At 41.9% G+C, this 72,089-nt stretch overlaps 7 protein-coding genes across 7 annotated transcripts; all 7 read left to right on the forward strand.

Annotated features, from left to right (window-relative positions):
- The first annotated feature begins 4,736 nt into the window (after positions 1-4,736).
- Positions 4,737-5,597, forward strand: LOC137305015 (cephalotocin receptor 2-like). The gene has a single exon (XM_067973784.1). It carries the CDS (start codon positions 4,767-4,769, stop codon positions 5,595-5,597), a length of 831 nt encoding a protein of 276 aa, XP_067829885.1. The 5' UTR covers positions 4,737-4,766.
- An 8,720-nt stretch (positions 5,598-14,317) lies between these two features.
- On the forward strand, positions 14,318-16,045 carry LOC137305274 (C5a anaphylatoxin chemotactic receptor 1-like). Its single transcript, XM_067974128.1, has 2 exons — positions 14,318-14,463; positions 15,286-16,045. Exons 1-2 carry the CDS (start codon positions 14,318-14,320, stop codon positions 16,043-16,045), a joined length of 906 nt encoding a protein of 301 aa, XP_067830229.1.
- A 9,602-nt stretch (positions 16,046-25,647) lies between these two features.
- On the forward strand, positions 25,648-26,505 carry LOC137305275 (C5a anaphylatoxin chemotactic receptor 1-like). Its single transcript, XM_067974129.1, has one exon. It carries the CDS (start codon positions 25,678-25,680, stop codon positions 26,503-26,505), a length of 828 nt encoding a protein of 275 aa, XP_067830230.1. The 5' UTR covers positions 25,648-25,677.
- An 11,512-nt stretch (positions 26,506-38,017) lies between these two features.
- On the forward strand, positions 38,018-38,878 carry LOC137305021 (cephalotocin receptor 2-like). Its single transcript, XM_067973789.1, has one exon. The coding sequence runs from the start codon at positions 38,048-38,050 to the stop codon at positions 38,876-38,878; it is 831 nt and encodes a 276-aa protein (XP_067829890.1). The 5' UTR covers positions 38,018-38,047.
- An 8,856-nt stretch (positions 38,879-47,734) lies between these two features.
- LOC137305012 (cephalotocin receptor 2-like) lies at positions 47,735-48,592 on the forward strand. Its single transcript, XM_067973781.1, has one exon. The coding sequence runs from the start codon at positions 47,765-47,767 to the stop codon at positions 48,590-48,592; it is 828 nt and encodes a 275-aa protein (XP_067829882.1). The 5' UTR covers positions 47,735-47,764.
- Positions 48,593-58,199: 9,607 nt separating this feature from the next.
- LOC137305276 (cephalotocin receptor 2-like) lies at positions 58,200-59,057 on the forward strand. The gene has a single exon (XM_067974130.1). The coding sequence runs from the start codon at positions 58,230-58,232 to the stop codon at positions 59,055-59,057; it is 828 nt and encodes a 275-aa protein (XP_067830231.1). The 5' UTR covers positions 58,200-58,229.
- Positions 59,058-70,414: 11,357 nt separating this feature from the next.
- On the forward strand, positions 70,415-71,275 carry LOC137305018 (melatonin receptor type 1B-like). Its single transcript, XM_067973786.1, has one exon. The coding sequence runs from the start codon at positions 70,445-70,447 to the stop codon at positions 71,273-71,275; it is 831 nt and encodes a 276-aa protein (XP_067829887.1). The 5' UTR covers positions 70,415-70,444.
- The last annotated feature ends 814 nt before the right edge of the window (positions 71,276-72,089 follow it).

Raw genomic sequence — 72,089 nt, forward strand, 5'->3', positions numbered from 1 at the left:
ACTCACGGTGTAAGTACATGTACAGGAGCTGACATTGAGACACACATGTGGCATTAAAGTATCAGACGGGACTGAATCATTCCCTTAAACCCACTGTGTACTGTACATGTATAGGAGCTGAAACTGAGACACACATGGACCATACAGTACCAGACGAGAGTGAATCGTTCCCTTGTACCCGCTGTGTGCTGTACACGTAGAGGAGCTGACATTGAAACACACAGTGGCCGTACAGTACCAGACGGGTGTGAATTATTCCCTTTCACCCGCTGTGTGCTGTACAATTCCAAAGCTGAAACTGAGACACACACGAGCCATACAGTCCCAGGCGGGAGCGAATCATTACCATTTACTGTGTATGGTATTACATAGATTTACAAAGAATTTACAGCACAGCAACAGGCCATTCGGCCCAACTGGTCTGTGCTCGTTTTTATACTCCGCACAAGCGTCGTTCCACTTTATTTTATCTAAAGCTATCTGCATGTCCTCGATCACTTTCTCCGACATGTACTTATCATGCTTCCCCTTAACTACATTTCTACTATTCGTCTGAACTGCTCCATGTGGTAGCAAGTTGCACATTCGAACAACTTTGTGGGTTTCTCCTGAATTCTTTATTGGATTTATTGGGAAATATCTTATTTTTATGGCCCCTCGTTTTAGATTCCTCCATTATTGGTAACATCTCTACATTTCTCCTCTCAAACACCTTCATAATTTTGAAGATCTCGATTAGGTCACCGCTCAGCCTTCTGTTTTCTGGAGAAAAGATCTCCAGCCTGTTTGGTTTTTCCAGATATTTGTACCCTCTCAATTTTGATATCATCCTTGTAAACCTTTTTTGAACCTTTTCCAGTGCCTCTATACTCTTTTGCAACATGGAGACTGGAGCTGTAGGCAGTGCTCCAAGTGTGGTCCAACCAACATTCCATACATGTTTAACATAACTTCTCTGCTTTTCAATTCTATTCATTTAGAAATGAACCCCTGTGCTTTGTTTGCATCTTTAGGGCCTTGTCTGGAGGAGGATGGTGTTCTCAACCGTGTCGAAGTCTGAGGTGAGGTCGAGCAGGATGAGGAGGGATATTTCACCACGGTCACAGTCACATAAGATGTCATTTGTGACTTTGATAAGGGCCGTTTCAGTGCTGTGGCAGAGGCAGAAACCTGATTGGAAGGATTCAAACATGGAGTTGCGGGAAAGATGCGCACATATTTGGGAGACGTTAACAACTTCAAGGACCTTGGAGTGGAATTGCAGCTTGGTGATAGTTGTTTGCGATGACAGGTGGGCCAAGGTTGTTTGCTTGATCAGGGGTGTGAGGACGGCAGATTTAAAGGAGAGAAAATCAGTAAAATAGCCATTGATTTGCTTCAAATTCTGACATAAAGCAAACAGAGTTCACAGCGTGAGAGAAGTTCAGAAATACACGTGAGTCAGAAATACAAAATCTTGGACATGTGCAACAGGCTTGTTAACATCTGGAAGAAAAACTCAGGTTAAAACGCCGCATGAGGGGCCTCACATTAGACCTGGTGGCCACAGTTATTCCAGGAAATGGGACAGGGAAACCTCAACAATATCAGCAAACATGGGGGCTCGAAAGAGAAGTTGGGTGGTCAGCAGTTTGGTGAGAATAGGGTTGACGCAGCAGGAAGTGGGTTTCATGGTCAAGATAAGCTTGGAGAGGGCATGAGGGGAGTTAGGAGAGAAACTAGAGAAAGATGGATGTTCAAGGCTAAGGCAGGGAGGAATGTTGGGGCAAGTTTGGCTCGGTGGGCTCAGGGAAGTGAGGGAAGTGGCAGAAGCAGCTGAACTGATGGCCTCAATCTTAGAAAGAGAGTACTGTTGTTGGAGGCGAGATTAGTGGGGGCAGGACAAAGAGTTTAAAAGACGGTTTGTAGTGGAGAAGAGACGCCGGGGTTATGTTTGCATTCCAGAATGATCCTGGAATAGTGAGCAATTTTGGCAGAGGAGACCATGACCCGATAAAGCTTTATGTGCTCCAACCAGATCTGGCAATGAATTGCTAAACCAGTTGTCTCCATAAATGTTCAAATCTGGGTCCGTTCGACTTAAGGGAGTGAAGATGGAGGCTGTACCAGGGCAAGGACCAGGGTGAGAGAGAGTAATGGTTTTAATGGAGGCAAGGGCATCAAAGTTGGAGGTGCGTTTGTGATTGAGCAGATCGGTAGCCATGAGGTACATTGCAGATATGTTATATTGATCAAAATAACCATTCAGGGTATAACATTGGTGACAATGGTCACTCAATCGCCGACCATGTTATGCTGGTGAAATTGTGTTACTTGCACTGACACCTAATTGAACAGTGCTGCCGGGTGATGACCCATTTTATATTCCACTCCCAGCTTCGATACTGTATGTCATCAAGTCAATACGATTTACTCTATCACTCTATCACTCTCACAGCTTTTTGATATTATTTACACTTTGACTCTCATGTGCTAACGGACGGGTTCACATTTTATTCCCCTTCTTCTCCATTTAACTTTCAGTTTTTATGACTGAAGAAACGAAGCCATCGCAGAATGAATTAAAGCATCGTGTTCCCAAGAGCAGAATAACGCAATCAAGATGATGTAATGAGGTAATAGGTTCAGAGCGGGGTATTCATAAGCCTGAGAATGCCCATTGGAGCCTCGAATTACTCACTGCCTCATTAAGTGATCGTTTGGAAAATAAATATGTTCCAATGTGTTTGTTCCAGCGCGCGTGGCTGATACCGGGTTTAATGTAAAACCACTGTCTCCCTGTGGGACTGACTGGTGTATAAAACACCTCCTGTTTCAATGCATTGTCTTTGTGTCCAAACCAGAGCCTTGCATCCACGATTGTCTCGCTTAGGCAGGAAATGGGAGGATCAGCAATTTTCTACGAATCAGTCATTTGCTATCCAATTCTTGCAATTATTGGTCTTCCCAGTAAGTAATAAGTTAATGACGAAAGGTCATCGACCTGAACCGTTAACTCTGCTTCTTTACCACAGATGCTGGCTCACTGAGTATTTTCGGCATTTTCTGATATTTTTCAGATTTCTAGGATCCGCAATATTTTGCTTTTGAAGTAATAACAAGCATTTATTTTTTGAACCATTGTTTAATTACATTGTTGCTTTTAATACATGCTGTTTGCCTCTATATCTTTGTTCCTTGGTTGCCCATTTTTAAAAATTCGTTAGTGGGATGTGGGCGTCGCTGGCGATGCCAGCATTTATTGCCCATCCCTAATTGCGCTCGAGAAGGTGGTGGTGAGAAGGTGGTGGTGAGCCGCCTTCTTGAACCGCTGCAGTCCGTGTGGTGAAGGTTCTCCCACAGTGCTGTTAGGAAGGGAGTTCCAGGATTTTGACCCAGCGACGATGAAGGAACGGCGATATATTTCCAAGTCGGGATGGTGTGTGACTTGGAGGGGAACGTGCAGGTGGTGTTGTTCCCATGTGCCTGCTGCTCTTGTCCATCTAGGTGATAGAGGTCGCGGGTTTGGGAGGTGCTTTTGAAGAAGCCTTGGCGAGTTGATGCAGTGCATCCTGTGGATGGTACACACTGCAGCCACAGTGCGCCGGTGGTGATGGGAGTGAATGTTTAGGGTGGTGGATGGGGTGTCAATCAAGTGGGCTGCTTTATCTTGGATGGTGTCGAGCTTTTTGAGTGTTGTTGGAGCTGCACTCATCCAATCAAGTGGAGAGTATTCCATCACACTCCTGACATGTGTCTTGTAGATGGTGGAAAGGCTTTGGGGAGTCAGGAGGTGAGTCACTCGCCGCAGAATACCCAGCCTCTGACCTGCTCTCGTAGCCACAGTATTTGTATGGCTGATAGGTGGTAGGTGGTAATCAGCAGGAGGTTTCAGCAGCAGCAGGTGGTTAGATTATTGATTCGAAATCTCTCACTTCTTATTTACTTCAAAATGACAACTTTTGTGATATTATATCAGGCTCTCTGAATGTCTGCATCAAATGCAAGTTCTTCCCTTTGTTAAACGACGCGCAATCAGCCACCTGGAATAACTGTGGCCATCAGGTCGAACGCGAGGATCCTTATGCGGAGTTTTAAATTGAATTTCTCTTCCAGATGTTAACAGGCCTGGTGTGCATCTCCAAGATGCTGTATTTCCGACTCCTGAATTTTGTCACGCTGTGACTTGACTTTGGAGGCAAAATTAATCCAACCCGACAGTCGGGAAACTGACGGGGTCGAGTGTTACGCTGGTTTTATACCCCACCAGATTTCACCCTCCATTGAAGTTAATGGGGTGTAAAACCGGCGTTTCACCCGATCCGTGGGTTAAAATTACCCCTTTTCTGTCAGAATTTGAAGCAAATCAATGGCTATTTTACTGAACTCTGTTCATTACCCTCACACGAGGACGCGGCTTCTCATCAGTAATGTGAAACTGTCACATTAAATCACGTGTGACAAAGGAAGAGGCAATTTCGTTATTGGCACATACTTTATTCTCGAATGAGGTCAATTAAATCAGCACAGTAGTGAGTGAACTTGGTACCACCCTGTTCTGGTTGTCTCAGCAACCCACCCAGTGAGACTCGGAGGAATCTGTTTCAGTAACAAGCCTCCTGTCTCACAGCGACGAAACATTCAATTCCAAGGGAGTGTGATTTTATATCGCTAATCTATTTCTTCGTTAATTCTCCTGGTTTTTCCAATTTCTTACAGCGAACCTGATGTCAGTTGTGATCCTGTCACGGGGAAAGTGCGGTCTCTCCAAAGGAATCACTCGTTACATGGCGGCAATGGCATTGGCAGATCTAATGGTTTGCATGTTTAATGTAATTTTGCAAAACATCTTTCGGTATCATATTCTAAATTCATGGTTGAGCTACACTTACGTGTGCCGTTTTACTGCTTTTATACAAGTATTTAGTAGCCAACTCTCTGTCTGGTTCACAGTATCATTCACCTTTGACCGCTTCATATCGATTTGTTGTCAGAAACTAAAATTAAAATATTGCACCGAAAGAACTGCCTCTGTAGTTTTAACGATCGTGTGTTTGCTCAGCTTTTTGATGAATATTCCTGTTTATTTCCGTTACGAGCCCTACTCTATTATTGACGATATACCGTGGGGCTGCCGTACAGTATCAGGACATTTTTATTCACCGGCATGGGTAGCTTACAAATGGATCAACACTCTCTCATCCCCAATTCTCCCATTCCCTTTGTTATTGCTGTTAAATTCTCTCACTGCCAGGCACATCTTAGTGGCCAGTAGATCTCGCAGAGCCCTGAAGAGCCGAAACAATGGGGAGAACAGCAGTGATCCCGAGATGAAGATGCGAAGAACAGGCATCATTCTGCTCTTCGCTATCTCGGGGAGTTTTATTGTGTTGTGGACGCCGATTACTGTAATAAACATCTGTGTCGGTGTGACGGAGACACCTACTTTCAAAGGTTCAAACTCACTTTATTTGGCAATTAGAATCGCACTTCTGCTGATGTATTTGAGCTCCTGCACGAACACGTGCATTTATGTACTGACCCAGAGGAGATTCCGAGAGGAGATGAAGAATATGGTGAAATATCCGGTTACTGTCATTACTAAATTATTTAAATAATTACATTTTAATTCCTCGTATTTTCCTGGTATCCAGGTTCGTTGTTGCTACTTGAAGTGTTCGGCTGAGGCCAAATATTGCACCCATTGGTTCTCAACCTTCCACAACACCAGTTGGCCATTTTCCTACCTCACAAGGTGATGGTAGTTACGCTGCTGTTCTAAAACTCGCAATACCGATATCAGAAAACAAACCACACCGAATTTTCCAAACATATTGCTGAAATAATGTTTTAACATAAACTTCACAACGTTTCACAATTGTTCATTTTTTGAGGTGAAAGCACAGCGAGCAATGGTGCCCACCGGTTCTCAATGATTTGCAGAAGATTCCCTTTGGCTGCTACTATGAAGATATCAGATACACAACGTGAAGATTCCATCTGGTCTGTACGTGTGTGGGCATCAGAAACTCATCGGGAATGCTTCTTTTGTATCCAGTCTTAAAGGATGTCAGTTTGGTTCCTGTGTGTAAGGGGTTGGAAGTTATGCTACAGCTATAGAAAGCCCTGGTTCGACCTCACCTGATATACTGTGTACAGCTCTGAGCACCGCACCTTAGGAAGGTTATATTGATCTTGGAGTGGGTGCAGCATAGGTTTGCTAGAATGATAACTGGAATCCAAGGGTTAAATTAGGTGAGATTACACAAACTATGGTTGTATTCCCTAGATTTTAGAAGATTAAGGTGCGAGTTGATCAAAGTTTTCAAGATATTAAGGGGAACTGAAAGGGTAAATATAGAGAAACAATTTCCGCTGGTCGGGGAGTCTAGGACCAGTGGGATACCGCCTAAAAATCGAGCCAGAACCTTCAGGAGTGAAGTCAGGAAACACTTCAACTGGGGTGGTAGAAGTTTGGAACTCTGTTCGGCAATCGGCGGTTGATGCCAGCTCGATTGTTAATTTGAAATCAGAGATTGATCTATTTTTGTTATTCATAGGTATTAAAGGATTTGGGGCAAAGCCGGGTATATGAAGTTAATTCACAGATCAGCCATGAACTCATTGAACGGCAGAACCGCCTCCAGTGGCTAAATGGCCTACTCCTGTTCCTATGATGTCATGTTCCTATGATATCAGAGACACAACAATATATGTATTTCTGCAAAAAGGGACAGAAATTTTGTTTCTTTGTGATAAGCTCCACAACTGTCTCCTGACTGGAGATTAATAGACACGGGAAGTCACATCACTGGGTGTGCGAGATTATATAACAATTGGACCATATTGTAAAATAACGGGACTTATTTATTTAATTTATTCTTTGAATGTGGGCATCCCTGGATAGGCCGGACTTTATTGTCCATCGCTAATTGTCCTGTGAACCTTTTGTTTTATTCGTTCATGGGTTGTGAGCGTCGCTAGCAAGGCCAGCATTCATTGCCCATCTCGAATTGCCCTTGAGAAGGTGGTGGTGAGCCGCCTTCTTGAACCGCCGCAGTCCGTGTCGTGAAGGTTCTCCCACAGTGCTGGTGATGGCAGGCCTTCTGCCTTGAATCACTGTCAGTTGTTTGAAACAAATGTGTGGATTGTGTGGCCACTTTACAGCGTAGCGAACCATTATACTACCGTAGCCATGACTTCATTATAACGCAGTGTCCAGCTGGCCCAATCCGTGAATCTGAGCCTTGCTTGTAAATGATCCGTTCCAATTAGACGATCATGATTTGATTTTTGGCGTTAGGAGCTCAACAATTCGCTTCAATGCTCAAGGACTGGGGATGTGTAAAAGTTGGGCGTGGTCCGCTCTCCTGGTCAAATTTAAATGACCCCTCTGCGAAAGTGTGCCTGTCTGGATTCCAGGAAGAGCTCAGCTTGAATTAACCCAAGGTTATATCTCATGTCGAGAATCACAGTGCATCCTCACAGGCAATGGATGATCATACCCTCAGGACCATGTGTCAGAATTAGCGGAAAACTTCCGTCGATGTTTACCTGCGAAATCCCTTACATTTTGCAGAAATACATATCATATTGTATTGCAGATGATATCCGTGCACACGGAGACCAAGGTATTCCAGATCAGTTCTTGATGTCCTCAGACGCACAGTTCAGTTGCAATTTCAGTGTTCTGTCGCTGATATTTTTACTCATATGGACCAAATGCAATCTTTCTGTTCTGCAGATGATATGGTCAATCAGAGGGAGCAAATGAATCTTCCAGTTTTGTTTCAGATATCTTCACTATTGGGAACAAAGTTCATTTTCCCATTGTGTAGATGATACATTTACTCAAAGCGATGAAAGGGAATCTTCCCATTGTGTATCTGACATCTTGACTGGTAGGGAAAAAAGGAATCTTCTATCCTTTGTCAAGCACTGATGGGAATCTTTCCCAACTGCGTTTTCATCTAAAAAATGAACAATTGTGAAAAATATTAAGGATTAAGTTACGCATGTGATCATCTAACGTTCACCAGATTGAAACATCTGGATGAAAGTGTCCAATATGTCACTTGTACGTCAATGTTTTCTCCCAGTCTACATATATTGTAAATCTATCTTCAGAATTGATCGCAAGTGGGGCAATTCAAAAATCGAATTAATTGTCCGCATGCCTGATTGATTACTTTTTCTGTGCAGATCTGAATCAAATTGAAATGAATTTGTGATTTTAAAATATTTTAGAAAGCCAAATCTACAGAAATACTTTTCCATGCAATTTGATTTGATATAACTGTCCTGCTTAACGAGTCGGAGGCCATTTTATCAGGGCATGAGTAATCTTCGAAGGGGCTGATGTGCAAATGACATCATTCATGGTTCCATGATTGGACGGTAATAAATTTCGGCAAGAAACATTGGCGGATTAAAAGAGGAAAGTTGATTATATCGGCCTGCTATCAACAAAATGGTGGATATAATTGCATGATGAATGATAAAAGTAATTATTTTGGGAAAGGAACGGAATGATGCAGCAAACAGACTGTGGGGAGGTCCTCAATTGAAAATAAAAGACTCAGGCGAAGGGCCATGAGCAACCGCGCAAATGGAGGGACATACGGGAAGTTTGACAGCAATAAGCCAATCGTTCATTCAAAATCTTAGTATATTATCTTGTTTAGTTGTTCAAATGTTAAACCCTGTCAATGGCTTTGAATATCAGGAAAGTAAATTCCCAAATACTCACCAGTAGGAATATGATGGTTTATGAAGGGGCTAAAAAGGGCATCAGTAGAACTGCCTCACCGAACTCCATACTGGTGATCAGAGATTAGAAGAGAACTTTCAGGTCGATGGATTAATTAAGTTTTAAAATTTGCCACCTAAATTTTGGAAAACACAGGGTTAAGTGCAATCGGCCCTTAGTTAGAAAGTCAGAGCAATCGACGTTCTTTGGGATAGAACTTTGACAAACAGCACTATAAGTAAAAAGGATATGAGGAATGAATGCAACCGACAGTGTGTAAACAGAACAACGCGTGCCTGAGATCAGACACATGCATCTCGAGAACCATAGGAAGAATTCTACCAGAGTTAGAGGTTTTTGGAGTCAATGAAAGGCATAATCCAACATACAGTTTATTATAATGTTGAAACATTACATAAAGTGACCGTGAGAATGCCTTGAAGACATTTTAGTGAAGTCTCACTATATGATTGGTATATTAATATATTCCAATTTGGCTTTCGCAATATTAACCCACATTCAAACATGTGTATGGGGTAGGAAATCAACATAGGAACAAGAATAAACAATTCAGTCCCTCGACCCTTTCCGCTGTTCAATGAGATCATGGCTGATCTGTATCCTAACTCCATCCACCCGCCTTGGTTCCTGATCCTTTAATAACCTTGGCTAGCAAAACTGTTATCGATCTCAGATTTAAAGTTATGAATTGAAGTAGCATCTGTTGCTTTTAGTGGGAGAGAGTTCCACATTGCTACCACTCTATGTGTGAAGAAATGTTTCCTAATTTCTCTCCTGAATGGCCTGGTTATGATTTTAAGGTTATGTCCCCTTGTCCAAGACTCCCCAACCAGCGGAATTTTGTTCCCTCCATCAACCCTAGCAAATCCTTTCAAAATCCTAAAAACGTCAATTAAATCACCCCTTAACCTTCTATATTCGAGGGGCTACAAACCTGGTTTGTGTATTCTCACCATATAATCTCACCCTTGGAGCCCTGGTAACATTTCTTCACTCAACGGGGTGGTGAACCTATGGAATTCTCTACCACAGAATGCTATGGAGGCCAAGTCACTGAATATATTTAAGAAGGAGCTAGATAGATTTCCAGACACAAAAGGCATCATGGGGTATGGGAAGAGAGCGGGAATATGGTATTGAGATAGAGGATCAGCCATAATCATATTGAATGACGCAGCAGGCTCGAAGGGCCGAATGGCATAATCCTGCTCCTATTTTCTATGTTTCTATGTTACATTCTGGTGAATTTGCGCTGCACTCCTTCCAAGGCCAATATATCCTTTCTGAGGCGCAATGCCCAGAACTGTACACAGTACTCCAGATGTAGTTTAACCAGGGCTTTGTATCGCTGTTGCAATCCTTCCTCCTTTTTATATTCTGGCCCTCTTGTTATTAAGGCGAACATTCCATTAGTTTTTTTGATTATTTTTTGTACCTGACTACTACATTTTAGTGATCTGTGTAGATGGACCATTAAATCTCTTTGGACCTCCACTGTTCCTAACTTTTCACCATTGAAAATTGCTCGGATCAATCCTTTTTTGGTCCTCGCACTTTTGGATGACCTCACACTTGCCTGAATTGAAATTTCAATAACTTCTCCACATCAAATGTTAGACTCACAGATTTATAATTTCCTGGTACTCACTCTCGTCTTTCTTAAATAATGGAGTTACATTTGCCGTATTCCAATCTAAAGACGCAATTCCAGAATCGAGAGAACTTTGGAAGATTATGGCTAAAGCATCTGCAATTTCCTCACCTCCTTCCTTTAAAATCCTGGGATGGAAACCATCAGGTCCTGGGGATTTGTCAGTCTATACTGCCCTTATTAATCCTAATTTTGTTGTCTTGCTTACATTAACGTCAGTGAGTTTCAGTCATTGATTCATTATTAGCTTCCCTGGAGTGTTCGGTATATTATCCTTTTCCTCTACTGTGAAGATTGACACAAAATAATTATTCAACAAGTCTGCCACTTCCTTATTTTCATTTGCAATATTACCAGCGTCTGTTTTGATTACCGTTTTTCTTCTAATATAATCGTAAACACCTTTTGTGTTGATCTTGGTATCCCTCGCAAGGCTCTTTTCGTATTCCGTTTTTTGCAGGCATTTTTATCTGTTTTGGCTTCCTTTGCTGTTCTTTATATCACCCCCAGTCCCCTGGATCTACACTATTCTTTGTACTCTTTTATGCCCTTTCGTTTAGTTTTATGTTGTCTCTCATCTTTTTATTCTGCCATGACTGTTTTATTTGGTACGTAGAGCTCTTGTCCCTTCTGGTTATATACTGGTCCTGTATCAAATTAAATTCTTCTTTGAACACCGCCCACTGTTCGTCTGCAGTTTGACTCGACAACAGTTTTGATAAGATTGATTTCGTCAGTCTCTGTCTCACCGCTTTAAAGTTAGCCATATCAAAATCTGGAATCTTAGAAATTGTGTTACGTTTCTCCTCAGGGAGTGAATCATTCCTTTTTAAACACTGTGTATTGTACATGTACAGGACTGACACTGAGACACTCTTTCTATTTCTCTCTCTCCATCTTTATCCCTCTATATCTCTCTACCTAACTCTCCGTCCTTTCTGTTTCTCTGTCTCTATTTCTCGCTGACTGAATCTCTTTTGTTCATTTCTCTCCCCCACTCGCTGCCCTTTCTCTTTCCCTCTCTCCTTCTTTCACTCTTCTGCTCACTCTCTATTTGTATTTCTCTCTCTATCCCTTTTCCCCTGCCCCTATCACTGTTCCTCTCCCTTTCTTGCTGTCTCCCTTTCATTGTTGTCTCTGAAATGTTCTTCATTGAGATGTACTCTGAAATATTTCAGTCTCACTGGTAAATAACAACAAATCACAATTCTATAGCTTTTCTATACATTAAAGGTTCAATTAGGGGTTGCAAATCTGTCAGGAAGTTCTGGTTTCTCAACTTAAAACATTTTAGTGTTTAAAATTTTACAGGGACCTGAGATCAAAAGCTGTTTCCCATTCAGACATTCCAGCATTTGGAAGTCCCTGTTATCTTTACAGAGACAAGGGATGGAATTGTTCAATAGAGATGGAAGATTTGATCAATTGAGTAGTGTCAGAATTAGATTGAGTCGCTCACATCTACACTGTATTCAAGCTGTTTCCAGTAAACACCCTGAGGCAATGAAATGGGTAAACCATGTCTGAGAAATTTCAAAGTGACGAAACACACAATGGAACAGGAAATGGGAGAATATACAAAACCGGAGGCCCAGAACAGAGCAGAAGGAAGGTGTTAGCATCAATTTCAGTTTTTGCATCTGTTGTGTATTTGGACCAGATGCTGTTTAACTTTAGTTCTTTAATGTAGTCGCTGGACAGTGAGGGCTGTGCCTGGGGAGCCTGGGGTGCTTGGGCACAAGGAGAGTAGGAGATAGGCGGTGAGGGGACCCTGGGGTCATTGGGCAACAGTGGGAAGGGGAGACAGGCTGCGAGGGTACCCTGCGGTGCTTGTGCAATGGAGGAGGGGAAGACAGGTGTTGAAGGAACCCTGGAGTGCTTGGGCACAGAGGGAAGGGGAAACAGGCTGCGAGGGAACCCTGGATTATATTATGCGACCAGTGACACTGAGAAACACATACGTTGAACAGTTAGTGACAAATGTCCCGTGTATGTGCTGATCCATTTGTGACACATTTTTAATGTCGAATCAAATATTCCTGCGTACGACAGAGACTGTCCGTCAATAATTCCCTTTTACTCACAGTGTACTTGTGCGTATACAGAAGCTGAAACTGAGACATACGTGTGCCATACAGTACCAGACGGGAGTGAATCGGTCCCTTAAACACGCTGTGTACTGTACATGTACAGGAGCAGAAACTGAGACATACACGGCCATACAGTACCAGAGGAGAGTGAATTGTTCCCGTGTGCCCGCTGTGCGCTGTACATGTAGAGCAGCTGACATTGAGACAAGCATGGTCTCTCAGTAATCTTAGTCATGATGTGGAGATGCCGGTGATGGACTGGGGTTGACAATTGTAAACAATTTTACAACACCAAGTTATAGTCCAGCAATTTTATTTTAAATTCACAAGCTTTCGGAGATTTTCTCCTTCCTCAGGCAAATGTTTCAAGATCTCCTTGAAGCCTACGCATTTATACATATTGAACAATAATAAATGGTGTTTACAGACTGCCCCTGCAACTGCCCGTTGCCAAGGCAATCACCGTGTTCAGACAGAGAGGTGTTACCTGCAGAACCTCCGAATACACATTCAATAAAAAAACAAACAGGGAAAAAAAACAGAAAAAAAAACAGAGAGAGAGGCAGAAACATCCGGAAGGCAGAGAGAGCCAGCAAATGACCCATTATATTAAAAACAGATAACATTTGTTCATTTGTTCAGCGAACAAATGTTATCTGTTTTTAATATAATGGGTCATTTGCTGGCTCTCTCTGCCTTCCGGATGTTTCTGCCTCTCTCTCTGTTTTTTTTTCTGTTTTTTTTTCCCTGTTTGTTTTTTTATTGAATGTGTATTCGGAGGTTCTGCAGGTAACACCTCTCTGTCTGAACACGGTGATTGCCTTGGCAACGGGCAGTTGCAGGGGCAGTCTGTAAACACCATTTATTATTGTTCAATATGTATAAATGCGTAGGCTTCAAGGAGATCTTGAAACATTTGCCTGAGGAAGGAGAAAATCTCCGAAAGCTTGTGAATTTAAAATAAAATTGCTGGACTATAACTTGGTGTTGTAAAATTGTTTACAGTAATCTTAGTGATAACGAAGTCCATCAGCTCGTCGCACTTGTTGTTGGAGGTGGCTGTCGAGGGGCAGTGGTTAGAGGTTTTAGAAGACCGTTTGCAGTGGAGAAAAGAAGACGGGGTTTATGTTTTCATTCCAGGATGATCCTGCAATAGTGAGCAATTTCGACAGAGGAGAACAGGACCCGATAAAGCTGTATGTGGTCCAGCCAGATCTGGCAATGAATTGATAAACCAGTTGTCGGCCATAAATTTTAAAGTCTGGGGCCCTTGGACTTAAGCAAGTGGAAGTGGGAGCTGTGCCAAGGGCAAGGACCAGTGTGAGAGGGAGTAATGGTTTTAATGGAGCAAGGGCAACAAAGTTGGAGGTGCGGGTGTGATTGAGCAGATCAGTAGCCATTAGGTACAGTGCAGATATTTTATATTGATCAGAATAACTCTTCAGGATAGGACAGTGACCAACAGTCACTCAATCGCCGACCATGTTCTGCTGGTGAAATTGTGTCAATCGCACTGGCACCTGATTGAACGGTGCTGCCGGGTGATGAGCCATTTTATATTCCACTTCCAGCTTCGAAATTGTATGTCATGAAATCAATGCGATTTACTCCATCACTCTTTCACTCCCACAGCTTTTTGATATCATTTACACTTTGACTGTTATGTGCCAACGGACGGGTTCACATTTTATTCCCCTTCTTCTCAATTTCATTTTTAGATTTTACAACTGGAACAACGGAGCCTTCTCAGAATTAATTAAAGCATCGTGTTACTAACAGCAGAATCACAAAAGAAGCTGCTTTGAGGTAATAGTTTCAGAGCGGGGGATGACTGAGCCTGAGAGTGCCCAGTTGAGCCTCGATTTTCTAACTGCCTCATTAAGTGATCGTGGAGCGCATTTACTCATTGATTTGGAAAATAAATATGTTCTAATGTGTTTGTTCGAAGACCCGTGGCTAATACCATCTCTTATGTAAAACCACGGTGTCCCTGTGGGACTGACTGGTGTATAAAACAGCTCCTGTTTCAATACGTTGTCTTAGTGTTCAAACCAGACCGTGGCTTCCACGGTTGTCTGAATTAGGTAGGAAATGGGACGAGCAGCAATTTTCGACGAATCAGTCATCTGCTATCCAATTCTGGCAATTATTGGTCTTCCCAGTAAGTAATAAATTAATGACGAAAGGTCATCGACCTGAAACGTTAACTTTGCTTGTTTGCCACAGATGCTGCCTCACTGAGTATTTCCAGCATTTTCTGTTTTTATTTCAGAGTTCCAGCATCCGCAGTATTCTGCTCTTGCATGAATAACAAGCATGTATTAAGTGAAACATAAATGCATTGTTGCTTTCACGTTTTGCTGTTTGCCTCCATCTCTTTGTTCCTTGGTTGCCCATTTTATGATAAGCTTATTGAATAGAAATCTCTCACTTATCCTTATTTTCTTCAAAACGATAACTATTGTGATATTATATAGTGCTCTCTAAACGTATACATCATAAGAACATAAGAACATAAGAACATAAGAAATTGGAGCAGGAATAGGCCAATCGGCCCCTCGAGCCTGCTCCGCCATTCAATAAGATCATGGCTGATCTGATCCCAACCACAAATGCAAGTTCTCCCCTTTGATAAGCGCCTTGCAATTAGCTACCTGGAATACCTGTGGCCATCAGGTTTATCGTGAGGATCACTATGCGGAGTTTTAACCAGATTTCTCTGGCCTCCTTTCTCATAAATGATAAACAGCCAATGCTAAAGGAGTGTGATTTTATATTTTGCAAAATATCTTTAGGTATCATTTTCTAGATTCATGGTTGAGCTACACTTACGTGTGCCGTTTTACTGCTTTTATACAAGTATTTAGCAGCCAACTCTCTGTCTGGTTCACAGTATCATTCACGTTTGACCGCTTCATATCCATTTGTTGTCAGAAACTAAAATTAAAATATTGCACCGAAAGAACTGCTGCTGTAGTTTTAATGTTCGTGTGTGTGCTCAGCTTTTTGATGAATATTCCTGTTTATCTCCGTTATGAGCTCTACTCTATTATTGACGATATACAGTGGGGGTGCCGTACAGTAACAGGATATTATTCTTCATCCGCATGGGTAGCTTACAAATGGATTAGCACTCTCTCTTCCCCAATTTTCCCATTCCCTTTGTTATTGCTGTTAAATTCTCTCACGGCCAGGCACATCGTAGTGGCCAGTAGATCTCGCAGAGCCCTGAAGAGCCGCAACAACGGGGATAACAGCAGTGATCCCGAGATGAAGAACCGAAGAACATCCATCATTCTGCTCTCCGCTATCTCGGGCAGTTTTATTGTGTTGTGGACGCCGATTACTATAATAAACATCTGTGTCGGTGTGACGGAGACACCTACTTTCAAAGGTTCAAACTCACTTTATTTGGCAATTAGAATCACACTCCTGCTGATGTATTTGAGCTCCTGCACGAACACGTACATTTATGCATTGACCCAGAGGAGATTCCGTGAGGAGATGAAGAATATGGTGAAATATCCATTTACTGTCGTTAAGTTATTTAAATAATTATATTTTAATTCCTCGCATTTTCCTGGCATCTAGGTTGGTTTTTGCGACTTGAAGTGTTCGGCTGAGGACAGGTATTGCACCCATCGGTTCTCATCCTTCCACAACATCAGTTGACCATTTTCCCACCTCACAAGGTGATGGCAGTTCCGCTGCTGTTCTAAAACTCGCCATACCAATGTCAGCAAACGAATCACACCGAATTCTCCAAACATATTGCTGATAGGATAAACTTCACAATGTTTCACAATTGTCTATTTTTTGAACAATTGAGTGAGCGAAGTTCCCAATCGGTTCCCGACGATTTGCGGAAGATTCGCTTTGGCTCCCATTGGTGAAGCTATCAATTACATAACGTAAAGATTCCATCTGGTCTGTACGTGCGAGGGCGTCAGATACTCATCAGGGATACTTCTTCTGCGTCCAGTCTGTAAGGATGTCACTGTCGTCCCTGTGTGTAAGGGTTTGAAATTGATGCAACAGCTGTACAAAGCACTGACTAAACCACACCTGGAGTACTGTGTACAGCTCTGAGCACCGCACCATAGGAAGGAAATATTGATCTTGGAGGGAGTGCTGCCTAGGTTTACTAGAATGATACCTGGACGCCAAGGGTTAAATTAGGAGAGATTACACAAACTAGTTTTGTATTCCCTGGAATTTAGAAGATTAAGGTGTGAGTTGATCGAAGTTTTCAAGATATTAAGGGGAACTGATAGGACAAATAGAGAAAAACTATTTCCGCTGGCCGGTGAGTCTCGGACTAGGGGATACAGCCTAAAAATAGAGCCAGAACCTACAGGAGTGAAGTTATGAAACACTTCTACACCCAAAGAGTGGTGGAATTTGGAACATTCTTCGGCAATCGGCAGTGGATGCTAGCTCTATTGTTAATTTTAAATCTGAGATTGACCTATTTTTGTTAATCAAAGGGAGTAAAGGTTTTGGTGCTAAGGCGGGTATAGGAAGTTAGTGCACAGATCAGCCATGAATTCATTGAATGGAAGAACAGCCTCGAGGGGCTAAATGTCCCACTCCTGTTCCTATGATCCTATGTTCCTATGATATCAGAAACACAACAATATATGTATTTCTTCAAAGAGTAAGGGACAGAAATGTTGTTTCTTTGTGATAAGCTTCACACTGCTATCCTGACTGGAGATTGATAGACACAGGAAGTCACATCACTGGGTGTGCGGTGACTATATAACAATTGGACCATATTGGAAAATAGCAGAACCTTTTTATTTCATTTATTCTTCGAAAGTGGGCATCCCTGGCAAGGCCGTCCTTTATTGCCCATCCCTAGTTGACCTGAGAAGGTGAGGACTGGCTTTCTTCCTTGAATCACCGTTAGTTTTTTTGAAACAAATATGTGGCTTGCGTGGCCACATTTGAGGGTAGGAAAGAGTCAACCAAGCACTTCTGGGCCAGAATGGATGGCTGATTTCCTTCCCGAAAGGACATCATTGAAACGATTGGGTTTTTAAAAGTATTGGACTGCTTCATGATCACTTCTATTGGCTTTTATTTCCATAGAAACAGAATTCAAATTCTCATAAAGTGATGGTGCAATTCACAGCATCTGGATTACTAGCCCAGCAATATAACCAGTACATAACCATACCCATGACTTCATTATAATGCAGTGTGCAGCTGGCTCAATCCGCGAATCTGAGCCTTGTTTGTAAACAATCCGTTCCAATTAAAAGCTCATGTTTTGATTTTTTGGCGTTAGGAGCTCAACAATTCACTTCAATGCTCAAGGATTGTGGACGTGTAAAAGTTGGGCGGCGTCCATTCTCCTGGTTAAATTTAAATGACCCCTCTGCGAAAGTGTGCCAGTCTGGATGCTGTGAACAGCTGACCTTGAATTAATCCTAGAGTACATCACATGTCAAGAATCACAGTGCATCCTCTCACACATTGGAAGATCATACCCTCTGGACCATGTGGCAGGCTGAGTGGAAAACTTCCGTCAATGTTTACATGTGAAATCCCTGACATTTTGCAGAAATACATATGATAATGCATTGCTTATGGTATCCGTGCACACGGAAACCAAAGGTATTCCAGATCATCTCCTGATGTCCTCCGGCGTACAGACCAGTTGTAATTTCTCTGTTCTTCAGCTGATATTTTCACTCATATGGACCAAAGGCAATCTTTTCGTTCTGTAGATGATCTCGTCACTCATAGGGACCAGATGGAATCTTCCAGTTATGTACCTGATGTCTTCACTCATAGGAACGAAAGGCAATTTTCTCAATGTGTCGATTATATATTTACTCATAGCAATGAAAGGGAATCGTCCCGTTGTGTAAATGATATCTTCACTCATAGGGACCTGGTGGAATCCTGCCATTGTGTATCTGACATCTTGACTCGTAGGGAAAAAAAGGAATCTTCCCCCTTTGTCAAGCACTGATGGGAATCTTCTGCATCTACGTTTTCATCTCAAAAATTAAAAGTTTTAAGCTTTAAGTTACGCATGTGATCATCTAACGTTCACCAGATTGATACATCTGGATGAAAGTGTCCAATATGTAACTTGTATTTCATTGTTTTTCCCTGTCTATGTATGTTGTAAGTCTATCTTAAGAATTGATCGCAACTCGGGTAATGCAAAAATGTAATTCATTGTCCGCATGACTGATTGTTTACTTTTTCGCTCTGCTGAGCACATCTGAATCAAAATTGCAATGAATTTATGTGATTTTAAAATATTTTTACTGAGCCAATTCACCAGAAATACTTTTCCATGCAATTTGATTTGATATAACTGTCCTGCTTAACGAGTCGATGGACAATTTATCAGGGCATGAGCAATCTTCGAAAGGCCTGATGTGTAAATGAGATCATTCATGATGCAATGATTGGACGGTGATAAACTCAGACAAGAATCATTGGCGGATTAAAAGAGGAAAGTTGATTATATCGGCCTGCTATCAACAAAGTGGTGGATATGATTGCATGATGAATGATAAAAGTAATTATTTTGGGAAAGGAACGGAGTGATGCAGAGTACAGATTGTGGGGAGTTCCTCAGTCCTAAAAGACTCAGGCGATGGGCCATGAGCAACTGCGCAAGTAGAAGGACATAAGGGGAAGTTTGACAGCAATAAGCCAATCGTTCGTTCCAAATCTTATGATATTAGCTTGTTTAATTGTTCTATTATCATCCCTATCAATGGCTTTGAATATTTGTAAATTAAATTACCAAAACACTCACCAGTCGGAATCTGATGGTGTATAAAGGAGCCAATGAGGTCATCAGTAGAACTGCCTCACCGAACTCCATACTGGTGATCAGAGATTGGAAGAGAACTTTCATGTCGATGGATTAATTAAGATTTAAAAATTACCTCCTTAATTTTGGAAAGCACAAGGTTAAGTGCAATAGGCCTTTAGTTAGAAAGTCTGAGCAATCGACGTTCTTTGGGATAGAATGTTGGCAAACAGCTCTATAAGTAAAAAGGATATGAGGAATGAATGCAACCGACAGTGTGCAAACAGATCAACACGTGGCTGAGATCAGACACATGCATCTCGAAAACCATAGGAAGAATTCTACCAGAGTTAGAGGTTTTTGGAGTTAATGAAAGGCATGATCCAACATACAGTTTATTATAATGTTGAAACATTACATAATGTGGCCGTGAGAATGCCTTGAAGACATTTTAGTGAGGTTTCACTATATGATTTGTATATTAATATATTCCAATTTGGCTTTCACAAGCTTAATCCACATTCAAACATGTGCCTGGGGCAGGAAATCAACACAGGAACAAGAGTAAACCATTTAGTCCCTCGACCCTTTCCGCTGTTCAATGAGATCATGGCTGATCTGTATCCTAACTCCATCCACCCGCCTTGGTTCCTGATCCTTAAACAACCTTGGCTGGCAAAACTTTAATCGATGTAAGATTTATAATTATTAATTGAAGTCGCATCTGTTGCTTTTTGTGGGAGAGAGTTCCACATTGCTACCACTCTATGTGTGAAGAAATGTTTCCTAATTTCTCACCTCAAAAGCCTGGTTATGATGTTAAGGTTATGTCCCCTTGTCCGAGACTCCCCAACCAGCGGAATTTTTTCCCCTCCACCGACCCTATCATATCCTTTCCAAATCCAAAAAAAGTCAATCAAATCACCCGTTAACCTTTTATATTCGTGGGACTACAAGACTGGTTCGTGTATTCTCAGCATATAATCTAACACTTGGAGCCCTGGTAACATTTCTTCACTCAGAGGGTGGTGAACCTATGGAATTCTCTGCCACAGAAGGCTGTGGAGGCCAAGTCACTGAACATATTTAAGAAGGAGCCAGATAGATTTCTAGACACAAAAGACATCAAGGGGTATGGGGAGAGAGTGGGAATATGGTGTTGAGATAAAGGATCAGCCATGATCATATTGAATGGCGGAGCAGGCTCAAAAGGGCGGAATGGCCTACTCCTGCTCCTATTTTCTAAGTTTCCATGTAACATTCTGGTGAATTTGCGCTGCACTCCTTCCAAGGCCAATATATCCTTTCTGAACTGCAGTGCCCAGAACTGTACACAGTACTCTTGATGTAGTCTAACCAGGGCTTTGGAAAGCTGGAGCAAACCTTCCTCCCCTTTATATTCTAGCCCTCCACTTATAAAGGCTAACATTCCATTAGTCTTTGTGATTATTTTTTTTTACCTGACTACAACATTTTAGTGATCTGTGTAGATGGACCATTAAATATCGTTGGACCTGCACTGGTCCTAACTTTTCACCATTTAAAAATACTCGGATCAATCCTTTTTTGGTCCAAAATGGATGACCTCACACTTGTCTGAAATTAAATTTCAATAACTTCGCCACAACAAAAGTTAGACTAACAGATTTTTAATTTCCTGGTACTTCTCTCTCGCATCTTTCTTAAATAAAGGTTTTACATTTGCAGTATTCCAATCTAAAGACGCAATTCCAGAATCGAGAGAGTTTTGGAAGAGTATGGCTAAAGCATCTGCAATTTCCTCACCGACTTCCTTTAAAATCCAGGCGTGGAAACCATCAGGCCCTGAGGATTTGTCAGTCTATACTGCCCTTATTAATCCTAATTTTGTTGTCTTGCTTACATTAACGTCAGTGAGTTTCAGTCCTTGATTCAATATTAATTTCCCTGGAATGTCAGATATATTATCCTTTTCCTCTACTGTGAAGATTGACACAAAATAATTATTCAACAAGTCTGCCACTTCCTTATTTTCGTTTGCAATATTACCAGCGTCTGTTTTGATTACCGTTTTTCTTCTAATATAATCGTAAACACCTTTTGTGTTAATCTTGGTATCCCTCGCAAGTTTCTTTTCATATTCCGTTTTTGCAGCTCTTATTATCTCTTTTTGTTTCCTTTGCTGTTCTTTATATCACCACCAGTCCCCTGGATCTACACTATTCCTTGCACTTTTTAAATGCTCTTTCGTTTAGTTTTATGTTAGCTCATCTTTTTATTCTGCCATGGCTCTTCATTGGTACGTTATATTATTTTTTGAACACCGCCCACTGATCATCGGTAGTTTTACTCGTAAACAGTTTTGATAAGTTTGCTTTCGTCAGTCTCTGTCTCACCGCTTTAAAGTTAGACATATCACCATCTAGAATCTTAGTAATCGTGTTAGGTTTCTCCTTCGGGAATGAATCATTCCCTTTTAACCACTGTGTACTGTACATGTACAGGACTGACACTGAAACACACACGGGCCGTACAGTACCAGATGTGAGTAAATCATTCTCTTTTCCCCTTGTGTACTGTACTTATAAAGGAGCTGACATTAGGACACAAACACAGGCCGTACAATACCAGAAGGGCGTGACTCAGTCCCTTTTTCCCGCTGTGTGCTGTCCATGTGCAGAAGCTGACACTGAGACATACACGGGCCATACTGTCCCAGACGGGAGTGAACCATTCCCCTTTAATATGTAACGTGTTACATTGTGTTACATAGCATTTACAACAGAGAAACAATCCATTCGGACTTTCTCCGACATGAAGTTATCATGCTTCCCCTTAACTACATTTATAGCTTCCGCCTTAACTTCTCCATGTGGTAGCAAGTTCCATTCTCTAACAACTCTGTGGGTAAAGACGTTGCCCCTGAATTTTTTATTGGATTTATTAGTGACTATTTTATTTTCATGGCCCCTCGTTTTGGACTCCTCCACAACTGGTAACATCTTCTCTACTTCTACCCTCTCAAACACCTTCATAATCCTGAAGACCTCTATTAGGTCACACCTCAGCCTTCTCTTTTCTTGAGAAAAGATGTCCAGCCTGTTTGGTCTTTCTTAAAATTTTGATATCATCCATGTAATGTTTTTTGGAATCTTCTCTAGTGCCTCGATACCCTTTTGTAACATGGAGACCGCAGTACTCAAAGTGTGGTCGAACCAACGTTCTATTTTGGTTTAACATAACTTCTCTGCTTTTCAATTCTATTCGTTTAGAAATGAACCCCTGTGTGTTGTTTGTATTTTTATGGCCTTGTATGGAGCAGGATGGTGCGCTCAAACGTGTCAAAGTCTGAGGTCATGTCGAGAAGGGTGAGGAGGGATGGTTCACCACGGTCACAGTCACATGGGATGTCATTTGTGACTTTGATAAGTTCCGTTTCAATCCTGTGGCAGGAGCGGAAACCTGATTGGAGGGGTTCAAACATGGAATAGGGGGAAAGATGGGCACGGATTTCGGGAGGAGACAACAACTTCAAGGACATTGGAGCGGAAATGCAGGTTGGAGATTGTAGTTTGCAAGGGCAGATGGGCGAAGGTGTTCTTTTGAGCAGGGTTGTGATGACGACAGATTTAAAGGAGAGCGAGCCAGTAAAATAGCCATTGATTTGCTTCAAATTCTGACACAAAAGAGTTCACAGCGTGAGAGAAGTTTTGGAATACACGTCAGTCAGAAATACAAAATCTTGGAGATGCTTAACAAGCCTGTTAACATGTGGAAGAGAAACTCAGGTTAAAACTCTGCATGAGGATCCTCACGTTAAACCTGATGGCCACAGTTATTCCAGGCAGCTTAGGACAGGGAAACGTTAATATCATCAGCTAACATGGGGCTAGGAAGTGAAGTTGGGTGGACAGCAGTTTGGTGGGAATAGGGTCGAGGTAGCAGGAGGTGGTCAAGACTAGCTCGGAGAGCGCATGAGGAGAGACAGGCGAGAAAGTAGAGAAAGGTGGAAGTTCAAGGCTAGGGCAGGGAGGAACCTTGGGGTAAGTTTGGCTTCGTGGGTTAAGGGAAAGCAGGGAAGCGGCAGAGGCAGCAGAACGGATGGTCTCAATCTTAGTAATAACGAAGTCCATGAGCTCGTCGCACTTGTTGTTGGAGCTGACTGCAGAGGGGCAGTGATTAGAGGTTCAAGAATACCGTTTGCAGTGGAGAAATGACGCCGGGGTTAATGTTATCATTCCAGGATGGTCCTGGAATATTGAGCAATTTTGGCAGAGGTGAATAGGACACGATAAAGCTTTATGTAGTCCAGCCAGATCTGGCAATGGATTGTTATACCAGTTGTCCGCCGTAAATGTTCAAGTCTGGGTCCCTTGGACTTCAGGGAGGGGAGATGTGGGCTGTAACGGGGGTAAGGACCAGGGTGAGAGGCAATAATTGTTTTAATGGAGCAAGGGCATCAAAGTTGGAGGTACGGTGTGATTGAGCAGATCGGTAGCCATTTGGTACAGTGTAGATATTTTATATTGAAAAAAATATGCATTCAGGGTACGACAATGACTAACAGTCACTCAATCGCCGACCATGTTGCGCTGGTGAAATTGTGTTCGTCGCACCAGCACCTGATTGAACGGTGCTGCCGGGTGATGACCCATTTTATATTCCCCTCCCAGCTCCGATATTGTATCTCATGTTGTCAATGCGATTTACTCTATCACTCTATCACTCTCACAGCTTTTTGGTATGATTTGCACTTTGACGGTTAAGTGCTAACTGACAGGTTCACATTTTATTCCCCTTCTTCTCCAATTCACTTTTAATTTTTAGAACTGGAACAACGGAGCCTTCGTAGAATTAATTAAAGCATCGAGTTACCAAGAGCTAAATAACGTCATCAAGAAACTGCTTTGAGGTCACAGTTTCAGCGCGGGGGATGACTGAGCCTCAGAGTGCCCAGTGGAGCCTCGATTTTCGCACTGCCTCATTAAATGATCGTGGAGCGCACTTTACTCATTGATTTGGAAAATAAACATGTTCTAATATGTTTGTTCGAAGGCCCGTGGCTAATACCATCTCTTATGTAAAACCACTGTGTCCCTGTGGGATTGACTGGTGTATAAAACAGCTCCTGTTTCAATTCATTGTCTTTGTGTCCAAACCAGAGCCTTGCTGCCACGATTGTCCGGTTTCGGCAGGAAATGGGACGGGCAGCAGTTTTCTCCGAATCAGTCATTTGCTATCCAATTCTTGCAATTATTGGTCTTCCCAGTAAGTAATAAATTAATGACGAAAGGTCATCGACCTGAAACGTTAACTCTGTTCCTTTCTCCAAAGATGCTGCCTCACTGAGTATTTTCAGCATTTTCTGTTTTTATTTCAGAGTTCCAGAATCCGCAGTATTTTGCGCTTGCAGTAATAACAAGCATTTATTATGTGGACCATTTTTAAAATGCATTGTTGCTTTCACAATGTGCTGTTTGCCTCCATCTCTTTCTTCCTTGGTTGCCCATTTTATGGTAAGTTTATTGAATAGAAAGCTCTCACTTTGCCTTACTTCTTATAAAAGGAAAACTATTGTGATATTATATAAGGCTCTCTAAATGCATACATCAAATGCAAGTTCTCCCGTTTGTTAAACGCCTTGCAATCAGCTACATGGAATAACTGTGGCCATCAGGTTTATCGTGAGGACCCTTATGCGGAGTTTTAACCAGAGTTTATCTTCCAAATGTCAACAGGCCGGTTACGCATCTCCAAGATTCAGTATACCTGACTCACGTGAATTCCTAAACTTCTCCCACGCTGTGAATTGACTTTGGGGGCGAATTCAACCTAACCCGACTGTCGGGAAACTGACGGGATCGTGTGCATCGCTGGTTTAATACCCCATCCCATTTTATCCACTATTGAACGCAAAGGGTTCTAAAACCGGCGTTTCACGCCATACTTGGGTTAAAATTACCCCTTCTGTCGCATAATTTGAAGGAAATCAATGGCTGTTTTACTGAACTCTCTTCATCACTTGCTCAGGATGAAAAGGCTTCTCATCAGTAATGTGTCTCCGAAAATATCATTGACAAAATCGTGAAACTGTCACAGTAAATCACGTGTGTCAAAGGAGGAGCCAATTTCCAGCAATTCGTATGCTGCACATATTTTATTCTCGACTGGAATCACTTAAATCAGCAGATAGTAGTGAGTGAATTTGGCACCGTCCTGATCCGGTTGTCTCAGTACAGCACCCGGTGAGACTGGGAGGAATCCGTTTCAGTAACAAGCCTCCTTTCTCACAAATACCAAACAGCCAATTGCAAAGGAGTGTGATTTTATATCCTTTTTTTTTCAATTTATTTCAGCAAACATGATGTCAGTTGTGATCCTGTCCCGGGGAAAGTGCGGTCTCTCCAAAGGAATCACTCGTTACATGGCGGCCATGGCAGTAGCAGATCTAATGGTTTGCATGTTTAATGTAATATTACGAAATATCTTCAGGTATCATTTTCGAGATTCATGGTTGAGCTACACTTACGTGTGCCGTTTTACTGCTTTTATACAAGTATTTAGCAGCCAGCTCTCTGTCTGGTTCACAGTTTCATTCACGTTTGACCGCTTCATATCGATTTGTTGTCAGAAACTAAAATTGAAATATTGCACCGAAAGAACTGCCAGTGTAGTTTTAACGACCATATGTGTGCTCAGCTTTTTGATGAATATTCCTGTTTATTTCCGATTTGAGCCATACTATATGGTTGATCATATACAGTGGGGCTGCCGTACAGTTACAGGATATTTTTCTTCACCGGCATGGGTAGCTTACAAATGGATTAGCACTCTCTCATCCCCAATTCTCCCATGCCCTTTGTTATTGCTGTTAAATTCTCTCACTGCCAGGCACATCTTAGTGGCCAGTAGATCTCGCAGAGTCCTGAAGAGCCGAAACAATGGGGAGAACCGCAGTGATCCCGAGATGAAGAACCGAAGAACATCCATCATTCTGCTCTTCGCTATCTCGGGGAGTTTTATTGTGTTGTGGACGCCGATTACTGTAATAAACATCTGTGTCGGTGTGACGGAGACACCTACTTTCAAAGGTTCAAACTCACTTTATTTGGCAATTAGAATCACACTTCTGCTGATGTATTTGAGCTCCTGCACGAACACGTGCATTTATGCATTGACCCAGAGGAGATTCCGAGAGGAGATGAAGAATATGGTGAAATATCCGGTTACTTTCGTTTTCAAGTTATTTTAATAATTAAATTTTATTTACTCGCATTTTCCTGGGATCTAGGTTCGTTGTTGCTACTTGAAGTGTTCGGCTGAGGCCAGGTATTGCACCCATTGGTTCTCATCCTTCCACAACACCAATTGTCCATTTTCCTACCTCACAAGGTGATGGCAGTTCCGCTGCTGTTCTAAAACTCGCCATACCGATATGAGAAAACGAATCGCACCGAATTCTCTAAACATATTACTGATAGAATGTTTTGCGGTATCTAAAAGTTCACAACATTTCACAATGGTTCATTTTTTGAGATGAAAGGACAGAGAGCGAATGTCCCCATCAGTTCTTGGCAAATTTCGGAATATTCCCTTTGGCTCCTATGAGTGAAAATACCAGATACTCACCGTGAAGAGTCCATCTGGTCTGTGCATGTGAGGGCATCAGTGACTCATTGTGGATATTTCTTCTGTATCCAATCCGTCAGGTTATCAGTGTGATCCCTATGTCTAAAGGGTTGGAAGTTATGCTCCAGCGATACAAACATAGAAACATATAGAAACATAGAAAATAGGAGCAGGAGTAGGCATTCGTCACATCAAGCCTGTTCCGCCATTCATTATAATCATGGCTGACCCTCTATCTCAATGCCATATTCCCGCTCGCTCCCCATACCCCTTGATGCCTTCAGTGTCGAGAAATTTATCTAGCTCCTTCTTAAATATATTTAGTGAATTGGCTTCTACAGCCTTCTGTGGTAGAGAATTCCACAGATTCACCACACTCTGAGTGAAGAAGCTTCTCCTCATCTCAGTCCTAAATGGCCTACCCCATATCCTGAGACTGTGACTCCTCGTTCTGGATCCCACAGCCAGGGGAAACATCCGCCCTGCATCCGGTCTGTCTAGCCCTGTCAGAGTTTTACATATTTCAATGAATACCCTCTCATTCTTCTCAACTGGAGTAAATACAGGCCGAGTCGACCCAATCTCTCCTCAAACGACAGTGCTGCCATCCCAGGAATCAGCCCGGTGAACATTCGTTGCACTCCCTCTAAGGCAATTATATCCTTTATTAGATAAGGAGACCAAAACTGCATACAATACTCCAGATGTGGTCTCACCAAGCCCTGTATAACTGCAGTAAGACATATTAGCTCATGTACTCAAATCCTCTTGCAATGAAGGCCAACATACCATTTGCCTTCCTAACTGCTTGCTGCACCTGCATGTTTGCTTTCAGTGACTGGTGTACAAAGACACCCAGGTCCCTTTGTACATTAACATTTCCCAGTCCATCACCATTCTTAATTGATCTCTTGATCCTTTTTTGCTGAATTCTAAACTGCTCCCAATCTTCAGGCTTGCTTCTTTTTCCGGTAACTTTATATGATTCCTCTTTTGATCTAATACTATTCTTAATTTCTTTTGTTAGCCACGGTTAGGCCGCTTTTCCTTTTGTGTTTTCGTGCCAGAAAGGAATGTATAATTGTTGCAATGCATGCATTGCTTCCTGTTATACAAAGCCCTGGTTAGACCGCACCTGGAGAACTGTGTACAGTTCAAAGTACCTCAAAATGGAAAGGATATTGAACTTGATGGAAGGGCAGCGTTGATTTACTAGAATGATACTTGGACTCCAAGGGTTCAATTGTGAGAGATTACACAAACTAGGGTTGTATTCCCTGGAATGTGGAAGATTAAGGGGTGATTTGCTCGAAGTTTTCAAGATATTAAAGGGAACTGATATGGTAGATCGAGAGAAAGTATTTACGCTGGTTGAGGACTCTAGGACTAGGGGACATAGCCGAAAAATTACAGCCAGCATCTTGAGGAGTGAAGTTAGGAAACGCTTCCACACGCAAAGAATGATAGAAGTTTGGAACTCGCTTCGGCAAACGGCAGTTGATGCTAACTCAATTGTTAATTGTTAATCTGAGATTGATAGATTTTTGTCAACTAAAGGTGTCAAGCGATTTGGGGCGAAGGCGGGTATATTGAGTTAGATCAGAGATCAGCCATGAATTCATTAAATGGCAGAACAGGCTCGAGGGGTTAAATGGCCTACTCATGTGCCTATGATCCAATGTTCCAATGATATCAGAACCATAACAATATGGTATGTAATTCTGCAACAAGTAAGGGACAGAAATTGTGTTTCTTTGTGACAAGGTCCACAGAGCTCTCCTGACGGGAGATTGATAGACACAGGAAGTCACATCGTTGGGTGTGCGAGGTTATATAACAATTGGACCATATTGTAAAATAGTAGAATTTGTTTTTAAATTTATTCTCAGAATGTGTACATCCCTGGCTAGGCCGGCATTTATTGTCCATCGCTAGTTGACGTGAGAAGGTGATGACCGACCTTCTTCCTTGAATCATCTTTATTGGTATGATACAACTGTGTGGCTTGCATGTCCATTATGAGGGTAGATAAGAGTCAACCAAGTAACAATAGGCCAGAATCTATGACAGTTTTCCTTCCCTAAAGGACATCATTGAACCGATTCGGTTTTTAAAACTATCAGATTGCCTTATGATCACTTTTACTGGCTTTTTTTCCAGATGTCCAGGGAAACAGAATTAAAATTCTCATAAAGCGGTGGTGCAATTTGAACTCAAGGTCTCCGAATTACTAGCCCAGGAATATAACCGCTTCATTGTCGTAACCGTTATATCATTATAATGCACTGTCAAGCTTGCCCAATTCATAAATCTGTGCCTTGTTTGTTAAAGATCTGCTCCAATTAGAAGATTATGATTTGATTTTTGGCTTTAGGAGCTCAACTATTCGCTTCAATGCTCAAGGACTGAGAACATCTAGAAGTTGGGCGGGGTCCATTCTCCTGGTCAAATTTAAATGACCTCTCTGCGAAAGTATGCCTGTCTGTAGGCTGGGAGCAGCTCAGCTTGAGTTAAACCTAGAGTACATCACATGTGGAGAATCACAATGCATCCTGACAAGCAGTGAAAGATCACACGCTCTGGACCATGTGTCATACTTCGCAGAAAACCACCGCCTATGTTTGCACGTGAAATCCCTTACTTTGTGCAGAAATACATCGCATATTTTATTGCTTCTGATACCCTTGCACACGGTGACCAAAGGTATTCTTGATCAGTTCCTGCTGTCCTCTCACATACAAACCAGTAGTAACCACCCTGTGCTGTAGCTGATATTTTCAGTCATATGGACCAACGGCAACTTTTCCGTTCTGCAGATTATACAGTCACTCATAGGGACCAGATGGAATCTTCCAGTTATGTACCTGATATCTTCACTCATAGCGACCAAAGGAAATTTTCCCATAGTGCAGATGATACGTTTACTCATAGGGATCAAAGGGAATCTTCCTATTCTGTATCTGATATTTTCGCTCATAGCGACCTGATGGCTTCCTCACATTTTGTATCTGACATCTTGACTCGTAGGGAAAATAGGAATCTTCTACCCTTTGTCAAGCACTGATGGGAATCTTCCCCTGCTGCGTTTTCATCTCAAAAATGAACAATTGTGAACAATATTAAGGATTAAGTTGTGCATGTGATCGTCTAACATTCATCAGATTCAAACATCTGGATGAAAGTGTCCAATATGTCACTTGTACGTCAATGTTTTCTCCCAGTTTACATATATTGTAAATTTATCTTCAGAATTGATCGCAACTGGGGCAATTCAAAAATCGAATTCATTGTCCGCATGCCTGATTGATTACTTGTTCGTTCTGCTGAGCAGATCTGAATCCACATTGCAATGAATTTACCTGATTTTAAAATATTTTAGTTTGCCAAATCTACAGAAATACTTTTCCATGCAATTCGATTTGATATAACTGTCCTGCTTGATGTGTCGAAGGCCATTTTATCAGGACAGAAGCAATCTTCCAAGGGGCTGATGTGCAAATGATGTCATTCAGATGATGATAAACTTAGGCAAGAAACGTTGATGGATTAAAAGAGAAAAGTTGATTAAATCTGCCTGCTATCAACAAAATGGTGGATAGGATTGCACAATGAATGATAAAAGTAATTATTTTGGGAAAGGAACGGAGTGATGCAGAGAACAGATTGTGGGGAGTTCCTCAGTTGAAAAAAGGAATCAGGCGATGCGCCATGATCAACTGCGCAGGTAGAGGGTCATTTGCGGATGTTTGTCAGCAATAAGCCAATCTTTTATTCAAAATCTTCTAATATTAGCTTGTTTAGTTGTTCAACTGTCAATCCATGTCAATGGCGTTGACTATCAGCAAATTAAATTTTCAAAATACTCACCAGTAGGAATCTGGTGGTGTATCGATATATATCGAGGACATCGGTATAACTGCCTCACCGAACTCCATGCTGGTGTTCAAAGATTAGAAGAGATCTTTCATGTCGATGAAGTAATTAAGATTTGAAAATGCCCTCCTTAATTTTGGAAAACACAGGGTTAAGTGCTTAACCTTGGCCTTTAGTTAGAAAGTCAGGGCTATCGACGTTCTTTGGGATGGAACGTTGACAAACAGCTCTTTAACTGAAAAGGATATGAGGAATGAATGCAACCGACAGTGTGTAAATAGAAGAACACGTGGCTGAGATCAGACACATGAATCTAGAGAACCAAAGGAAGAATTCTACCAGAATTAGAATTTTTTGGAGTCAATGACAGGCAGGATCCGACATACAGTTTATGATAATCTTGACAACATTACATAAAATGGCCGTGAGAAAGCCTTGAAGACATTTTAGTGAAGTTTCACTGTATGGTTGGTATTTTAATATATTCCAATTTCGCTTTCAAAAGCTTAACACACGTTAAAACACGTGCATGAGACAGGAAGTCAACGTGGGAACAGGAGTATGTCATTCAGTCCCTCGAGACTTTTCCGCTGTTCAATGAGGTCATGACTTATCTGTATCCTAATTTCATCCACCCGCCTTGGCTCCATATCCTTAAATAACCTTGGCTGGAAAAACTGTCAAAGATCTCAGATTTAAAGTTATTAATTGAAGTCGCATCTATTGCTTTTTGTGGGAGAGAGTTCCACATTGAGAATCTATGTGTGAAGAAAGATTTCCCAACTTCTCTCCTCAATGGCCTTGCTCTGAATTTAAGGTTATGGCCCTTTGTCCTCGACTCCACAATCAGCAGAAAAAAAATTCGCTCTATCTATCCTATCAGTTCCTTTCAAAATCCGAAAAAACGTCAATCAAATCACCCGTTAACCTTCTATATTCGAGGGACGACAAGCCTGGTTTGTGTATTCTCACCTCATAATCTAATCCTTGGATCCCTGGTAACATTCACGTGAATTTGCGCTGCACTCCTTCCAAGGCCAATATATCCTTTCTGAGGCGCAGTGCCCAGAACTGTACACAGTACTCCAGATGTAGACTAACCAGGGTTTTGTATAGCTGTGGCAAACATTCCTGTCCTTTCCATTCTATCCCTCTCCTGATGAAGGCTAACATTCCATTAGTCTTTTTGATAATTTTTTCTACCTGACGACTACATTTTACTGATCTGTGCAGATGGAGCACAAAATCTCCTTGGACCTCCAATGTTCCTAACTTTTCAGCATTCAAAAATACTCGGATCAATCTCTTTTTGGTAGAAAATGGATGACCTCACACTTGCCTGAATTGAAATTACAATAACTTCCCCACAACAAATGTTAGATTATTAGATTTTAAATGTCATGGTATTTCTCTCTCATTTTTCTTAAATAATGGAGTTACATTTGCAGTATTCCAATCTAAAGGGCCAATTCCAGAATCGGGAGTGCTGTGAATATTATGGCGAAAGCATCTGCAATTTCCTCACCTACTTCCTTTAAAATCCTGGGGGTAAAGTATAAGGCCTGGGGATTTGTCATTCTATACGGCCATCAATATTTCTAATTCAGTTTTCTTGCGTACATTATCGTCAGTGAGTTCCAGTCCTTGATTCATTATTAGATTCCCTGGAATGTAAGGAATATTATCCTATTCCTCTACTGTGAAGACTAGCACAAAGGAATCATTCATCACGTCAGCCATTTCCTTATTTTCATTAGCAATATTACCAGCATCTTTTTTGATTACACTTTTTCTTCTACTATAATGATAAACACATTTGTAAATTCCCTGCTATCGTTACAGAGGCAGGAGTTGGGGTTGTTCAATGGAGATGGGGAATTTGCTCAATTCAATACGGTCAGAATTCGATTGTGTCCCTCACATCCACACTGTTCACAGTAAACATCCTGAGGCAATGAAATGTGTAACCGTGTCTGAGAAATTTCAAAGTGACGAAACACACAAAGGAAGAGTCGATGGGAGAATATACGAAACCTGAGGCCCAGTACAGAGCACAAGGAAGGTGTTAGCAGCAATTACAGTTTTGCATCTGTTGTGTATTTGCAGCAGAGGCTGTTTAACTTTAGTTCTTTAATGTAGTCGCTGGACAGCGAGTGCTGTGCCTGGGGAGGCTGGGTTACTTGGGCACAAGGGGAGTCGGAGATAGGCGGTGAGGGTACCTGCGGTCCTTGGGCAACAGTGTGAAGGGGAGATAGGCTGCGAGGTGTCCCTGGGTTGCTTGTGCCACAGAGAAGGGGAAGGCAGGTGTTGAGGGAGCCCTGGGCTGCTTGGAACAAAGCGGGAAGCGGAAACAGGCTGCAAGGGGTCCTTGGATTATATTATGTGAACAGTGACACGGATACACACATCCGTTGAACAGTCATTAACACATGACCCGTGTCTGTGCTGACCCATTTGTGACACATTTTTAATATCAAATCAAAAATTCCTCGGTATGACAGGGACTTTCCGTCAATCATTCCCTTTTACTCACGGTGTAAGTACATGTACAGGAGCTGACATTGAGACACACATGTGGCATTAAAGTATCAGACGGGACTGAATCATTCCCTTAAACCCACTGTGTACTGTACATGTATAGGAGCTGAAACTGAGACACACATGGACCATACAGTACCAGACGAGAGTGAATCGTTCCCTTGTACCCGCTGTGTGCTGTACACGTAGAGGAGCTGACATTGAAACACACAGAGGCCGTACAGTACCAGACGGGTGTGAATTATTCCCTTTCACCCGCTGTGTGCTGTACAATTCCAAAGCTGAAACTGAGACACACACGAGCCATACAGTCCCAGGCGGGAGCGAATCATTACCATTTACTGTGTATGGTATTACATAGATTTACAAAGAATTTACAGCACAGCAACAGGCCATTCGGCCCAACTGGTCTGTGCTCGTTTTTATACTCCGCACAAGCCTCGTTCCACTTTATTTTATCTAAACCGATCTGCATGTCCTCGATCACTTTCTCCGACATGTACTTATCATGCTTCCCCTTAACTACATTTCTACTATTCGTCTGAACTGCTCCATGTGGTAGCAAGTTGCACATTCGAACAACTTTGTGGGTTTCTCCTGAATTCTTTATTGGATTTATTGGGAAATATCTTATTTTTATGGCCCCTCGTTTTGGATTCCTCCATTATTGGTAACATCTTCTCTACATTTCTCCTCTCAAACACCTTCATAATTTTGAAGATCTCGATTAGGTCACCGCTCAGCCTTCTGTTTTCTGGAGAAAAGATCTCCAGCCTGTTTGGTTTTTCCAGATATTTGTACCCTCTCAATTTTGATATCATCCTTGTAAACCTTTTTTGAACCTTTTCCAGTGCCTCTATACTCTTTTGCAACATGGAGACTGGAGCTGTAGGCAGTGCTCCAAGTGTGGTCCAACCAACATTCCATACATGTTTAACATAACTTCTCTGCTTTTCAATTCTATTCATTTAGAAATGAACCCCTGTGCTTTGTTTGCATCTTTAGGGCCTTTTATGGAGGAGGATGGTGTTCTCAACCGTGTCGAAGTCTGAGGTGAGGTCGAGCAGGATGAGGAGGGATATTTCACCACGGTCACAGTCACATAAGATGTCATTTGTGACTTTGATAAGGGCTGTTTCAGTCCTGTGGCAGAGGCAGAAACCTGATTGGAAGGATTCAAACATGGAGTTGCGGGAAAGATGCGCACATATTTGGGAGACGTTAACAACTTCAAGGACCTTGGAGTGGAATTGCAGCTTGGTGATAGTTGTTTGCGATGACAGGTGGGCCAAGGTTGTTTGCTTGATCAGGGGTGTGAGGACGGCAGATTTAAAGGAGAGAAAATCAGTAAAATAGCCATTGATTTGCTTCAAATTCTGACATAAAGCAAACAGAGTTCACAGCGTGAGAGAAGTTTAGAAATACACGTGAGTCAGAAATACAAAATCTTGGACATGTGCAACAGGCTTGTTAACATCTGGAAGAAAAACTCAGGTTAAAACTCCGCATGAGGGGCCTCACATTAGACCTGGTGGCCACAGTTATTCCAGGAAATGGGACAGGGAAACCTCAACAATATCAGCAAACATGGGGGCTCGAAAGAGAAGTTGGGTGGTCAGCAGTTTGGTGAGAATAGGGTTGACGCAGCGGGAAGTGGGTTTCATGGTCAAGATAAGCTTGGAGAGGGCATGAGGGGAGTTAGGAGAGAAACGAGAGAAAGATGGATGTTCAAGGCTAAGTCAGGGAGGAATGTTGGGGCAAGTTTGGCTCGGTGGGCTCAGGGAAGTGAGGGAAGTGGCAGAAGCAGCTGAACTGATGGCCTCAATCTTAGAAATAGAGTACTGTTGTTGGAGGCGAGATTAGTGGGGGCAGGACAAAGAGTTTAAAAGACGGTTTGTAGTGGAGAAGAGACGCCGGGGTTATGTTTGCATTCCAGAATGATCCTGGAATAGTGAGCAATTTTGGCAGAGGAGACCATGACCCGATAAAGCTTTATGTGCTCCAACCAGATCTGGCAATGAATTGCTAAACCAGTTGTCTCCATAAATGTTCAAATCTGGGTCCGTTCGACTTAAGGGAGTGAAGATGGAGGCTGTACCAGGGCAAGGACCAGGGTGGGAGAGAGTAATGGTTTTAATGGAGGCAAGGGCATCAAAGTTGGAGGTGCGTTTGTGATTGAGCAGATCGGTAGCCATGAGGTACATTGCAGATATGTTATATTGATCAAAATAACCATTCAGGGTATAACATTGGTGACAATGGTCACTCAATCGCCGACCATGTTATGCTGGTGAAATTGTGTTAATTGCACTGACACCTAATTGAACAGTGCTGCCGGGTGATGACCCATTTTATATTCCACTCCCAGCTTCGATACTGTATGTCATCAAGTCAATACGATTTACTCTATCACTCTATCACTCTCACAGCTTTTTGATATTATTTACACTTTGACTCTCATGTGCTAACGGACGGGTTCACATTTTATTCCCCTTCTTCTCCATTTAACTTTCAGTTTTTATGACTGAAGAAACGAAGCCATCGCAGAATGAATTAAAGCATCGTGTTCCCAAGAGCAGAATAACGCGATCAAGATGATGTAATGAGGTAACAGGTTCAGAGCGGGGTATTCATAAGCCTGAGAATGCCCCTTGGAGCCTCGATATACTCACTGCCTCATTAAGTGATCGTTTGGAAAATAAATATGTTCTAATGTGTTTGTTCCAGCGCGCGTGGCTGATACCGGGTTTAATGTAAAACCACTGTCTCCCTGTGGGACTGACTGGTGTATAAAACACCTCCTGTTTCAATGCATTGTCTTTGTGTCGAAACCAGAGCCTTGCATCCACGATTGTCTCGCTTAGGCAGGAAATGGGAGGATCAGCAATTTTCTACGAATCAGTCATTTGCTATCCAATTCTTGCAATTATTGGTCTTCCCAGTAAGTAATAAGTTAATGACGAAAGGTCATCGACCTGAACCGTTAACTCTGCTTCTTTACCACAGATGCTGGCTCACTGAGTATTTTCGGCATTTTCTGATATTTTTCAGATTTCTAGGATCCGCAGTATTTTGCTTTTGAAGTAATAACAAGCATTTATTTTTTGAACCATTGTTTAATTACATTGTTGCTTTTAATACATGCTGTTTGCCTCTATATCTTTGTTCCTTGGTTGCCCATTTTTAAAAATTCGTTAGTGGGATGTGGGCGTCGCTGGCGATGCCAGCATTTATTGCCCATCCCTAATTGCGCTCGAGAAGGTGGTGGTGAGAAGGTGTTGGTGAGCCGCCTTCTTGAACCGCTGCAGTCCGTGGACGGTTCTCCCACAGTGCTGTTAGGAAGGGAGTTCCAGGATTTTGACCCAGCGACAATGAAGGAACGGCGATATATTTCCAAGTCGGGATGGTGTGTGACTTGGAGGGGAACGTGCAGGTGGTGTTGTTCCCATGTGTCTGCTGCTCTTGTCCTTCTAGGTGGTAGAGGTCGCGGGTTTGGGAGGTGCTTTTGAAGAAGCCTTGGCGAGTTGATGCAGTGCATCCTGTGGATGGTAAACACTGCAGCCACAGTGCGCCGGTGGTGATGGGAGTGAATGTTTAGGGTGGTGGATGGGGTGTCAATCAAGTGGGCTGCTTTATCTTGGATGGTGTCGAGCTTTTTGAGTGTTGTTGGAGCTGCACTCATCCAATCAAGTGGAGAGTATTCCATCACACTCCTGACATGTGTCTTGGAGATGGTGGAAAGGCTTTGGGGAGTCAGGAGGTGAGTCACTCGCCGCAGAATACCCAGCCTCTGACCTGCTCTCGTAGCCACAGTATTTGTATGGCTGATAGGTGGTAGGTGGTAATCAGAAGGAGGTTTCAGCAGCAGCAGGTGGTTAGATTATTGATTCGAAATCTCTCACTTCTTATTTACTTCAAAATGACAACTTTTGTGATATTATATCAGGCTCTCTGAATGTCTGCATCAAATGCAAGTTCTTCCCTTTGTTAAACGACGCGCAATCAGCCACCTGGAATAACTGTGGCCATCAGGTCGAACGCGAGGATCCTTATGCGGAGTTTTAAATGGAATTTCTCTTCCAGATGTTAACAGGCCTGGTGTGCATCTCCAAGATGCTGTATTTCCGACTCCTGAATTTTGTCACGCTGTGACTTGACTTTGGAGGCAAAATTAATCCAACCCGACAGTCGGGAAACTGACGGGGTCGAGTGTTACGCTGATTTTATACCCCACCAGATTTCACCCTCCATTGAAGTTAATGGGGTGTAAAACCGGCGTTTCACCCGATCCGTGGGTTAAAATTACCCCTTTTCTGTCAGAATTTGAAGCAAATCAATGGCTATTTTACTGAACTCTGTTCATTACCCTCACACGAGGACGCGGCTTCTCATCAGTAATGTGAAACTGTCACATTAAATCACGTGTGACAAAGGAAGAGCCAATTTCGTTATTGGCACATACTTTATTCTCGAATGAGGTCAATTAAATCAGCACAGTAGTGAGTGAACTTGGTACCACCCTGTTCTGGTTGTCTCAGCAACCCACCCAGTGAGACTCGGAGGAATCCGTTTCAGTAACAAGCCTCCTGTCTCACAGCGACGAAACATTCAATTCCAAGGGAGTGTGATTTTATATCGCTAATCTATTTCTTCGTTAGTTCTCCTGGTTTTTCCAATTTCTTACAGCGAACCTGATGTCAGTTGTGATCCTGTCACGGGGAAAGTGCGGTCTCTCCAAAGGAATCACTCGTTACATGGCGGCCATGGCATTGGCAGATCTAATGGTTTGCATGTTTAATGTAATTTTGCAAAACATCTTTCGGTATCATATTCTAAATTCATGGTTGAGCTACACTTACGTGTGCCGTTTTACTGCTTTTATACAAGTATTTAGTAGCCAACTCTCTGTCTGGTTCACAGTATCATTCACCTTTGACCGCTTCATATCGATTTGTTGTCAGAAACTAAAATTAAAATATTGCACCGAAAGAACTGCCTCTGTAGTTTTAACGATCGTGTGTTTGCTCAGCTTTTTGATGAATATTCCTGTTTATTTCCGTTACGAGCCCTACTCTATTATTGACGATATACCGTGGGGCTGCCGTACAGTATCAGGACATTTTTATTCACCGGCATGGGTAGCTTACAAATGGATCAACACTCTCTCATCCCCAATTCTCCCATTCCCTTTGTTATTGCTGTTAAATTCTCTCACTGCCAGGCACATCTTAGTGGCCAGTAGATCTCGCAGAGCCCTGAAGAGCCGAAACAATGGGGAGAACAGCAGTGATCCCGAGATGAAGAACCGAAGAACATCCATCATTCTGCTCTTCGCTATCTCGGGGAGTTTTTTTGTGTTGTGGACGCCGATTACTGTAATAAACATCTGTGTCGGTGTGACGGAGACACCTACTTTCAAAGGTTCAAACTCACTTTATTTGGCAATTAGAATCGCACTTCTGCTGATGTATTTGAGCTCCTGCACGAACACGTGCATTTATGCATTGACACAGAGGAGATTCCGAGAGGAGATGAAGAATATGGTGAAATATCCGGTTACTGTCATTACTAAATTATTTAAATAATTAAATTTTAATTCCTCGTATTTTCCTGGTATCAAGGTTCGTTGTTGCTACTTGAAGTGTTCGGCTGAGGCCAAATATTGCACCCATTGGTTCTCAACCTTCCACAACACCAGTTGGCCATTTTCCTACCTCACAAGGTGATGGTAGTTACGCTGCTGTTCTAAAACTCGCAATACCGATATCAGAAAACAAACCACACCGAATTTTCCAAACATATTGCTGAAATAATGTTTTAACATAAACTTCACAACGTTTCACAATTGTTCATTTTTTGAGGTGAAAGCACAGCGAGCAATGGTGCCCACCGGTTCTCAATGATTTGCAGAAGATTCCCTTTGGCTGCTACTATGAAGATATCAGATACACAACGTGAAGATTCCATCTGGTCTGCACGTGTGAGGGCATCAGAAACTCATCGGGAATGCTTCTTTTGTATCCAGTCTTAAAGGATGTCAGTTTGGTTCCTGTGTGTAAGGGGTTGGAAGTTATGCTACAGCTATAGAAAGCCCTGGTTCGACCTCACCTGATATACTGTGCACAGCTCTGAGCACCGCACCTTAGGAAGGTTATATTGATCTTGGAGTGGGTGCAGCATAGGTTTGCTAGAATGATAACTGGAATCCAAGGGTTAAATTAGGTGAGATTACACAAACTATGGTTGTATTCCCTAGATTTTAGAAGATTAAGGTGCGAGTTGATCAAAGTTTTCAAGATATTAAGGGGAACTGAAAGGGTAAATATAGAGAAACAATTTCCGCTGGTCGGGGAGTCTAGGACCAGTGGGATACCGCCTAAAAATCGAGCCAGAACCTTCAGGAGTGAAGTCAGGAAACACTTCAACTGGGGTGGTAGAAGTTTGGAACTCTGTTCGGCAATCGGCGGTTGATGCCAGCTCGATTGTTAATTTGAAATCAGAGATTGATCTATTTTTGTTATTCATAGGTATTAAAGGATTTGGGGCAAAGCCGGGTATATGAAGTTAATTCACAGATCAGCCATGAACTCATTGAACGGCAGAACCGCCTCCAGTGGCTAAATGGCCTACTCCTGTTCCTATGATGTCATGTTCCTATGATATCAGAGACACAACAATATATGTATTTCTGCAAAAAGGGACAGAAATTTTGTTTCTTTGTGATAAGCTCCACAACTGTCTCCTGACTGGAGATTAATAGACACGGGAAGTCACATCACTGGGTGTGCGAGATTATATAACAATTGGACCATATTGTAAAATAACGGGACTTATTTATTTCATTTATTCTTTGAATGTGGGCATCCCTGGATAGGCCGGACTTTATTGTCCATCGCTAATTGTCCTGTGAACCTTTTGTTTTATTCGTTCATGGGTTGTGAGCGTCGCTAGCAAGGCCAGCATTCATTGCCCATCTCGAATTGCCCTTGAGAAGGTGGTGGTGAGCCGCCTTCTTGAACCGCCGCAGTCCGTGTGGTGAAGGTTCTCCCACAGTGCTGGTGATGGCAGGCCTTCTGCCTTGAATCACTGTCAGTTGTTTGAAACAAATGTGTGGATTGTGTGGCCACTTTACAGCGTAGCGAACCATTACACTACCGTAGCCATGACTTCATTATAACGCAGTGTCCAGCTGGCCCAATCCGTGAATCTGAGCCTTGCTTGTAAATGATCCGTTCCAATCATGATTTGATTTTTGGCGTTAGGAGCTCAACAATTCGCTTCAATGCTCAAGGACTGGGGATGTGTAAAAGTTGGGCGTGGTCCGCTCTCCTGGTCAAATTTAAATGACCCCTCTGCGAAAGTGTGCCTGTCTGGATTCAAGGAAGAGCTCAGCTTGAATTAACCCAAGGTTATATCTCATGTCGAGAATCACAGTGCATCCTCACAGGCAATGGAAGATCATACCCTCTGTACCATGTGTCAGAATTAGCGGAAAGCTTCCGTCGATGTTTTCCTGCGAAATCCCTTACATTTTGCAGAAATACATATCATATTGTATTGCAGATGATATCCGTGCACACGGAGACCAAGGTATTCCAGATCAGTTCTTGATGTCCTCAGACGCACAGTTCAGTTGCAATTTCAGTGTTCTGTCGCTGATATTTTTACTCATATGGACCAAATGCAATCTTTCTGTTCTGCAGATGATATGGTCAATCAGAGGGAGCAAATGAATCTTCCAGTTTTGTTTCAGATATCTTCACTATTGGGAACAAAGTTCATTTTCCCATTGTGTAGATGATACATTTACTCAAAGCGATGAAAGGGAATCTTCCCATTGTGTATCTGACATCTTGACTGGTAGGGAAAAAAGGAATCTTCTATCCTTTGTCAAGCACTGATGGGAATCTTTCCCAACTGCGTTTTCATCTCAAAAATGAACAATTGTGAAAAATATTAAGGATTAAGTTACGCATGTGATCATCTAACGTTCACCAGATTGAAACATCTGGATGAAAGTGTCCAATATGTCACTTGTACCTCAATGTTTTCTCCCAGTCTACATATATTGTAAATCTATCTTCAGAATTGATCGCAAGTGGGGCAATTCAAAAATCGAATTCATTGTCCGCATGCCTGATTGATTACTTTTTCTGTGCAGATCTGAATCAAATTGAAATGAATTTGTGATTTTAAAATATTTTAGAAAGCCAAATCTACAGAAATACTTTTCCATGCAATTTGATTTGATATAACTGTCCTGCTTAACGAGTCGGAGGCCATTTTATCAGGGCATGAGTAATCTTCGAAGGGGCTGATGTGCAAATGACATCATTCATGGTTCCATGATTGGACGGTAATAAATTTCGGCAAGAAACATTGGCGGATTAAAAGAGGAAAGTTGATTATATCGGCCTGCTATCAACAAAATGGTGGATATAATTGCATGATGAATGATAAAAGTAATTATTTTGGGAAAGGAACGGAATGATGCAGCAAACAGACTGTGGGGAGGTCCTCAATTGAAAAAAAAAGACTCAGGCGAAGGGCCATGAGCAACCGCGCAAATAGAGGGACATACGGGAAGTTTGACAGCAATAAGCCAATCGTTCATTCAAAATCTTAGTATATTAGCTTGTTTAGTTGTTCAAATGTTAAACCCTGTCAATGGCTTTGAATATCAGGAAAGTAAATTCCCAAATACTCACCAGTAGGAATCTGATGGTTTATGAAGGGGCTAAAAAGGGCATCAGTAGAACTGCCTCACCGAACTCCATACTGGTGATCAGAGATTAGAAGAGAACTTTCAGGTCGATGGATTAATTAAGTTTTAAAATTTGCCACCTAAATTTTGGAAAACACAGGGTTAAGTGCAATAGGCCCTTAGTTAGAAAGTCAGAGCAATCGACGTTCTTTGGGATCGAACTTTGACAAACAGCACTATAAGTAAAAAGGATATGAGGAATGAATGCAACCGACAGTGTGTAAACAGAACAACGCGTGCCTGAGATCAGACACATGCATCTCGAGAACCATAGGAAGAATTCTACCAGAGTTGGAGGTTTTTGGAGTCAATGAAAGGCATAATCCAACATACAGTTTATTATAATGTTGAAACATTACATAAAGTGACCGTGAGAATGCCTTGAAGACATTTTAGTGAAGTCTCACTATATGATTGGTATATTAATATACTCCAATTTGGCTTTCGCAATATTAACCCACATTCAAACATGTGTATGGGGTAGGAAATCAACATAGGAACAAGAATAAACAATTTAGTCCCTCGACCCTTTCCGCTGTTCAATGAGATCATGGCTGATCTGTATCCTAACTCCATCCACCCGCCTTGGTTCCTGATCCTTTAATAACCTTGGCTAGCAAAACTGTTATCGATCTCAGATTTAAAATTATGAATTGAAGTAGCATCTGTTGCTTTTAGTGGGAGAGAGTTCCACATTGCTACCACTCTATGTGTGAAGAAATGTTTCCTAATTTCTCTCCTGAATGGCCTGGTTATGATTTTAAGTTTATGTCCCCTTGTCCTAGACTCCCCAACCAGCGGATTTTTTCCCCTCCATCAACCCTAGCAAATCCTTTCGAAATCCTAAAAACGTCAATTAAATCACCCGTTAACCTTCTATATTCGAGGGGCTCCAAACCTGGTTTGTGTATTCTCACCATATAATCTCACCCTTGGCGCCCTGGTAACATTTCTTCACTCAACGGGGTGGTGAACCTATGGAATTCTCTACCACAGAATGCTATGGAGGCCAAGTCACTGAATATATTTAAGAAGGAGCTAGATAGATTTCCAGACACAAAAGGCATCAAGGGGTATGGGAAGAGAGCGGGAATATGGTATTGAGATAGAGGATCAGCCATAATCATATTGAATGACGCAGCAGTCTCGAAGGGCCGAATGGCATAATCCTGCTCCTATTTTCTATGTTTCTATGTTACATTCTGGTGAATTTGCACTGCACTCCTTCCAAGGCCAATATATCCTTTCTGAGGCGCAATGCCCAGAACTGTACACAGTACTCCAGATGTAGTTTAACCAGGGCTTTGTATCGCTGTTGCAATCCTTCCTCCTTTTTATATTCTGGCCCTCTAGTTATTAAGGCGAACATTCCATTAGTTTTTTTGATTATTTTTTGTACCTGACTACTACATTTTAGTGATCTGTGTAGATGGACCATTAAATCTCTTTGGACCTCCACTGTTCCTAACTTTTCACCATTGAAAATTGCTCGGATCAATCCTTTTTTGGTCCTCGCACTTTTGGATGACCTCACACTTGCCTGAATTGAAATTTCAATAACTTCTCCACATCAAATGTTAGACTCACAGATTTATAATTTCCTGGTACTCACTCTCGTCTTTCTTAAATAATGGAGTTACATTTGCCGTATTCCAATCTAAAGACGCAATTCCAGAATCGAGAGAGCTTTGGAAGATTATGGCTAAAGCATCTGCAATTTCCTCACCTCCTTCCTTTAAAATCCTGGGATGGAAACCATCAGGTCCTAGGGATTTGTCAGTCTATACTGCCCTTATTAATCCTAATTTTGTTGTCTTGCTTACATTAACGTCAGTGAGTTTCAGTCCTTGATTCATTATTAGCTTCCCTGGAGTGTTCGGTATATTATCCTTTTCCTCTACTGTGAAGATTGACACAAAATAATTATTCAACAAGTCTGCCACTTCCTTATTTTCATTTGCAATATTACCAGCGTCTGTTTTGATTACCGTTTTTCTTCTAATATAATCGTAAACACCTTTTGTGTTGATCTTGGTATCCCTCGCAAGGCTCTTTTCGTATTCCGTTTTTTGCAGGCATTTTTATCTGTTTTGGCTTCCTTTGCTGTTCTTTATATCACCCCCAGTCCCCTGGATCTACACTATTCTTTGTACTCTTTTATGCCCTTTCGTTTAGTTTTATGTTGTCTCTCATCTTTTTATTCTGCCATGACTGTTTTATTTGGTACGTAGAGCTCTTGTCCCTTCTGGTTATATACTGGTCCTGTATCAAATTAAATTCTTCTTTGAACACCGCCCACTGTTCGTCTGCAGTTTGACTCGATAACAGTTTTGATAAGATTGATTTCGTCAGTCTCTGTCTCACCGCTTTAAAGTTAGCCATATCAAAATCTGGAATCTTAGAAATTGTGTTACGTTTCTCCTCAGGGAGTGAATCATTCCTTTTTAAACACTGTGTATTGTACATGTACAGGACTGACACTGAGACACTCTTTCTATTTCTCTCTCTCCATCTTTATCCCTCTATATCTCTCTACCTCACTCTCCGTCCTCTCTGTTTCTCTGTCTCTATTTCTCGCTGTCTGAATCTCTTTTGTTCATTTCTCTCCCCCACTCGCTGCCCTTTCTCTTTCCCTCTCTCCTTCTTTCACTCTTCTGCTCACTCTCTATTTGTATTTCTCTCTCTATCCCTTTTCCCCTGCCCCTATCACTGTTCCTCTCCCTTTCTTGCTGTCTCCCTTTCATTGTTGTCTCTGAAATGTTCTTCATTGAGATGTACTCTGAAATATTTCAGTCTCACTGGTAAATAACAACAAATCACAATTCTATAGCTTTTCTATACATTAAAGGTTCAATTAGGGGTTGCAAATCTGTCAGGAAGTTCTGGTTTCTCAACTTAAAACATTTTAGTGTTTAAAATTTTACAGGGACCTGAGATCAAAAGCTGTTTCCCATTCAGACATTCCAGCATTTGGAAGTCCCTGTTATCTTTACAGAGACAAGGGATGGAATTGTTCAATAGAGATGGAAGATTTGATCAATTGAGTAGTGTCAGAATTAGATTGAGTCGCTCACATCTACACTGTATTCAAGCTGTTTCCAGCAAACACCCTGAGGCAATGAAATGGGTAAACCATGTCTGAGAAATTTCAAAGTGACGAAACACACAATGGAACAGGAAATGGGAGAATATACAAAACCGGAGGCCCAGAACAGAGCAGAAGGAAGGTGTTAGCATCAATTTCAGTTTTTGCATCTGTTGTATATTTGGACCAGATGCTGTTTAACTTTAGTTCTTTAATGTAGTCGCTGGACAGTGAGGGCTGTGCCTGGGGAGCCTGGGGTGCTTGGGCACAAGGAGAGTAGGAGATAGGCGGTGAGGGGACCCTGGGGTCATTGGGCAACAGTGGGAAGGGGAGACAGGCTGCGAGGGTACCCTGCGGTGCTTGTGCAATGGAGGAGGGGAAGACAGGTGTTGAAGGAACCCTGGAGTGCTTCGGCACAGAGGGAAGGGGAAACAGGCTGCGAGGGAACCCTGGATTATATTATGCGACCAGTGACACTGAGAAACACATACGTTGAACAGTTAGTGACAAATGTCCCGTGTATGTGCTGATCCATTTGTGACACATTTTTAATGTCGAATCAAATATTCCTGCGTACGACAGAGACTGTCCGTCAATAATTCCCTTTTACTCACAGTGTACTTGTGCGTATACAGAAGCTGACACTGAGACATACGTGTGCCATACAGTACCAGACGGGAGTGAATCGGTCCCTTAATCACGCTGTGTACTGTACATGTACAGGAGCAGACACTGAGACATACACGGCCATACAGTACCAGAGGAGAGTGAATTGTTCCCTTGTGCCCGCTGTGCGCTGTACATGTAGAGCAGCTGACATTGAGACAAGCATGGTCTCTCAGTAATCTTAGTGATAACGAAGTCCATCAGCTCGTCGCACTTGTTGTTGGAGGTGGCTGTAGAGGGGCAGTGGTTAGAGGTTTAAGAAGACCGTTTGCAGTGGAGAAAAGAAGACGGGGTTTATGTTTTCATTCCAGGATGATCCTGCAATAGTGAGCAATTTTGACAGAGGAGAACAGGACCCGATAAAGCTGTATGTGGTCAAGCCAGATCTGGCAATGAATTGATAAACCAGTTGTCGGCCATAAATTTTAAAGTCTGGGGCCCTTGGACTTAAGCAAGCGGAGGTGGGAGCTGTGCCAAGGGCAAGGACCAGTGTGAGAGGGAGTAATGGTTTTAATGGAGCAAGGGCAACAAAGTTGGAGGTGCGGGTGTGATTGAGCAGATCAGTAGCCATTAGGTACAGTGCAGATATTTTATATTGATCAGAATAACTCTTCAGGATAGGACAGTGACCAACAGTCACTCAATCGCCGACCATGTTCTGCTGGTGAAATTGTGTCAATCGCACTGGCACCTGATTGAACGGTGCTGCCGGGTGATGACCCATTTTATATTCCACTTCCAGCTTCGAAATTGTATGTCATGAAATCAATGCGATTTACTCCATCACTCTTTCACTCCCACAGCTTTTTGATATCATTTACACTTTGACTGTTATGTGCCAACGGACGGGTTCACATTTTATTCCCCTTCTTCTCAATTTCATTTTTAGATTTTACAACTGGAACAACGGAGCCTTCTCAGAATTAATTAAAGCATCGTGTTACTAACAGCAGAATCACAAAAGAAGCTGCTTTGAGGTAACAGTTTCAGAGCGGGGGATGACTGAGCCTGAGAGTGCCCAGTTGAACCTCGATTTTCTAACTGCCTCATTAAGTGATCGTGGAGCGCACTTTACTCATTGATTTGGAAAATAAATATGTTCTAATGTGTTTGTTCGAAGACCCGTGGCTAATACCATCTCTTATGTAAAACCACGGTGTCCCTGTGGGACTGACTGGTGTATAAAACAGCTCCTGTTTCAATACGTTGTCTTAGTGTTCAAACCAGACTCTTGCTTCCACGGTGGTCTGAATTAGGCAGGAAATGGGACGAGCAGCAATTTTCTACGAATCAGTCATCTGCTATCCAATTCTTGCAATTATTGGTCTTCCCAGTAAGTAATAAATTAATGATGAAAGGTCATCGACCTGAAACGTTAACTTTGCTTGTTTGCCACAGATGCTGCCTCACTGAGTATTTCCAGCATTTTCTGTTTTTATTTCAGAGTTCCAGCATCCGCAGTATTCTGCTCTTGCATGAATAACAAGCATGTATTAAGTGAAACATAAATGCATTGTTGCTTTCACGTTTTGCTGTTTGCCTCCATCTCTTTGTTCCTTGGTTGCCCATTTTATGATAAGCTGATTGAATAGAAATCTCTCACTTATCCTTATTTTCTTCAAAACGATAACTATTGTGATATTATAGAGTGCTCTCGAAACGTATACATCAAATGCAAGTTCTCCCCTTTGATAAGCGCCTTGCAATTAGCTACCTGGAATACCTGTGGCCATCAGGTTTATCGTGAGGATCATTATGCGGAGTTTTAACCAGATTTCTCTGGCCTCCTTTCTCATAAATGATAAACAGCCAATGCTAAAGGAGTGTGATTTTATATCGCTGATCTATTTCTTTGTGATTCTCCTGCTTTCTTTCCAATTTCTTTCAGCGAACCTGATGTCAGTTGTGATCCTGTCCCGGGGAAAGTGCAGTCTCTCCAAAGGAATCACTCGTTACATGGCGGCCATGGCAGTAGCAGATCTAATGGTTTGCATGTTTAATGTCATTTTGCAAAATATCTTCAGGTATCATTTTCTAGATTCATGGTTGAGCTACACTTACGTGTGCCGTTTTACTGCTTTTATACAAGTATTTAGCAGCCAACTCTCTGTCTGGTTCACAGTATCATTCACGTTTGACCGCTTCATATCCATTTGTTGTCAGAAACTAAAATTAAAATATTGCACAGAAAGAACTGCCACTATAGTTTTAATGATCGTGTGTGCGCTCAGCTTTTTGATGAATATTCCTGTTTATCTCCGTTATGAGCCCTACTCTATTATTGACGATATACAGTGGGGGTGCCGTACAGTAACAGGATATTATTCTTCATCCGCATGGGTAGCTTACAAATGGATTAGCACTCTCTCATCCCTAATTCTCCCATTCCCTTTGTTATTGCTGTTAAATTCTCTCACGGCCAGGCACATCTTAGTGGCCAGTAGATCTCGCAGAGCCCTGAAGAGCCGCAACAACGGGGATAACAGCAGTGATCCCGAGATGAAGAACCGAAGAACATCCATCATTCTGCTCTTCGCTATCTCGGGCAGTTTTATTGTGTTGTGGACGCCGATTACTATAATAAACATCTGTGTCGGTGTGACGGAGACACCTACTTTCAAAGGTTCAAACTCACTTTATTTGGCAATTGGAATCACACTTCTGCTGATGTATTTGAGCTCCTGCACGAACACATACATTTATGCATTGACCCAGAGGAGATTCCGTGAGGAGATGAAGAATATGGTGAAATATCCATTTACTGTCGTTAAGTTATTTAAATAATTATATTTTAATTCCTCGCATTTTCCTGGCATCTAGGTTGTTTTTTGCGACTTGAAGTTTTTGGCTGAGGCCAGTTATTGCACCCATTGGTTCTCATCCTTCCACAACATCAGTTGACCATTTTCCCACCTCACAAGGTGATGGCAGTTACGCTGCTGTTCTAAAACTCGCCATACCAATGTCAGCAAACGAATCACACCGAATCCTCCAAACATATTGCTGATAGGATAAACTTCACAATGTTTCACAATCGTCTATTTTTTGAACAATTGAGCGAGCGAAGTTCCCAATCGGTTCCCGACGATTTGCGGAAGATTCGCTTTGGCTCCCATTGGTGAAGATATCAATTACATAACATAAAGATTCCATCTGGTCTGTACGTGCGAGGGCGTCAGATACTCATCAGGGATACTTCTTCTGCGTCCAGTCTGTAAGGATGTCACTGTCGTCCCTGTGTGTAAGGGTTTGAAATTGATGCAACAGCTATACAAAGCACTGACTAAACCGCACCTGGAATACTGTGTACAGCTCTGAGCACCGCACCATCGGAAGGAAATATTGATCTTGGAGGGAGTGCTGCCTAGGTTTACGAGAATGATACCTGGACGCCAAGGGTTAAATTAGGTGAGATTACACAATCTAGGTTTGTCTTCCCTGGAATTTACAAGATTAAGGTGTGAGTTGATCGAAGTTTTCAAGATATTAAGGGGAACTGATAGGACAAATAGAGAAAAACTATTTCCGCTGGCCGGTGAGTCTCGGACAAGGGGATACAGCCTAAAAATAGAGCCAGAACCTACAGGAGTGAAGTTATGAAACACTTCTACACCCAAAGGGAGGTGGAATTTGGAACTTTCTTCGGCAATCGGCAGTGGATGCTAGCTCTATTGTTAATTTTAAATCTGAGATTGACCTATTTTTGTTAATCAAAGGGAGTAAAGGATTTGGTGCTGAGGCGGGTATAGGAAGTTAGTGCACAGATCAGCCATGAATTCATTGAATGGAAGAACAGCCTCGAGGGGCTAAATGTCCCACTCCTGTTCCTATGATCCTATGTTCCTATGATATCAGAAACACAACAATATATGTATTTCTTCAAAGAGTAAGGGACAGAAATTTTGTTTCTTTGTGATAAGCTTCACACTGCTGTCCTGACCGGAGATTGATAGGCAAGGGAAGTCACATCACTGGGTGTGCAAGACTATCTCACAATTGGACCATATTGGAAAATAGCAGAACCTTTTTGTTTCATTTATTCTTCGAATGTGGGCATCCCTGGCTAGGCCGTCCTTTATTGCCCATCCATAGTTGCCCTGAAAACGTGATGACGGGCTTTCTTCCTTGAATCACCGTAAGTTTTTTGAAACAAATATGTGGCTTGCGTGGCCACATTTGAGTGTAGGAAAGAGTCAACCAAGCACCTCTGCGCCAGAATGGATGGCTGATTTCCTTCCCGAAAGGACATCATTGAAACGATTGGGTTTTTTAAAGTATCGGACTGCTTTATGATCACTTTTATTGGCTTTTATTTCCATAGAAACAGAATAAAAATTCTCATAAAGTGATGGTGCAATTCACAGCATCTGGATTACTAGCCCAGCAATATAACCATTGCATTACCATACCCATAACTTCATGATAATGCAGTGTGCAGTTGGCTCAATCCGCGAATCTGAGCCTTGTTTCTAAACAATCCGTTCCAATTAAAAGCTCATGTTTTGATGTTTTTGGCGTTAGGAGCTCAACAATTCACTTCAATGCTCAAGGATTGTGGACGTGTAAAAGTTGGGCGGGGTCCGCTCTCCTGCTCAAATTTAAATGACCCCTCTGTGAAAGCGTGCCTGTCTGGAAGCTGGGAACAGCTGAGCTTTGATTAATCCTAGAGTACATCACATGTCAAGAATCACAGTGCATCCTCTCAGATACTGGAAGATCATACCCTCTGGACCATGTGGCAGGCTTAGCCGAAAACGTCCGTTAATGTTTACCTGTGAAAGCCCTTACATTTTGCAGAAATACATATGATAATGCATTGCTTATGGTATTCGTGCACACTGAAACCAAAGGTATTCCTCATCATCTCCTGATGTCCTCCGGCGTACAGACCAATTGCAACTTCTCTGTTCTGCAGCTGATATTTTCACTCATATGGACCAAAGGCAATCTTTCCGTTCTGCAGATGATCTCGTCACTCATCGGGACCAGATGGAATCTTCCAGTTATGCATCTGATATCGTCACTCATAGGAACCAAAGGCAATTTTCTCAATGTGTCGATTATATATTTACTCATAGCAATGAAAGGGAATCTTCCCGTTGTGTAAATAATATCTTCACTCATAGGGACCTGGTGGAATCCTGCCATTGTGTATCTGACATCTTGACTCGTAGGGGAAAAAAAGGAATTTTCCCCCCTTTGTCAAGCACTGATGGGAATCTTCTCCATCTACGTTTTTATCTCAAATATGAAATGTTTTAAGCTTTAAGTTACGCATGTGATCATCTAACGTTCACCAGATTGATACATCTGGATGAAAGTGTTCAATATGTAACTTGTACTTCATTGCTTTTTCCCCGTCTACGTATGTTGTGAGTCTATCTTAAGAATTGATCGCAACTCAGGAAATGCAAAAATGTAATTCATTGCCCGCATGACTGATTGATTACTTTTTCGCTCTGCTGAGCACATCTGAATCAAAATTGCAATGAATTTATGTGATTTTAAAATATTTTTACTGAGCCAATTCACCAGAAATACTTTTCCATGCAATTTGATTTGATATAACTGTCCTGCTTAACGAGTCGATGGCCAATTTATCAGGTCATGAGCTATCTTCGAAAGGCCTGATGTGTAAATGAGATCATTCATGATGCAATGATTGGACGGTGATAAACTTAGACAAGAATCATTGGCGGATTAAAAGAGGAAAGTTGATTATATCGGCCTGCTATCAACAAAGTGGTGGATATGATTGCATGATGAATGACAAAAGTAATTATTTTGGGAAAGGAACGGAGTGATGCAGAGTACAGATTGTGGGGAGTTCCTCAGTCCTAAAAGACTCAGGCGATGGGCCATGAGCAACTGCGCAAGTAGAGGGACATAAGGGGAAGTTTGACAGCAATAAGCCAATCGTTCGTTCCAAATCTTATGATATTAGCTTGTTTAATTGTTCTATTATCATCCCTATCAATGGCTTTGAATATTTGTAAATTAAATTACCAAAACACTCACCAGTCGGAATCTGATGGTGCATAAAGGAGCCAATGAGGTCATCAGTAGAACTGCCTCACCGAACTCCATACTGGTGATCAGAGATTGGAAGAGAACTTTCATGTCGATGGATTAATTAAGATTTAAAAATTACCTCCTTAATTTTGGAAAGCACAAGGTTAAGTGCAATAGGCCTTTAGTTAGAAAGTCTGAGCAATCGACGTTCTTTGGGATAGAACGTTGGCAAACAGCTCTATAAGTAAAAAGGATATGAGGAATGAATGCAACCGACAGTGTGTAAACAGAACAACACGTGGCTGAGATCAGACACATGCATCTCGAAAACCATAGGAAGAATTCTACCAGAGTTAGAGTTTTTTGGAGTTAATGAAAGGCATGATCCAACATACAGTTTATTATAATGTTGAAACATTACATAATGTGGCCGTGAGAATGCCTTGAAGACATTTTAGTGAGGTTTCACTATATGATTGGTATATTAATATATTCCAATTTGGCTTTCACAAGCTTAATCCACATTCAAACATGTGCCTGGGGCAGGAAATCAACATAGGAACAAGAGTAAACCATTTAGTCCCTCGACCCTTTCCGCTGTTCAATGAGATCATGGCTGATCTGTATCCTAACTCCATCCACCCGCCTTGGTTCCTGATCCTTAAACAACCTTGGCTGGCAAAACTTCAATCGATGTAAGATTTATAATTATTTATTGAAGTAGCATCTGTTGCTTTTTGTGGGAGAGAGTTCCACATTGCTACCACTCTATGTGTGAAGAAATGTTTCCTAATTTCTCACCTCAAAAGCCTGGTTATGATGTTAAGGTTATGTCCCCTTGTCCGAGACTCCCCAACCAGCAGAATTTTTTCCCCTCCACCGACCCGATCATATCCTTTCCAAATCCAAAAAAAGTCAATCAAATCACCCGTTAACCTTTTATATTCGTGGGACTACAAGACTGGTTCGTGTATTCTCAGCATATAATCTAACACTTGGAGCCCTGGTAACATTTCTTCACTCAGAGGGTGGTGAACCTATGGAATTCTCTGCCACAGAAGGCTGTGGAGGCCAAGTCACTGAACATATTTAAGAAGGAGCCAGATAGATTTCTAGACACAAAAGACATCAAGGGGTATGGGGAGAGAGTGGGAATATGGTGTTGAGATAAAGGATCAGCCATGATCATATTGAATGGCGGAGCAGGCTCAAAAGGGCGGAATGGCCTACTCCTGCTCCTATTTTCTAAGTTTCCATGTAACATTCTGGTGAATTTGCGCTGCACTCCTTCCAAGGCCAATATATCCTTTCTGAACTGCAGTGCCCAGAACTGTACACAGTACTCTTGATGTAGTCTAACCAGGGCTTTGGAAAGCTGGAGCAAACCTTCCTCCCCTTTATATTCTAGCCCTCCACTTATAAAGGCTAACATTCCATTAGTCTTTGTGATTATTTTTTATTACCTGACTACAACATTTTAGTGATCTGTGTAGATGGACCATTAAATATCGTTGGACCTGCACTGGTCCTAACTTTTCACCATTTAAAAATACTCGGATCAATCCTTTTTTGGTCCAAAATGGATGACCTCACACTTGTCTGAAATTAAATTTCAATAACTTCGCCACAACAAAAGTTAGACTGACAGATTTTTAATTTCCTGGTACTTCTCTCTCGCATCTTTCTTAAATAAAGGTTTTACATTTGCAGTATTCCAATCTAAAGACGCAATTCCAGAATCGAGAGAGTTTTGGAAGAGTATGGCTAAAGCATCTGCAATTTCCTCACCGACTTCCTTTAAAATCCAGGCGTGGAAACCATCAGGCCCTGAGGATTTGTCAGTCTATACTGCCCTTATTAATCCTAATTTTGTTGTCTTGCTTACATTAACGTCAGTGAGTTTCAGTCCTTGATTCATTATTAATTTCCCTGGAATGTCAGATATATTATCCTTTTCCTCTACTGTGAAGATTGACACAAAATAATTATTCAACAAGTCTGCCACTTCCTTATTTTCATTTGAAATATTACCAGCGTCTGTTTTGATTACCGTTTTTCTTCTAATATAATCGTAAACACCTTTTGTGTTAATCTTGGTATCCCTCGCAAGTTTCTTTTCATATTCCGTTTTTGCAGCTCTTATTATCTCTTTTTGTTTCCTTTGCTGTTCTTTATATCACCACCAGTCCCCTGGATCTACACTATTCCTTGCACTTTTTAAATGCTCTTTCGTTTAGTTTTATGTTACCTCTCATCTTTTTATTCTGCCATGGCTCTTCATTGGTACGTTACATTATTTTTTGAACACCGCCCACTGATCATCGGTAGTTTTACTCGTAAACAGTTTTGATAAGTTTGCTTTCGTCAATCTCTGTCTCACCGCTTTAAAGTTAGACATATCACCATCTAGAATCTTAGTAATCGTGTTAGGTTTCTCCTTCGGGAATGAATCATTCCCTTTTAACCACTGTGTACTGTACATGTACAGGACTGACAATGAAACACACACGGGCCGTACAGTACCAGATGTGAGCAAATCATTCTTTTTTCCCCTTGTGTACTGTACTTATAAAGGAGCTGACATTAGGACACAAACACAGGCCGTACAATACTAGAAGGGCGTGACTCAGTCCCTTTTTCCCGCTGTGTGCTGTCCATGTGCAGAAGCTGACACTGAGACATACACGGGCCATACTGTCCCAGACGGGAGTGAACCATTCCCCTTTAATATGTAACGTGTTACATTGTGTTACATAGCATTTACAACAGAGAAACAATCCATTCGGACTTTCTCCGACATGAAGTTATCATGCTTCCCCTTAACTACATTTATAGCTTCCGCCTTAACTTCTCCATGTGGTAGCAAGTTCCATTCTCTAACAACTCTGTGGGTAAAGACGTTGCCCCTGAATTTTTTATTGGATTTATTAGTGACTATTTTATTTTCATGGCCCCTCGTTTTGGACTCCTCCACAACTGGTAACATCTTCTCTACTTCTACCCTCTCAAACACCTTCATAATCCTGAAGACCTCTATTAGGTCACCCATCAGCCTTCCCTTTTCTTGAGAAAAGATGTCCAGCCTGTTTGGTCTTTCTTAAAATTTTGATATCATCCATGTAATGTTTTTTGGAATCTTCTCTAGTGCCTCGATACCCTTTTGTAACATGGAGACCGCAGTACTCAAAGTGTGGTCGAACCAACGTTCTATTTTGGTTTAACATAACTTCTCTGCTTTTCAATTCTATTCGTTTAGAAATGAACCCCTGTGTGTTGTTTGTATTTTTATGGCCTTGTATGGAGCAGGATGGTGCGCTCAAACGTGTCAAAGTCTGAGGTCATGTCGAGAAGGGTGAGGAGGGATGGTTCACCACGGTCACAGTCACATGGGATGTCATTTGTGACTTTGATAAGTTCCGTTTCAATCCTGTGGCAGGAGCGGAAACCTGATTGGAGGGGTTCAAACATGGAATAGGGGGAAAGATGGGCACGGATTTCGGGAGGAGACAACAACTTCAAGGACATTGGAGCGGAAATGCAGGTTGGAGATTGTAGTTTGCAAGGGCAGATGGGCGAAGGTGTTCTTTTGAGCAGGGTTGTGATGACGACAGATTTAAAGGAGAGCGAGCCAGTAAAATAGCCATTGATTTGCTTCAAATTCTGACACAAAAGAGTTCACAGCGTGAGAGAAGTTTAGGAATACACGTCAGTCAGAAATACAAAATCTTGGAGATGCTTAACAAGCCTGTTAACATGTGGAAGAGAAACTCAGGTTAAAACTCTGCATGAGGATCCTCACGTTAAACCTGATGGCCACAGTTATTCCAGGCAGCTTAGGACAGGGAAACGTTAATATCATCAGCTAACATGGGGCTAGGAAGTGAAGTTGGGTGGACAGCAGTTTGGTGGGAATAGGGTCGAGGTAGCAGGAGGTGGTCAAGACTAGCTCGGAGAGCGCATGAGGAGAGACAGGCGAGAAAGTAGAGAAAGGTGGAAGTTCAAGGCTAGGGCAGGGAGGAACCTTGGGGTAAGTTTGGCTTCGTGGGTTAAGGGAAAGCAGGGAAGCGGCAGAGGCAGCAGAACGGATGGTCTCAATCTTAGTAATAACGAAGTCCATGAGCTCGTCGCACTTGTTGTTGGAGCTGACTGCAGAGGGGCAGTGATTAGAGGTTCAAGAATACCGTTTGCAGTGGAGAAATGACGCCGGGGTTAATGTTATCATTCCAGGATGGTCCTGGAATATTGAGCAATTTTGGCAGAGGTGAATAGGACACGATAAAGCTTTATGTAGTCCAGCCAGATCTGGCAATGGATTGTTATACCAGTTGTCCGCCGTAAATGTTCAAGTCTGGGTCCCTTGGACTTCAGGGAGGGGAGATATGGGCTGTAACGGGGGTAAGGACCAGGGTGAGAGGCAATAATTGTTTTAATGGAGCAAGGGCATCAAAGTTGGAGGTACGGTGTGATTGAGCAGATCGGTAGCCATTAGGTACAGTGTAGATATTTTATATTGAAAAAAATATGCATTCAGGGTACGACAATGACTAACAGTCACTCAATCGCCGACCATGTTGCGCTGGTGAAATTGTGTTCGTCGCACCAGCACCTGATTGAACGGTGCTGCCGGGTGATGACCCATTTTATATTCCCCTCCCAGCTCCGATATTGTATCTCATGTTGTCAATGCGATTTACTCTATCACTCTATCACTCTCACAGCTTTTTGGTATGATTTGCACTTTGACGGTTAAGTGCTAACTGACAGGTTCACATTTTATTCCCCTTCTTCTCCAATTCACTTTTAATTTTTAGAACTGGAACAACGGAGCCTTCGTAGAATTAATTAAAGCATCGAGTTACCAAGAGCTAAATAACGTCATCAAGAAACTGCTTTGAGGTCACAGTTTCAGCGCGGGGGATGACTGAGCCTCAGAGTGCCCAGTGGAGCCTCGATTTTCGCACTGCCTCATTAAATGATCGTGGAGCGCACTTTACTCATTGATTTGGAAAATAAATATGTTCTAATATGTTTGTTCGAAGGCCCGTGGCTAATACCATCTCTTATGTAAAACCACTGTGTCCCTGTGGGATTGACTGGTGTATAAAACAGCTCCTGTTTCAGTTCATTGTCTTTGTGTCCAAACCACACCCTTGCTTCCACGATTGTCCGGTTTCGGCAGGAAATGGGACGGGCAGCAGTTTTCTCCGAATCAGTCATTTGCTATCCAATTCTTGCAATTATTGGTCTTCCCAGTAAGTAATAAATTAATGACGAAAGGTCATCGACCTGAAACGTTAACTCTGTTCCTTTCTCCAAAGATGCTGCCTCACTGAGTATTTTCAGCATTTTCTGTTTTTATTTCAGAGTTCCAGAATCCGCAGTATTCTGCGCTTGCAGTAATAACCAGCAATTATTATGTGGACCACTTTAAAATGCATTGTTGCTTTCACAATGTGCTGTTTGCCTCCATCTCTTTCTTCCTTGGTTGCCCATTTTATGGTAAGTTTATTGAATAGAAAGCTCTCACTTTGCCTTACTTCTTATAAAAGGAAAACTATTGTGATATTATATAAGGCTCTCTAAATGCATACATCAAATGCAAGTTCTCCCGTTTGTTAAACGCCTTGCAATCAGCTACATGGAATAACTGTGGCCATCAGGTTTATCGTGAGGATCCTTATGCGGAGTTTTAACCAGAGTTTATCTTCCAAATGTCAACAGGCCGGTTACGCATCTCCAAGATTCAGTATACCTGACTCACGTGAATTCCTAAACTTCTCCCACGCTGTGAATTGACTTTGGGGGCGAATTCAACCTAACCCGACTGTCGGGAAACTGACGGGATCGTGTGCATCGCTGGTTTAATACCCCATCCCATTATATCCACTATTGAACGCAAAGGGTTCTAAAACCGGCGTTTCACGCCATACTTGGGTTAAAATTACCCCTTCTGTCGCATAATTTGAAGGAAATCAATGGCTATTTTACTGAACTCTCTTCATCACTTGCTCAGGATGAAATGGCTTCTCATAAGTAATGTGTCTCCGAAAATATCATTGACAAAATCGTGAAAATGTCACAGTAAATCACGTGTGTCAAAGGAGGAGCCAATTTCCAGCAATTCGTATGCTGCACATACTTTATTCTCGACTGGAATCACTTAAATCAGCAGATAGTAGTGAGTGAATTTGGCACTGTCCTGATCTGGTTCTCTCAGTACAGCACCCGGTGAGACTGGGAGGAATCCGTCTCAGTAACAAGCCTCCTTTCTCACAAATACCAAACAGCCAATTCCAAAGGAGTGTGATTTTATATCTTGTTTTTTTTTCAATTTATTTCAGCAAACCTGATGTCAGTTGTGATCCTGTCCCGGGGAAAGTGCGGTCTCTCCAAAGGAATCACTCGTTACATGGCGGCCATGGCAGTAGCAGATCTAATGGTTTGCATGTTTAATGTAATATTACGAAATATCTTCAGGTATCATTTTCGAGATTCATGGTTGAGCTACACTTACGTGTGCCGTTTTACTGCTTTTATACAAGTATTTAGTAGCCAGCTCTCTGTCTGGTTCACAGTTTCATTCACGTTTGACCGCTTCATATCAATTTGTTGTCAGAAACTAAAATTGAAATATTGCACCGAAAGAACTGCCAGTGTAGTTTTAACGACCATATGTGTGGTCAGCTTTTTGATGAATATTCCTGTTTATTTCCGATTTGAGCCATACTATATGGTTGATAATATACAGTGGGGCTGCCGTACAGTTAGAGGATATTTTTCTTCACCGGCATGGGTAGCTTACAAATGGATTAGCACTCTCTCATTCCCAATTCTCCCATTCCCTTTGTTATTGCTGTTAAATTCTCTCACTGCCAGGCACATCTTAGTGGCCAGTAGATCTCGCAGAGCCCTGAAGAGCCGAAACAATGGGGAGAACAGCATTGATCCCGAGATGAAGAACCGAAGAACATCCATCATTCTGCTCTTCGCTGTCTCGGGGAGTTTTATTGTGTTGTGGACGCCGATTACTGTAATAAACATCTGTGTCGGTGTGACGGAGACACTTAGTTTCAAAGGTTCAAACTCACTTTATTTGGCAATTAGAATCACACTTCTGCTGATGTATTTGAGCTCCTGCACGAACACGTGCATTTATGCATTGACCCAGAGGAGATTCCGAGAGGAGATGAAGAATATGGTGAAATATCCGGTTACTTTCGTTATCAAGTTATTTTAATAATTAAATTTTATTTACTCGCATTTTCCTGGTATCTAGGTTCGTTGTTGCTCCTTGAAGTGTTCGGCTGAGGCCAGGTATTGCACCCATTGGTTCTCATCCTTCCACAACACCAGTTGTCCATTTTCCTACCTCACAAGGTGATGGCAGTTCCGCTGCTGTTCTAAAACTCGCCATACCGATATGAGAAAACGAATCGCACCGAATTCTCTAAACATATTACTGATAGAATGTTTTGCGTTATCTAAAAGTTCACAACATTTCACAATGGTTCATTTTTTTAGATGAAAGGACAGAGAGCGAAGGTCCCCATCAGTTCTTGGCAAATTTCGGAAGATTCTCTTTGGCTCCTATGAGTGAAAATACCAGATACTCACCGTGAAGATTCCATCTGGTCTGTACATGTGAGGGCATCAGTGACTCATTGTGGATATTTCTTCTGTATCCAATCCGTAAGGTTATCAGTGTGATCCCTATGTCTAACAGGTTGGAAGTTATGCTCCAGCTATACAAACATAGAAACATAGAAAATAGGAGCAGGAGTAGGCATTCGTCCCATCAAGCATGTTCCGCCTTTCATTATAATCATGGCTGACCCTCTATCTCAATGCCATATTCCCGCTCGCTCCCCATACCCTTCGATGCCTTCATTGTCTAGAAATTGATCTAGCTCCTTCTTAAATATATTTAGTGACTTGGCCTCTACAGCCTTCTGTGGAAGAGAATTACACAGGTTCACCACCCTCTGAGTGAAGAAGCTTCTCCTCATCTCAGTCCTAAATGTCCTACCCCATATCCTGAGACTGTGACTCCTCGTTCTGGATCCCACAGCCAGGGGAAACATCCGCCCTGCATCCAGTCTGTCTAGCCCTGTCAGAGTTTTCAATGTTTCAATGAGATGCCCTCTCATTCTTCTAAACTGGAGTAAATACAGGCCGAGTCGACCCAATCAGTCCTCAAACGACAGTGCCGCCATCCCACGTATCAGCCTGGTGAACCTTCGTTGCACTCCGTCTATGGCAATTATATCCTTTATTAGATAAGGAGACCAAAACTGCACACAATACTCCAGATGTGGTCTCACCAAGCCCTGTATAACTGCAGTAAGACATATTTGCTCCTGTACTCAAATCCTCTTGCAATGAAGGCCAACATACCATTTGCCTTCCTAACTGCTTGCTGCACCTGCATGTTTGCTTTCAGTGACTGGTGTACAAGGACATCCAGGTCCCTTTGTACATTAACATTTCCCAGTCCATCACGATTTAAATAATACTCTGCCTTTCTGTTTTTTCTTCCGAAGTGGATAACTTCACATTTATCCACATTATACTGCATCTGCCATGTATTTGCCCACTCACTCAACTTACCTCAATCGCCTTGATGCCCCGTTTCTTTCTCCTCACATCTCATGATCCCACCTAGTTTTGTGTCGTCAGCAAACTTGGAAATATTACATTTGGTTCTCTCCTCCAAATCATTGATATATATTGTGAATAGCTGGGGCACAAGCACCGATCCCTGTAGTAACCCACTAGTCACTGCCTGCCACCACGAAAAAGACCCATTTATTCCAACTCTCTGTTTCCTGTCTGTTAACCAATTTTCAATCCACGACAGTATATTACCCCCAATCCAATGTGCTTTAAATTTTCATGTGGGTCTTTATCAAAGGCTTTCTGAAATTCCAAATAAACCACATCTACTGGTTCTCCCTGATCTATTCTACCAGTTATATCCTCAAAAAACTGCAGTGATTTTGTCAAACATGATTTTCCTTTCAGAAATCCATGTTGAATTTGTCCAATCCCTTTGATATTTTCTAAGTGTCCTGTTATCACATCCTTTATAATAGACTCCAGCATTTTCCCTTCTACTGATGTTAGGCTACCCGGTCTGTAGTTCCCTGTTTTCTCTCTCCCTCAATTTTTAAAATAGTGGGCTTACATTTGCCACCCTCCAATCTGCAGGAACTGTTCCATAATCGATCGAATTTTGGAAAATGACAACTCATGCATCCACTATTTCCATGGTTACCGCTTTCAGTATTCTGGGATGCAGATTATCAGGCCCTGTGGATTTATCGGCTTTCAGTCCCATTAATTTTTCCCGTACTATTTTTTTACTAATACTAATTTCCTTTAATTCCTCCTTCTCACTACTCCCTTAGTTCCCTAGCATTTCTGGGAAGTTGTTTTTGTCCTCTTCCGTGAAGACAGAACCAAAGTATTTGTTCAATTGCTCTGCCATTTCCTTCTTCCCCATTATAAATTCTTTCGTTTCTGACTGTGAGGGACTTACATTTGTCTTCGCTAATCTTTTTCTTTTTACATACTTGTTGAAGCTTTTACAGTCCACTTCGATGTCACTTGCAAGTTTACTCTCATCCTCTATTTTTCCCTTCTTAATTGATCTCTTGATCCTTTTTTGCTGAATTCTAAACAGCTCCCAATCTTCAGGCTTGCTTCTTTTTCCGGTAACTTTATATGATTCCTCTTTTGATCTAATACCATTCTTAATTTCTTTTGTTAGCCACGGTTAGGCCGCTTTTCCTTTTGCGTTTTCGTGCCAGAAAGGAATGTATAATTGTTGCAATGCATGCATTGCTTCCTGTTATACAAAGCCCTGGTTAGACCGCACCTGGAGAACTGTGTACAGTTCAAAGTACCTCAACATTGCCAGGATATTGAACTTGATGGAAGGGCAGCGTTGATTTACTAGAATGATACTTGGACTCCAAGGGTTAAATTATGAGAGATTACACAAACTAGGGTTGTATTCCCTGGAATGTGAAAGATTAAGGGGTGATTTGCTCGAAGTTTTCAAGATATTAAAGGGAACTGATAGGGTAGATAGAGAGAAAGTATTTACGCTTGTTGAGGACTCTAGGACTAGGGGACATAGCCGAAAATTACAGCCAGCATCTTGAGGAGTGAAGTTAGGAAACGCTTCCACACGCAAAGGATGATAGAAGTTTGGAACTCTCTTCGGCAAACGGCAGTTGATGCTAACTCAATTGTTAATTGTTAATCTGAGATTGATAGATTTTTGTTAACTAAAGGTGTCAATGGATTTGGGGCGAAGGCGGGTATATAGAGTTAGATCAGAGATCAGCCATGAATTCTTTAAATGGCAGAATAGGCTCGAGGAGTTAAATGGCCTACTCATGTGCCTATGATCCAATGTTCCAATGATATCAGAACCATAACAATATGGTATGTAATTCCGCAACAAGTAAGGGACAAAAATAGTGTGTCTTTGTGACAAGGTCCACACAGCTCTCCTGACGGGAGATTGATAGACACAGGAAGTCACATTGTTGGGTGTGCGAGGTTATATAACAATTGGACCATATTGTAAATAGCAGGGTTTTTTAATTTAATTTATTCTCAGAATGTGTACATCCCTGGCTAGGCCGGCCTTTATTGCCCATCGCTAGTTGCTGTGAGAAGGTGATGACGGACTTTCTTCCTTGAATCATCTTTATTGGTATGATACAAATGTGTGGCTTGCATGTCCATTATGAGGGTAGATAAGGGTCAACCAAGTAACAATAGGCCAGAATCTATGACAGTTTTCCTTCCCTGAAGGACATCATTGAACCGATTCGGTTTTTAAAACTATCAGATTGCCTTATGATCACTTTTACTGGCTTTTTTTTCCAGATGTCCAGGGAAACAGAATTAAAATTCTCATAAAGCGGTGCTGCAATTTGAACTCAAGGTCTCTGAATTACTAGCCCAGGAATATAACCGTTACATTGTCGTAACCGTTATATCATTATAATGCACTGTCAAGCTTGCCCAATTCATGAATCTGAGCCTTGTTTGTTAAAGATCTGCTCCAATTAGAAGATTATGATTTGATTTTTGGCGTTAGGAGCTCAACTATTCGCTTCAATGCTCAAGGACTGAGGACATGTAGAAGTTGGGCGGGGTCCATTCTCCTGGTCAAATTTAAATGACCCCTCTGCGAAAGTATGCATGTCTGGAGGCTGGGAGCAGCTCAGCTTGAATTAAACCTGGAGTACATCACATGTAGAGAATCACAGTGCATCCTGACAGGCAGTGAAAGATCACACGCTCTGGACCATGTGTCATACTGAGCAGAAAACCACCGCCTATGTTAACACGTGAAATCACTTACTTTGTGCAGAAATACATAGCACATTTTATTGCTTCTGATACCTTTGCACACGGTGACTAAAGGTATTCTTGATCCGTTCCTGATGTCCTCTCACATATAAACCAGTTGTAACCACCCTGTTCTGTAGCTGATATTTTCACTCATATGGACCAATGGCAACCATTCCGTTCTGCAGATTATGTAGTCACGCATAGGGACCAGATGGAATCTTCCAGTTATGTACCTGAGATCTTCACTCATAGGGACCAAAGGAAATTTTCCCATAGTGTAGATGATACGTTTACTCATAGGGATCAAAGGGAATCTTCCTATTCTGCATCTGATATCTTCACTCATAGCGACCTGATGGCCTCCTCACATTTTGTATCTGACATCTTGACTCGTAGGGAAAAAAGGAATCTTCCACCCTTTGTCAAGCACTGATGGGAATCTTCCCCTGCTGCGTTTTCATCTAAAAAATGAACAATTGTGAACAATATTAAGGATTAAGTGATGCATGTGATCGTCCAACATTCACCAGATTCAAACATCTAGATGAAAGTGTCCAATATGTCACTTGTAAGTCAATATTTTCTCCCAGTCTACATATATTGTAAATTTATCTTCAGAATTGATCGCAACTGGGGTAATACAAAAATCTAATTCATTGCCTGCATGCCTGATTGATTACTTGTTTGCTCTGGTGAGCAGATCTGAATCCACATTGCAATGAATTTACCTGATTTTAAAATATTTTAGTCAGCCAAATCTGCAGAAATACTTTTCCATGCAATTTGATTTGATATAACTGTCCTGCTTGACGTGTCGAAGGCCATTTTATCAGGACATAAGCAATCTTCTAAGGGGCTGATGTGCAAATGATGTCATTCAGATGATGATAAACTTAGGCAAGAAACGTTGGTGGATTAAAAGAGAAAAGTTGATTATATCGGCCTGCTATCAACAAAATGGTGGATAAGATTGCACAATGAATGATAAAAGTAATTATTTTGGGAAAGGAACGGAGTGATGCAGAGAACAGATTGTGGGGAGGTCCTCAGTTGAAAATAAAAGAATCAGGCGATGGGCCATGAGCAACTGCGCAGGTAGAGGGTCTTATGCGGATGTTTGTCAGCAATCAGCCAATCTTTCATTCAAAATCTTATGATATTAGCTTGTTTAGTTGTTCAAATTTCAATCCCTGTCAATGGCGTTGACTATCAGCAAATTAAATTACCAAAATACTCACCAGTAGGAATCTGATGGTGGATCGATATATATCGAGGACATCGGTATAACTGCCTCATCGAACTCCATGCTGGTGTTCAAAGATTAGAAGAGATCTTTCATGTCGATGAAGTAATTAAGATTTGAAAATTACCGCCTTAATTTTGGAAAACACAGGGTTAAGTGCTTAACCTTGGCCTTTCGTTAGAAAGTCAGAGCAATCGACGTTCTTTGGGATGGAACGTTGACAAACAGCTCTTTAACTGAAAAGGATATGAGGAATGAATGCAACCGACGGTGTGCAAACAGAACAACACGTGACTGCGATCAGACACATGCATCCAGAGAATCAAAGGAAGAATTCTACCAGAATTAGATTTTTTTTGGAGTCAATGACAGGCAGGATCCGACATACAGTTTATGATAATCTTGACAACATTACATAAAATGGCCGTGAGAAAGCCTTGAAGACATTTTAGTGAAGTTTCACTGTATGGTTGGTATTTTAATATATTCCAATTTCGCTTTCAAAAGCTTAACACACAATAAAACATGTGCATGAGACAGGAAATCAACGTAGGAACGGAAGTATGTCATTCAGTCCCTCGAGACTTTTCCGCTGTTCAATGAGATCATGACTTATCTGTATCCTAATTTCATCCACCCGCCTTGGTTCCATATCCTTAAATAACCTTGGCTGGAAAAACTGTCAACGATCTCAGATTTAAAGTTATTAATTGAAGTAGCATCTATTGCTTTTTGTGGGAGAGAGTTCCACATTGAGAATCTATGTGTGAAGAAAGATTTCCTAACTTCTCTCCTGAATGGCCTTGCTCTGAATTTAAGGTTATGGCCCTTTGTCGTCGACTCCACAATCAGCAGAAAAAAAATTGTCTTCATCTACCCTATCAATTCCTTTCAAAATCCTAAAAACGTCAATCAATTCACCCGTTACCCTTCTATATTCGAGGGACTACAAGCCTGGTTTGTGTATTCTCAGCTCATAATCTAATCCTTGGACCCATGGTAACATTCACCTGAATTTGCGCTGCACTTCTTCCAAGGACAATATATCCTTCCAGAGGCGCAGTGTCTATTACTATACACAGTACTCCAGATGTAGACTAACCAGGGCTTTGTATAACTGCAGCAAAGTTTCCTCTCCTTCAAATTCCAGCCCTCTACTTATAAAGGCTAACATTCCATTAGGCTTTTTGTTTATTTTTTGTCCCTGACGACTACATTTTAGTGATCTGTGTAAATGGACCACAACATATCTTTGGACTTCCACTGTTCCTAAATTTTCACCATTTTAAAATACTCGGATCAATCCCTTTTTGGTCTAAAATGGATGATCTCACACTTGCCTGAATTGAAATTTCAATAAATTGCACACAACAAATGTTAGACTAATAGATTTTAAATTTCATGGTATTTCTCTCTCATTTTTCTTAAATAATGGAGTTACATTTGCAGTATTCCAATGTGAAGGGCCAATTCCAGATTCGGGAGAGCTTTGAAGATTATGGCTAAAGCAACTGTAATTTCCTCACCTAATTCCTTTAAAATCTTGGTTGTAAACTATAAGGCCTGGGGATTTGTCATTCCATACGGCCGTTATTATTTCTAATTCAATTTTCTTGCTTACATTATCGTCAGTGAGTTCCAGTCCTTGATTCATCATTAGTTTCCCTGAAATGTCAGGAATGCTATCCTATTCCTCTACTGTGAAGACTGACACAAAGGAATTATCCATCACGTCAACCATTTCCTTATTTTCATTTGCAATATTACCAGCATCTTTTTTGATCACCCCTTTTATTGTAAAATAATGATAAACACACTTTTAAAGTCCCTGCTATCTTTCCAGAGACAGGAGATGGGATTGTTCGATGGAGATGGAGGATTTGCTCAATTCAATACGGTCAGAATTAAATTGTGTCCCTCACATCTGCACTGCATTGAAGCTGTTCCCAGTAAACATCCTGAGGCAATGAAATGGGTAACCGTGTCTGAGAAATTTAAAAGTGACAAAACACACAAAGGAAGAGGAGATGGGAGAAAATACAAAATCTGAGGCGCAGAACAGAGCACAAGGAAGGTGTTAGCAACAATTACAGTTTTGCATCTGTTGTGTATTTGCAGCAGATGCTGTTTAACTTTAGTTCTTTAATGTAGTCGCTGGACAGCGAGTGCTGTTCCTGGGGAGGCTGAGGTACTTGGGCACAAGGGGTGTAGGAGATAGGCAGTGAGGGTACCTGGGGTCCTTGGGCAACAGTGTGAAGGGGAGACAGGCTGCGAGGTGTCCCTGGGTTGCTTGTGCCACAGAGGAGGAGAAGACAGTTGTTGAGGGAGCCCTGGGGTGCTTGGACCACAGGGGGGAGGGGAAACAGGCTGCGAGGGGTCCTTGGATTATATTATGTGAACAGTGACACCGATACACACATACATTGAACAGTCAGTAACACATGTCCCGTGAATGTGCTGACTCATTTATGACACATTTTTAATATCAAATCAAAAATTCCTAGGTATGACAGAGACTTTACGTCAATCATTCCCTTTTGCTCACGGTGTAAGTACATGTACAGGAGCTGAAACTGAGACACACATGGGCCATACAGTCCCAGACGGGAGTGAATCGTTCCCTTGTACCCGCTGTGCGCTGTACACGGAGATGAGCTGACAATGAGACACACACAGGCCTCACATTACCAGACGGGAGTGAATTATTCCCTTTTACCCGCTGTGTGCTGTCCAAGTACAAAAGCTGAAACTGAGACACATACGAGCCATACAGTCCCAGACGGGAATGAATCATTCCTATTTACTCTGTATGGTATTACATAGAGTTATATCGAATTTACAGCACAGAAACAGGCCACTCGGCCCAACTGGTCTGTGCTCGTTTTTATACTCCGCACAAGCCTCGTTTCACTTTATTTCATCAAACCCTATCTGCATGTCCTCGATCACTTTCTCTGACATGTACTTAGTATGCTTCCCCTTAACTACATTTCTACTATTCGCCTGAACTGCTCCATGTGGCAGCAAGTTCCACATTCCAACATCTTTGTGGGTAAAGAATTTTCTCTGAATTATTTATTGGATTTATTACTAACTATCTTATTTTTATGGCCCATCGTTTTGGATTCCTCCATTAGTGGTAACATCTTCTCTCCGTCTACCCTCTCAAACACCTTCATAATTATGAAAACTACTATGAGATCACCCCTCAGCCTTCAGTTTTCTGGAGAAAAGAGCTCCAGCCTGTTTGGTCTTTCCCGATAGTTGTACCCTCTCAATTTTGATATCATCCTTGTAAACCTCTTTTGAACTTTCTCCAGTGCCCCTATACGCTGTTGTAATATGGAGACCGGAGCTGTACGCAGTATTCCAAGTGTGGTCTAACCAACATTCTATATAGGTTGAACAAAACTTCTCTGCTTTTCAATTCTATTCACTTAGAAACGAACCCTTGTGCTTTCTTTGCATGTTATGGCCTTTTATGGAGGAGGATGGTGTTCTCAACCGTGTCAAAGTCTGAGGTCAGGTCGAGCAGGACGAGACGGGATAGCTCACCACGGTCACAGTCATATAGGATGTAATTTGTGACTTTGATAAGGGCCGTTTTCGTGCTGTAGCAGAGGCGGAAGCCTGATTGGAAGGATTCAATCATGGCGTTGCGGGAAAGATGGGCACATGTTTGGGAGGCGAAAACAACTTCAAGGACCTTGGAGTGGAAATGTAGATCGGAGATGGTAGTTTGCATGGACAGGTGGGCCAAGGTTTTTTTTTGTGAGCAGGGGGTGATGGCGGCAGATTTAAAGGAGAGCGGGTCGATAAAATAGCCATTGATTTGCTTCAATTTCTGACACAAAAGAAACAGAGTTCACAGCATGAGAGGAGTTTAGAAATACACGTGAGTCAGAAATACAAAATCTTGGAGAAGTGTAACAGGCCTGTTAACAACTGGAAGAGAAACTCAGGTTAAAACTCCGCATGAGGGGCCTCACATTAGACCTGGTGGCTACAGTTATTCCAGGAAATGGGACAGGGACAATATCAGCTAACATGGGGGCTCGGAAGAGAGGTTGGGTGGTCAGCAGTTGGGTGAGAATAGGGTTGACGTAGCAGGAAGTGGGTTTCATGGTCAAGATAAGCTTGAAGAGGGCATGAGGGGAGATAGGAGAGAAACTGGAGAATGATGGAAGTTCAAGGCAAAGGCTGGTAAGATATTGGTGTAAGTTTTGCTCGGTGGGCTTACGGAAGGGAGGGAAGCGGAAGAGGCAGCTGAACCGATAGCCTCAATCTTAGAAATAGAGTACTGTTGTTGGAGTTGAGGGTAGAGGGGGCAGGACAAAGAGTTTTAAAAAGACGGTTTGTGGTGAAGAGAAGCCGGGGGTTATGTTTGCATTCCAGGATGATCTTGGAATAGTGAGCAATTTTGACAGAGGAGAACAGGACCCGATAAAACTTTATGTGCTCCATCCAGATCTGGCAATGAATTGCTAAACAAGTTGTCTGCCGTTAATGTTCAAATCTGGGTCCCATCGACTTAAGGGAGTGGAGATGGGGACTGTACCAGGGGCAAGGACCAGGGTGAGAGAGAGTAATGTTTTTAAGGAGCAAGGGCATCAAAGTTGGAGGTGCGTTTGTGATTGAGCAGATAGGTAGCCATTAGGTACAATGCAGATATATAATATTGATCAAGATAACCATTCAGGGTACGACATTGACCAATGGTCACTCAATCGCCGACCATGTTGCGCTGGTGAAATTGTGTTAATTGCCGTGGCACCTGATTGAACGGTGCTGCCGGGTGAGGACCCATTTTATATTGCACTCCCAGCATCGATATTGTATGTCATGAAGTCAATACGATTTACTCTATCACTTTATCACTCTCACAGCTTTTCGATATCATTTACACTTTGACTGTTATGTGCCAACGGACGGGTTCACATTTTATTCCCCTTCTTCTCCATTTCACTTTTAATTTTTATAACTGGTGCAAAGAAGCCTTCGCAGAATTAATTAAAGCACTGTGTTACAAAGAGCAGAATAACGCGATCAAGATGATGTAATGAGGTAACAGGTTCAGAGCGGGGCATTAATTAGCCTGAGAATGCCCATTGGAGCCTTGATTTCCTCACTGCCTCATTAAGTGATCGTTTTGAAAATAATTGTATTCTGATGTGTTTGTTCGAGGGCGCGTGGCTCAGACCTGGTCTTATGTAAAACCACTGTCTCCCTGTGGGATTGGCTGGTGCATAAAACAGCTCCTGTTTTAATGCATTGCCTTTGTGTCCAAACTAGATCATTGCTTCCACGATTGTCTCGCTTAGTCAGGAAATGGGACGACCAGCAATTTTCTACGAGTCAGTCATTTGCTATCCAATTCTTGCAATTATTGGTCTTCCCAGTAAGTAATAACTTAATGACGAAAGGTCATCGACCTGAAACGATAACTCTGCTTCTTTCTCCACAGATGCTGTCTCACTGAGTATTTTCAGCATTTTCTGTTTTTATTTCAGAGTTCCAGCATCCGCAGTATTCTGCTCTTGCAGTAATAACAAATATTTATTATGTGGACCATTGTTCAGTGCATTGTTACTTTCACTATGATGAAAAGGCTTCTCATCAGTAATGTGTCTCTCATAAGATCATTGACAAACTCGTGAAAGTGTCACAGTAAATCACGTGTGTCAAAAAAGGAGCCAATTTACAGCAATTCGTACGTTGCACATCTTTTATTCTTGAATGAGGTCAATTAAATCAGTGAGTGAACTTGACAACACCCTGTTCTGGATGTCTCAGTAACCCACCCAGTGAGACTGGGAGGAATCCGTTTCAGTAACAAGCCTCCTGTTTCACAGTTACGAAACATTGAATTCCAAGGAGTGTGAATTTATATCGCTGATCTTTTTCTTCGTTAATTCTCCAATTTTTTCCAATTTCTTACAGCGAATCTGATGTCAGTTGTGATCCTGTCCCGCGGAAAGTGCGGTCTCTCCAAAGGAATCACTCGTTACATGGCGGCCATGGCAGTAGCAGATCTGATGGTTTGCATGTTTAATGTCATTTTGCAAAACATCTTTAGGTATCATTTTCGAGATTCATGGTTGAGCTACACTTACGTGTGCCGTTTTACTGCTTTTATGCAAGTATTTAGTAGCCAACTCTCTGTCTGGTTCACAGTATCATTCACCTTTGACCGCTTCATATCCATTTGTTGTCAGAAACTAAAATTAAAATATTGCAGCGAAGGTACTGCCACTGTGGTTTTAACGATCGTGTGTGTGCTCTGCTTTTTGATGAATATTCCTGTTTATTTCCGATTTGAGCCATACTATAGAGTTGATCATAAAGAGTGGGGCTGCCGTACAGTAACAGGATATTTTTCTTCACCGGCATGGGTAGCTTACAAATGGATTAGCACTCTCTCATCCCCAATTCTCCCATTCCCTTTGTTATTGCTGTTAAATTCTCTCACTGCCAGGCACATCTTAGTGGCCAGTAGATCTCGCAGAGCCCTGAAGAGCCGCAACAAGCGGGAGAACAGCAGTGATCCCGAGATGAAGAACCGAAGAACATCCATCATTCTGCTCTTCGCTATCTCGGGGAGTTTTATTGTGTTGTGGACGCCGATTACTGTAATAAACATCTGTGTCGGTGTGACGGAGACACCTACTTTCAAAGGTTCAAACTCACTTTATTTGGCAATTAGAATCACACTTGTGCTGATGTATTTGAGCTCCTGCACGAACACGTGCATTTATGCATTGACACAGAGGAGATTCCGAGAGGAGATGAAGAATATGGTGAAATATCCGGTTACTCTCATTAATAAGTTACTTAAATAATTACATTTTATTTACTCGCATTTTCCTGGTATCTAGGTTCCTTGTTGCGACTTGAAGTGTTTGGCTGAGGCCAGGTATTGCACCCATTGGTTCTCATCCTCCCACAACACCAGTTGGCCATTTTCCTACCTCACAAGGTGATGGTAGTTCCGCTGCTGTTCAAAAACTCGCCATACCGATATTAGAAAACGAATCACACCGAATTCTCCAAACATATTGCTTCACAACGTTTCACAATTGTTCATTTTTTGAGATGAAAGCACAGCGAGCGAAGGTCTCCATTGGTTCACTACGATTTGCGACTGGTGAAGATATCATACACACAACGTGAAGATTCCATCTGGTCTGTACGTGTGAGTGCATCGGAGACTCATCCGCGATACTTCTTCTGTATCCAGTCAGGAGGATGTCAGTGTGGTCCCTGTGTGTAAGGGGTTGGAAGTTATGCTACAGCTTTTCAAAGCCCTGGGTAAACCGCACCTGGAGTATGTGTACAGCTCTGAGCACCGCACCTTAGGAAGGACATATTGACCTTGGAGGTAGTGCAGCCGAGGTTTACCAGAATGATACCTGGACTCCAAGGGTTAAATTAGGAGAGATTACACAAATTAGGGTTGTATTCCCTGGAATTTAGAAGATTAAGGTGTGAGTTGATCGAAGCTTTCAAGAAATTAAAGGGAACTGATGGGGTAAATACCGAAAGCCTATTTCCGCTGGTTGGGGAGTATAGGACGAGGGGATACAGCCTAAAAATAGAGCCATAACCTTCAGGAGTGAATTTAGGAATCACTTCTAAACACAAAGGATGGTAGAA

This window comes from Heptranchias perlo, chromosome 39 (genome assembly GCF_035084215.1).
Source record: "Heptranchias perlo isolate sHepPer1 chromosome 39, sHepPer1.hap1, whole genome shotgun sequence".
NCBI classification, from domain to species: Eukaryota; Metazoa; Chordata; class Chondrichthyes; order Hexanchiformes; family Hexanchidae; genus Heptranchias; species Heptranchias perlo.

Coding starts and splice junctions, on each gene's coding strand:
- LOC137305015 (XM_067973784.1), top strand. CDS start 4,767: ATGGCGGCAATGGCATTGGCAGATCTAATGGTTTGCATGTTTAATGTA.
- LOC137305274 (XM_067974128.1), top strand. CDS start 14,318: ATGACTGAGCCTGAGAGTGCCCAGTTGAGCCTCGATTTTCTAACTGCC. Junction 14,464..15,285: donor TGGCTAATACCATCTCTTAT/GTAAAACCACGG, acceptor AAATATCTTTAG/GTATCATTTTCTAGATTCAT.
- LOC137305275 (XM_067974129.1), top strand. CDS start 25,678: ATGGCGGCCATGGCAGTAGCAGATCTAATGGTTTGCATGTTTAATGTA.
- LOC137305021 (XM_067973789.1), top strand. CDS start 38,048: ATGGCGGCCATGGCATTGGCAGATCTAATGGTTTGCATGTTTAATGTA.
- LOC137305012 (XM_067973781.1), top strand. CDS start 47,765: ATGGCGGCCATGGCAGTAGCAGATCTAATGGTTTGCATGTTTAATGTC.
- LOC137305276 (XM_067974130.1), top strand. CDS start 58,230: ATGGCGGCCATGGCAGTAGCAGATCTAATGGTTTGCATGTTTAATGTA.
- LOC137305018 (XM_067973786.1), top strand. CDS start 70,445: ATGGCGGCCATGGCAGTAGCAGATCTGATGGTTTGCATGTTTAATGTC.